This window comes from Trichoplax adhaerens, genomic scaffold (genome assembly GCF_000150275.1).
Source record: "Trichoplax adhaerens TRIADscaffold_14 genomic scaffold, whole genome shotgun sequence".
Lineage (NCBI taxonomy): Eukaryota > Metazoa > Placozoa > Uniplacotomia > Trichoplacea > Trichoplacidae > Trichoplax > Trichoplax adhaerens.
This window is the reverse complement of record NW_002060956.1, coordinates 1,592,042-1,652,989: the sequence shown is the minus strand read 5'-3', so window position 1 is coordinate 1,652,989 and position 60,948 is coordinate 1,592,042. Positions and strand designations below refer to the sequence as shown.

The 60,948-nt window shown below is 33.3% G+C and overlaps 10 protein-coding genes across 10 annotated transcripts; 6 read left to right on the top strand and 4 right to left on the bottom strand.

The window, feature by feature from the left end:
* Positions 1-1,240: 1,240 nt before the first annotated feature.
* TRIADDRAFT_60300 (uncharacterized protein) lies at positions 1,241-1,759 on the top strand (the record flags this gene model as incomplete). Its single annotated transcript, XM_002116288.1, has 1 exon — positions 1,241-1,759. The coding sequence occupies one exon, from the start codon at positions 1,241-1,243 to the stop codon at positions 1,757-1,759; it is 519 nt and encodes a 172-aa protein (XP_002116324.1).
* Positions 1,760-3,306: 1,547 nt separating this feature from the next.
* On the top strand, positions 3,307-3,756 carry TRIADDRAFT_60299 (uncharacterized protein; the record flags this gene model as incomplete). Its single annotated transcript, XM_002116287.1, has 1 exon — positions 3,307-3,756. The coding sequence occupies one exon, from the start codon at positions 3,307-3,309 to the stop codon at positions 3,754-3,756; it is 450 nt and encodes a 149-aa protein (XP_002116323.1).
* Positions 3,757-9,164: 5,408 nt separating this feature from the next.
* TRIADDRAFT_60298 (uncharacterized protein) lies at positions 9,165-9,737 on the bottom strand (the record flags this gene model as incomplete). Its single annotated transcript, XM_002116186.1, has 1 exon — positions 9,165-9,737. The coding sequence occupies one exon, from the start codon at positions 9,735-9,737 to the stop codon at positions 9,165-9,167; it is 573 nt and encodes a 190-aa protein (XP_002116222.1).
* Positions 9,738-15,343: 5,606 nt separating this feature from the next.
* TRIADDRAFT_60297 (uncharacterized protein) lies at positions 15,344-18,530 on the top strand (the record flags this gene model as incomplete). The annotated part of the gene is made up of 4 exons (XM_002116286.1): positions 15,344-15,412; positions 15,486-15,797; positions 18,133-18,258; positions 18,369-18,530. The coding sequence occupies 4 exons, from the start codon at positions 15,344-15,346 to the stop codon at positions 18,528-18,530; spliced, it is 669 nt and encodes a 222-aa protein (XP_002116322.1).
* Positions 18,531-22,971: 4,441 nt separating this feature from the next.
* Positions 22,972-24,474, top strand: TRIADDRAFT_30543 (uncharacterized protein; the record flags this gene model as incomplete). The annotated part of the gene is made up of 6 exons (XM_002116285.1): positions 22,972-23,110; positions 23,333-23,422; positions 23,507-23,740; positions 23,910-23,996; positions 24,076-24,170; positions 24,271-24,474. 6 exons carry the CDS (start codon positions 22,972-22,974, stop codon positions 24,472-24,474), a joined length of 849 nt encoding a protein of 282 aa, XP_002116321.1.
* A 538-nt stretch (positions 24,475-25,012) lies between these two features.
* Positions 25,013-31,201, bottom strand: TRIADDRAFT_60295 (uncharacterized protein; the record flags this gene model as incomplete). Its single annotated transcript, XM_002116185.1, has 19 exons — positions 25,013-25,087; positions 25,233-25,335; positions 25,684-25,771; positions 26,246-26,340; positions 26,470-26,567; positions 26,627-26,830; positions 27,045-27,152; positions 27,245-27,299; positions 27,400-27,512; positions 27,645-27,742; positions 27,814-27,949; positions 28,062-28,116; positions 28,305-28,395; positions 28,734-28,807; positions 28,930-29,018; positions 29,093-29,176; positions 29,446-29,483; positions 30,098-30,194; positions 30,797-31,201. The coding sequence occupies 19 exons, from the start codon at positions 31,199-31,201 to the stop codon at positions 25,013-25,015; spliced, it is 2,106 nt and encodes a 701-aa protein (XP_002116221.1).
* Positions 31,202-33,336: 2,135 nt separating this feature from the next.
* On the bottom strand, positions 33,337-34,536 carry TRIADDRAFT_60294 (uncharacterized protein; the record flags this gene model as incomplete). Its single annotated transcript, XM_002116184.1, has 1 exon — positions 33,337-34,536. The coding sequence occupies one exon, from the start codon at positions 34,534-34,536 to the stop codon at positions 33,337-33,339; it is 1,200 nt and encodes a 399-aa protein (XP_002116220.1).
* Positions 34,537-36,798: 2,262 nt separating this feature from the next.
* On the bottom strand, positions 36,799-38,023 carry TRIADDRAFT_60293 (uncharacterized protein; the record flags this gene model as incomplete). Its single annotated transcript, XM_002116183.1, has 6 exons — positions 36,799-36,874; positions 36,978-37,153; positions 37,277-37,346; positions 37,436-37,527; positions 37,646-37,760; positions 37,878-38,023. The coding sequence occupies 6 exons, from the start codon at positions 38,021-38,023 to the stop codon at positions 36,799-36,801; spliced, it is 675 nt and encodes a 224-aa protein (XP_002116219.1).
* A 1,626-nt stretch (positions 38,024-39,649) lies between these two features.
* On the top strand, positions 39,650-42,071 carry TRIADDRAFT_60292 (uncharacterized protein; the record flags this gene model as incomplete). Its single annotated transcript, XM_002116284.1, has 7 exons — positions 39,650-39,820; positions 40,534-40,680; positions 40,957-41,040; positions 41,137-41,197; positions 41,339-41,456; positions 41,709-41,779; positions 42,004-42,071. The coding sequence occupies 7 exons, from the start codon at positions 39,650-39,652 to the stop codon at positions 42,069-42,071; spliced, it is 720 nt and encodes a 239-aa protein (XP_002116320.1).
* A 6,412-nt stretch (positions 42,072-48,483) lies between these two features.
* Positions 48,484-59,662, top strand: TRIADDRAFT_60291 (uncharacterized protein; the record flags this gene model as incomplete). Its single annotated transcript, XM_002116283.1, has 22 exons — positions 48,484-48,489; positions 49,517-49,567; positions 49,857-49,984; positions 50,689-50,791; positions 50,912-51,002; positions 51,123-51,223; positions 51,408-51,570; positions 51,718-52,132; positions 52,225-52,378; positions 52,711-52,813; positions 52,917-52,962; positions 53,098-53,268; positions 53,804-53,964; positions 54,107-54,157; positions 54,511-54,606; positions 54,747-54,802; positions 54,988-55,097; positions 55,311-55,423; positions 55,581-55,678; positions 55,826-58,320; positions 59,054-59,403; positions 59,541-59,662. 22 exons carry the CDS (start codon positions 48,484-48,486, stop codon positions 59,660-59,662), a joined length of 5,184 nt encoding a protein of 1,727 aa, XP_002116319.1.
* Positions 59,663-60,948: the final 1,286 nt, after the last annotated feature.

Sequence of the window (60,948 nt, the reverse complement as noted above, 5' to 3'; positions counted from 1 at the left end):
AGAGCTAAACAAGTTGACGGTTCTATGTAAGCCCTTAGCATTAGTTAGATGAATCATGCATTGATAGAGTACAGATGGGAAAATATTGATCACAATTGCTTATTAATTTACTAATTGAGTAATTGTCTTGTAATAATATCTGGATTTCATGCAATTAGCGTTGATTCAACCTAGTGAGAGCATTATATTATTTTCCATATGTCGACACGATTGTCCTATCAATTGAAGGTAAATTTATTATCGTTTACAAGTGCAGTGAATGAGCAATATCGTAAAAGATTGTGCTTGATAGATTTGCTATCTTACTTTCTAAAAGTGCCATTATTGTTATTTAAATGTACGCATACAGCATCCATGGCACAATTAAATAATCGGTCATTAGCAGTGAATTAACGTCATGGGTAACGCCGCCCCCCCTAAAATAGTTCATAATTACATATGTTCACAAGTCGACAAGGCGTATCGCTGTACTGTACAAGAATTATTTTATTCTGTAAACAATTATCTTATTCATTTGCTATAGAGTGTACGTGTATGCAAGAAAATTGGCCAGTGCAGTTACCGTACGATTGTACTGTGCAAAAACGAAGCCAAGTGCTAACCTGCATTAAAATTAAAACAAAGCTTCCTTCTCTTCGCTATTATAACTACTATAATATAATCGGTTACTTGACAGCGTACGGTACTTTCTACCCAGCCCCGAGCATAGAAAAAAATTGGACTTTAAAATATAATAACAATAATATTATAATGAATCGTTAATAATAATATTCTATACTTGTACGGAATTTCAATTCAGAATCCGGGAAGTACTGTACAACTACGCGCGGTACGTAAAATGGTGTACTGTACACTGTACAGTAAAGAGAAAGTAATCCCAGTCATGTCTGATCCAGGACTCTGAACCCTAGGGTACAGCCTAGAATGAGTGTACAAAGAGACTGGACAGTAGGCGACATACTGTACAATATGTCAATGACTACGGTACTGTACTGTACAAGAAAAAAAATGACCTTTAGTACAGTACATAGTGTACTTTACAGTACTTCTAGACTGTACTGTACTGTACAGTAAGTACTGTACTATACTGTAAAACCGGTTCCTTTTGCGTTCAAAAGTTATTAGTTGAGAGCCATCTCCAAAGTGTCAACTGAAAAAGGGTGCGGTAAGACTCTATTCCTTCTCCCAAATTTTGAAGTTTACGAGGATAACTAGAAATATAGTTATTCTGTCTTGGAAAATGGCTAGCAAAAGCAATAGCGAATATGATGACTGGTACCCGGAACTAGGCCAGATTTTCAGCGATTGTGCTATTCAAAATGACCCCAGCTCGCCAACTGTCGAAGCCTCGAATCCTCAAAGGAACGATTTGCCGTCTGGTTCAGTCTTGGACGACGACGAAGCCTATCTAAAATCGAGCATATACTTGCTTACAGAATTTACTGTCGATCAATTGGCTGATAAAAATACTAAAGTACGCAATAGATTGCTACAGAAAATGCCAAAGGCTGAAAGAAAGAGCGCTAAAATGCTAATTAGCAAAATGCGGAGAAAGAAGAAGAGCCGTTCTTACTCAAGAAACCGAAGACGTCGGTCATCTCATGAAAGAACAAATCTTCAAGACACTGTCAAAAGATATGAACAACTCATAGAAAATATCAATCATACCGTGTTGAATTATAATTGCGAATCATCGCTTCGCATGGTGCTTGATATGATTGCGAATCATCGTTATGATTTTTGGAGTAGCTTTAATTAGTAGCCGCTCCAGAACGTTTTTACGACCTTAAATTAGTCGTGAAAAGTGTCTACTGTAGTTTTATTCTGTTGTTAGTTTCTCAAATGGTTAAAGTCAAACATTTGTGTCTCGTAGCTTGGCTGTTTTTATGCTACTCATTTGTGAACTAAAGAATTTTTGAATTAGTATTGGAAACAAACAGGTCAACAAGGATAGGTCAATGTGAAGCGTATTCCGTGAAGAGAGCAAATATTGCAAGATCGATTGGAGTGGACCGGACAGCTCTGTACTGTACTGTAGTAAGTCTTTAACAGAACTGTAACGGTCCATACAATCGATCTTTTGCCATATTTGCACCCTTCACGAAATACGATCCACATTGACCCAACCTTGCTGCTTCCTTCTTTCCTTTAAAATGATCACACGCTTGTCTTGATACATTGGACTAATTCGGAAATTGTGTCATGGTTGCACTTGTTAGGTAGCAAATATATATATTTTAATTGGTTTTAAATTTGGCTGTGTACTTGAACGGTCAAGGAATAGTGTGTCGATTGAAATCTTACATTTGTGAATCGACATTCAGTACAGTATAAATAAATGTAATACGTTAATTTGATCATGCGGCGTGACTCTCATTGACGAGAATTTTAGAGGTAGTTGTGTAAATCAATAAAAGGTATATTGTTAAAACAGTGGAAAATGGTTGTCAAAGTGTTGGTCATCACTGATTGTGTACAGTATACTGAAGAATTAAGCGCTTCCTTAGGCCTGGTCAGATAACCTCGGCTTCTTCATTTTCTCAATCCTAACCGTACTCGTACTGCTCGCCCATACCGTGTTATGGATAACTACTGTACATTGTAGTGGTCCAATCACGTACAGTACACATCGTGCAGAGTTCGTTGAGCCAATCAACAATTTGGTATACAATTCCTTTTTCGAAAACGGTAAGAAATAACAGGACGTATACTGTAGCTTTAGTGTGCAAGGGAACATTATTTCCGTCAATCCGTAAGTAAATGTTTGCAATTTGCCACGTTGAGCGATGGATTTTGGCGGTTACGACTGGCAAATTGCAATCCGATGCTGTGCAGTACAAATTTAAAAATGTGATACTGTACAGTACAGCGTGATCTTTTTCGTTCCAGATTATTAAATAAGTACTGTAAATGCTTTAATATTGACCAAATCATGTAAAAAGTAATTCAAACGATAGTGCATTAGTTGAAGATTTCAAATCCGTAGTTAAATTTCTGTTTTATTAAAGCACCTGCGGAATAATAACTAAATAAAGGCAAATTTTGCTACACAGTGTACAGTACAAATTTAAAAATGTGATACTGTACTGTACACTGTACAGTACTGGACTTGTAGCCCAAGTTCGGTACGGTACTGTACTACAGAACAGCAAGTAAGACTGTTTTGCCGATCAGACACATCAAAGTGGATTGGGATGAAGAACTGAGGTGGATTTGCTCCCGAAAGCTTCTCCTTATTTGATGATTAATTAAGTAGCAAGTCGATACTGTTAGTTATCGCCCATTGGACTAGGAAACATTGAAGTAATGGCCCTTAACCATTCTCCAAGTAAAGATCTGAACAACATAGTCGACTATGTTATGGACGACAGGGTGAAACCCATCGTTCAAGATGAAGAATTCCAATTAAGAATGACCTTAGTCATTACATCAGGGAGCACGGCTGAAGAGTTAGCAGAAGAAGGAGTGAAATATTATAATGATATCCTACGTAAGATACCGATGGAACTTAGGAAACCTGGACGGAATCTGATTCGCAATATCCGAAAGAAGAATCAAAATATTAAAAACTCGAAACTGCGGCAAAAGCGGTCTTCCGAAAAAAGGGAGGAAGATGCCAAATGCATTGCGAAACTTCGACTACAAATCCAAAAAATTCGTACTGTTACAAGAGATCCTAGGCTGCCGCAGCCGCTGAAGCTTCAACAGATCGAACACTTAGCGGATGAGAATTTGAAATTGGAGATCAGCATATAAAAAAAATTAACGTCCAAATCGCATCACCTGCTTAAGCTGGAATTTGTCACATGGCAACGTTGCACTTCCAAGATCCCATTTTGTTCTTACAGTATTTTAAATTTTGTAGTTTCGCCTTTTAAAGCTGCTAAATTGCTAACTAAAGGATTTGGCAAGTTTTAAAAGAGAACAGTTATGCAATCACGGATAGAGAGTATTATAAATGAGAATCGACAAACGCTTTTACTCCTATTTGTATGGGCGATGCAGTAACAACCATTGCTAGAGATTTTTACAGTACATTTTGTATTAGCAATGACGTTTACGAAAAGAATCCTCAACGATCTATCTAATCGTAACGTTAGGGAGTTCTGAGACAACTAGGCTTTCTTAGAACTTCCTTGTATCGCCCATGGCAGATAAACTATCCTCTTTAAATCCGTATTGCATGACTGTTTTTCGGAAACAGTATTTTATACATAGGTGTGTTGTATATTGTAGGCGCGATAAAAACGATTTGTAGCCTTAGCAAATTCAACAAGTTTAGTTTACTTTTTATCCTCTTTTATTTAGTACGTAGTATTCCTTTGCAGATTTTGCTATCCTATGTGATAAAGGTTAATATTGAAGTTTTTGTAGACTAAAGTAAATTCTATAACTTATTTGGTTTAATCACAGTAGATTTAACTCCAATGTGTCTTAGTACATTGTAAACCCGAAAACTTTATCATGATTAGAATTGAATAGTATCCAGTAATATAGTTTAGACTTACACAATCTTAGATTGTAATTCAAGTGATATATTTAGCTAATACTGTATAACATTCAAGCCTTAATGAAGATAAAAAATGGCAGCCAACTTTGATCATAAGATACAGTAAAAGTTATTTTGCTTTATGATGTAATACAGTATGAACCCAGACATTTCGATCTGAGTTCTACTCTAAGACGGCTGCTTTGTCTTTGTGGATTTTATAGTTATGTTCCGTACTCTGTAGAAAGATACAATTTATAGCTGAACTGTGATTACAATAATGAATTTACGATTAGTATTTCCGTGTATCTAGGATAGTATATATCTATCCTACTTATATGATTAATTGCTAGTTTGATTTACAATAGTTTAAAGTGACAAATCAGTATCCTAGTATCGCCAACTGCTCTGCATAGCATATAAAAAGTGGTGTAGTGAAGTAAGAAGTTAAATGTTAAGATACACCTAAAATCGTGAGCATTCTCATTCTTTGATAGTTTGATTGTTAAAGGGGTTACTTTAGCCCTATTATAATTTCTTTGTAAGATTGTTGGCAACTGTGAAAATAAAGTGATGTTTTTTGTTCTTAAGCTAACTTAAGTTTGAATTCAAGGTTGTTAATCTTAATAACTGTGCGTCCGTTATTACTCCTACTAATTTCAATTAGTTTTAACGGTGAAGAAATAACGCTCGAGTTATGCTTTACTTTGGTACGATTTGTGAATCGATATGCTCGATGTGATTTATTTAAGATTGGACCACTGAAGAGTCTTGCTATTTGTGTTGTATTTAATCTAAGCTAGATAAGTTGTTGAAAAGGGTAATGGGTAACTGACTAATTTATCATAAGATTAATAGATAAAGATCTTATCCCAAAACTATGCAAATTTACATGTTTCACTATCATACGTTTATCATTTTAAAGTGGCCTTCTTGTGTCTACTCTGGTTGAAGTATTGCAGATCGCTTTCAATCTTACTTTATGCGGGATATGTGTATGATCGCATTATTCCTGTAAATGCAACTTTTGGGTAATGTTTTAGTTAGCAATCAAAGAATTTTACAAATTTTTAATATACATTTTGAATATACTGTACGCAAATTCTACGCTACCTATATGTGATATTTATATATTATTTTGATCCTCGCATGTGTACAAAGTATTTTTGATTTTCAAGACTAATTGGCGGTCGAAACGCTTGTCCGCACTGAATAAGTAGATACGATTTTATAATAATTAATAGAGTTTTTCTGAAATCAAGTCTACAAACAGGAATTTATCGTAACACCACAGATATTACTAATATAAATGTCTTCATTCGGAAGAGTAGATCGATACAGAACAAAAATAGTAGCAAATACTTTGAACCTTGTACTTTACCTACAAAGCTCCATGAACATGCCATAATCTAGAGTAATACCTCTTCTTTTTTATTTCCGACAGTCAATTTCGAATTCGCAAAGGGCTCACCGAGGTAAACACTAATTAAACAATCTTGTGCTCGTGCAGTATACACACACGCAATAGCACTGTATAATGCCACAGTCTTCAAAAATTTTAGTATATCACAATATGCAGAAGTCAAGTGTTCATTTATGACATACTTAAACTCCAGCACGGATGATGCAGATGTTCTATCCATTCATTTTTTTGAAAAGAGTGCCATAAATAGTTTCCGATCTAATAGTATTCAATAATTCAATAATGCTGTGTATTATAATGTAGGCGTATGGTACCTCAATTAGAGTTAAGTAGCATATAGATAATATCTGGTTACACGCTTAGATTGAAGTACTAAACGATTAAAGTAACCCGGATATATTATTCCCAATAAAAATGATAGGATCTTTAGATAATAACTACTAAGACATTTACTGCATTTTATAGTTATATATTCTTCCTAAATATATCTAATTTAGATAATAATCCTTAGATTTATGTTCTGGGTTTATCAGCGGTAAAAGTATGAAGTACAATCTTGAAAATTCAATCAGAATACCCCCACTTCATATTGTTTAAGAAAGTTCAGATTATGTGAGGAAGAGATCACTTCACTGTAGTATTCGAATTTATTAAAAATGCTAAACCTTTCATGTATTTGTATTTAATTGATCAAAAGCAATTCTAATATGTACATATTAGAAATCAGGATCTATGTAAAGTAATGTGCCATATGAGCAAAGACAAATTATATTTTGTATTAAATATCTGTCAATAATGATAGTTGTTTGTACGATATGGCTAGCAATAATTAGATTCTGCACTATTGTATTAAGTACATCAGCATCATCGCAATGATGTATACATATTGCAAAGTATAATGTGACTAAAGAAATTCGTTAACAGTGACATTCCAGTAGTATTAATCTCCCTTTCTTTGGCGCAGTCTCTGCCATTAGCAACTTTAAAATCCGTAGCACAGCACTAACAGAATTATTATTACCAGAAAATACTGTAAATTTGACTAGAATTACGCGCATATACCATTTTCGTACGCTAATAAAATTATAATTTCATATGTCAGAACTGCAGCTATCCTTATATGAAATTGTAGGATCTCGCTTACTTCTCTTCACTTCACTTCACTTTGATCAATTTGCTATAGGTACTTATAACTAGAGCATTACTTAACTAGTTAATACTGAAGGAATTTTAAAATTTACACGGCACTACAGAAACAGTGTCAGATTTATTGACCGAACTTCAGATACTACCTAATATCGCATTTTTATGAGGAAATAGCTGATCAACATGTTGTACTTGTAGTCCTTGATGAATATATGTATGTGTTAATAAATGACTTGACGTCGAAGTACTCTGATAAAGATTCAAGGATGAAGTAATTCTTGTTTAATCTTTACAAGTTATGTTTGTTAACTAATATCCAAATAGAATTAGAATTACTCTTAGCAATGTAAGAGGTTATTTACCACTAATGTTCTTTACAATAGATATGTCAAGAACTTAGCTACTTAGAGTATATCTCTAGAAATTAGAATGAGTAAAGCCTCTGAGTCTTTGAATCCTTGAATCACTGATTGCACGATGTGTATAGTTATAAGTATGTAGTCTTTCGGCTACTGATTGGCTACAGATAAGTCATATCACCGGACTGGATATAGTTCTCTTATTACAGCAAGTACTAATGCAGTTATACTATCTTATGTTGTACAGTAGGATGATATCCGTGAAAAGTTGTAACATTAATAAGTTAGAAGATACAAGATATACAGTACTATAAATAATACCAAATTACAACACAACATGGTCATGGAAGTACTACAGTAGCACCTTACTGCAGTTTAATTAAATAATACTGTATATTGTATGAAAGAATCAAGTAAATTACTTTATCAAGGGTAGCATTAAATAGGGTATCGGTATCGAATTAAAATACTTCTATACTAACAAATATATGGTCTTTTTTTTAAAACGGTATCTGTTTCATATTTCCACAATTATTCTCCAACCTATGAGCTTATTCTCCTAAAAATTATTCACTTCCACTGCATTTGCTTAGAATGTAACGGTAGCGCCTATCGATATACTTATACCTTGATTTTCTAGAATCTTATACACTACTTCGGATCATATCAAAATAACCAATTTTTCGGATTAAAATTTAGCGCATTTAGAATAATTTTAAATTATAATCAATGTAATCGTTATCATCTGGAAATAAGCGTTTGATTTAATATCTCAGGATATCTCGTAGTAGCATATATTAACAAAGTGAGCATAAATCTGTTTGTAATATACACTGCTTTCAAAACTGATAGTGATGAAGTTATGTCAATTATCAAGAAGGTAATAGAGGCATTTATCACCAAGTACTGTACTATGTAAAATGTAGATTAAAACTTTAGATTTATTTGAAGTCAATTTTGTTATAAAATGCCACTGATTGACTCCCCGTTACAGTATTAAAAAATAGAAAATATAAGCAAGTTACTCTTGACATAAATTGCATTACTTCATAGGTACCAGTATGGCTATAATTTTGGTAAAAAAGACATACTCATGAATAACTTAAGCAAAATACGGCACTCTACTAATAAAATCAAAGCATGACAGTAATAAGGAACCGTGAACCTTTTAAATCATTTTGCTAAGCAATTTACGTAGTAAAGACCCACAAGGGTATTTAAAAGTGCTACTCATGATAGCACTAGAATCGTATACTATACGGATCATAAAACTTTCCTAAAATTATGGTACGTAATAAATATTGTTGGTTACACATGGTAATTTTATAAACAGATAGTTTCTAAAGGGATTAAGCTAAACTCTTTCATGCCACTGATGTTCGAGTACAGTTTATAAGATCTTTTGTTTAAGGATCTTCTATTGCACTTAATATATAATTTTGTAAGTATTACTTGAAAAGTAAGATACTTGAAAAGTAAGATACCGGAAAGTATCAAACCATATCGAGCATTTTAAAATCTGCTTCTGTGCTTGATTATATCTCGTAGATACCGGAAAGTATCAAACCATATCGAACATTTTAAAATCTGCATCTGTGCTGGATTATATCTCGTATGTACCGTACTTGAAAATATGATATGCGCTTGACAGGTTATCCTTTAAGCAAAGGAAAACTTTACGAAAATATAGTTACAAACGATAAGTTGAATATTTATTTTTAAATCACTTATTATATTGTACACTAACCTATCGTAAATTAGTTCGCACATATAGTAATGCAATCCAACATATTAAGGTGCGATTTACATCGTTTATTTCACGAATTGCTTTTCGAAGATTAATAACCTCCTGCAGTTGTTGATGATATTTTTGTAGCACATCTTCCAATTTATCCTCTAGGCATTTAACTTTATCCGTCTTGTTCTTACGACTCTTTTTAGCTGATTTACAATTTTTAAGTAGCCGTCGTCTTCCTTTGATTTGTAAAATTTCATCAGGTGGCATTTTCAGCTCTTCACGCAATAGTTTATTTAGGTCGGGCACTTTAATATTTTCTAAAACCTTATCACATAGACCAAACCTTGCAAACTTGTCCTTATCAGATACTTTATCTTTACTTTTATTTCCCTTCTCTCGTGAAATATCTGCAATATTGTTATTAAAGTCGGAATTTTCTGAACGAATCTCCATAAAGTGGTAGAGTGGTGGGTCATAATTACAATTGCTATAATTCTCTATACCAACGTAATCTTCCGAAGTATCACGAATAGGAAACTCAACCAGATAATCCAAATCATCGATATCATTGTTAGAGTTCATACTTGTAAACGATCCAATAATTTTTTCTCTTCCTTCCTAATTATATGCAAAATGAGATGGCTTAAGTCAACTACTGTAGGTCCATTTGGAATAAAATTAAATTTCGCATTATTTGTTAATAAGGCAAATTTCAATAAGCTACCTCAATTTTTAAATACTATTAGGTGTGTGATGGTTCCAGTATTACATTGAAAAACACGTATACCGCGTAAAGAAATTATAACTTTTGAATTTGCCTGATAGTGATTGTACTAATTGCAGGGGAAAATGTTCTTGTACTACTGATATTCATTCACGGTGTATTATATAGCGTTGATTGATGATTTCGACTTTGGAACCCTTAAGAACTGATCATTGGAGAAATACGTCGCGGTATAAATACGATACGGTTTTACGGTACGTGCAAAGACCGCAGTTGTACGTATTACTAATTAGCAATTAATTATTACAGTTACAGTCAGTCCTAGTTACAGTACTATCATTTACCGCTTTTATCATATGTCATCCTACTTGCATGAGTGTGCATATACTGTAGCAAACATGAAAGAGCTTTATATGGTCTCGATGAATTAAATTAATTCTATGTCACTTCATTCCCATAAAGATTAACGTCTGTAGATCGAAGAGCGATATTATCCACAGCAGTAATATAAAACATTTGACATGATTGTCTAGTAGTATACTGTAGAGATGAGTTTCCAAGTCGTAGAGATGGAAGAAAAAATATAACATGTTTGTATTATCGAAACTAATCTTGCAAAATACAAATTCCTATTAACTATAGTACACCGCACTACATATTACTGTATATGATACCGTATTGATATACACCACAAGTATCCATGGACATTCTCGGCACGGTAGGGACCCTACGGCAACATGGCCTGAGAAATTAGTACTGTGCTATAGTACAATACTACACATTAACGCATAATACATAATTATACATTACTTTACCTCATGCATAATTCATGATATGCCACGTAACGTTCATAATAAAAAAAATGTGCGTCAACGCAATAATCATCAATCACAAGTCTTTTACATGATCAGAAGAAATGAACGCAAGGCAAGTGTTTAGACGTTTTGACTTATTAAAAAGTAGAAAAGAATTGTTCATCAGACCTAGTGTTCCTCATGGTCATTAGCATTCCCAGACAACATTCAATACAGTTGAATGATGCATGGTCATGTAAATCAACTACGTAATAGTAATGCTTTACCTTAAGCTTTATACTTAATATTACATTTAGCGTGCCATCTTTGGCTAGGTTACTTCGATACATGCTATACATGAGATTAATTACTATTTACCTGATTACGATACTCCCTTTAGCTAACAATTATGGCAATAGATAAATTTCTTACCGTTCCTTCTTTTAAGCTACTTTTCAGTAATCATAGCAAAGTTTCTCGCATTTCATGCACGAGATAGAATTACTACTATTTATTTATTAATAAAACTATCCGCATAAACAACTTTAATAAGTAAACAATTGAATTCTAAATTCATCAAATTTTAGTGAGTGCGTAATCTTGCTCTCATTATCCTGCCATGCTCCCTATACAACAACGTACTATTGTACTTGTATAGCACTATTTATCCTAAACGCCAATGAGTGGGCGCATAGACACACCATATTGTTTTCAATGATTATGAACCTGCAAAATTTGCGAAGCATGCATTTTCGAAATTTGCTAATGTTGCATAATTTACTTCTTTTATCTTATACCAACTTCCTATTTGTATAATGCCTACAGTTTGAACCTATACAGTAAATGCCAATTGTAGCGAAATACGGAATGCTGCAACCACGAGGGCAGCATACTTGACTCCAGCTACTAAAATATTTAGGAAATTTTAACCTTACCGGAATGTGGAGACAGGAGTAGTTAGTTATACTTGTAATCTGTAACGCAATTATACGTAAGTTACAGCTATTTTTGACTTTTTATGGTAATTTTATAAGAGGTGATAGCGTAGCATCATACTAATTTTCCAAAACGAGATGGTTGCAACTGTAAGTAAAAATTAACATGATACGAATAGCTGGCATAACATATACAAATTTAAAATCACCCTAAATGTACCATAAACAACAAACCTAATTTATAAAATATACCCTTATTAAGTAATAAGAAGACTGCTTCAATTTCAGACATTACTATAAATAATTATTAGAATGAATATCCGGGTAAGCCATTAAAATATCTTCAATAATTCTTAATGTTTTGATTATTTACCGTTAGCTACTCCAGTTATATTAATGAAGTATTATTTATGATATAATCAGATTGAGCAAAGAGTAGTAATAGCATGTAGGTTATAAATAAAACTGAGGACTGCAGTAAGGTGTCAACTCTTTTGGCGATCAGTAAGGTACAAGTGTGATTCACGACAAGAAATTCTGTTGAACAGGTTACTATTACTTCCTGGTATACATTTATACGCACAATTTACTCGTATAATCAATAGCACCGTACTTTTTAAGGCATAATGACAAAGATCTATTTTATACACAGTAAGTTATTAGTGTATGTCTAATGATTTTGAAGAGTCGTCCTTCTTGTAGCCTATGATATAATATAGTCGATCTACAGAACTGATTAGATATCAATAGTAGAAATATTCATTAGCCAAAAGATAAGCCGAACTATACAATTTCATTTTTCTTAATGCATTTATCCTTGTTTGATCTTGGTGCTGACTTGTGCTTTGATCCTGTTGAACGCTTCAAAGTTATTTATCGTAAAAAAGTATCTCTAGGGCGCGCATTTAGTATCTTTTAGTTAACAGAATTCCGCACTCATAATCTCAATATATCTTCATGTTACCATAGAATTAATTCCAGCATAAGACCTTAAATATGCCTCGTTATTACAGTTCATGCAAAATCATTTTAGTTAAGACTAGATTGTAAAAGCTAGCTATTGAAAATTTTTTCCTTATTTGACGCTAATGAAAGAAGTCTAGACTCTATTTTATAAATATAGATTATCACTATTCAGTATTGGAAAGAAATATGACTTCACTTATATTAATTGGAACTAATATAAATGTAATCCTAGAACTTTACTATTTTAATCCACTTTTATTGTAAAAAAAAAGGTGGTTATCCATTAACATATAGGATCGCATGATCTATAACAATCTGTAAAAAATTTTTGCTTGCTTCTGGTTAAAAATAGAAGAATTGCCTAAGCCGCATTAAAGATAAGAGTCTTAACAATATTATATCAATAATGTACTACTCTACTTAGAGTGACTGTGTAGTGTACATTATAGTTACTCTGAGCTTATTGCTTAAGTGCAATGATCGTATACAGTAATAGCTATTAATAATCCTTACATGGTTACTTCTTATATACTTAAAATTAGCCTGCTAATGTTCTAGGGTTAGTTCCATTAGAATAATTACAATTGCACTAAATAAGATAGTATGAAATGTGAAACATCAAGGCAAACGGCTATTCATTACATTCGACTGTTATGCTATTAATTTACTTCGCTGAATTAATATCAAAAATTTTATAATGTATTTATATATTGGTGCAGCCATTTTTTTAGTGTACTGTTCTTATCGATATTACTTAACGTTTCTCCAAGTAACAATCTAATGTTTCATCTATTACAATTAATTTCGTTATGTCTAGAAAATCAATTCAATCTCGACCAGCAAAGCAAGCAGCAGATCTCAAAATATTTCCGTTATATTTAAAATTCAACGTATGTTACTACGATACGTCATTTTTGAATAAATACAGGCAAAAAATTACTAGTAATTGTTTTGCATTGCTGAAGGCTCGAATACGTTAAGATTATCTCAGAAATGCTTGAAAATTAATGTTCACAGGAGCTCACACAAAGAATCTAACTCTGTTTTTTATCTGGTATATGTTATGGTGTTTATTTATACGTTATGTATTATATTTTTAAGTAGATTGTTACTATTGCATCACACCTTTCCCTCTCACCTTATAGTCTGCAATTATAATAAACTATGTAAATTTGACCCCTACAGAAACCACTGATACCAATGCGGTTTCTATACTTTATTTTTGTACAGTAAGGTGGGGATTAACTTTATTTACTTTATTTACAATTGTCCCCCTAAAGCAACTGTATTAATATCGGTTAAATATAGTGCATTATTCACTAATTGGGCTACTGTATATAGGATTACTTATATAGGCACTAAATCTTATAAATCTTAATAATTGTATTAGTTTAAATCTTATTCTTAGAATTTGATATCTTCCGCTTGTTACTGGAACGCGCGATTAGCTAAAAATAATGTAGCTAGTTGAAATTTTTGTTCAGCAATACTTACAAAAACAAAGGCGATTGCTTGCATTGCTTCCTCTGTACTTAGCTGTCTGTTTATACCAGTAGTTGCTATAGCTTTCCTTCAAACTTTTGTCTACCGTACAGCACAATGTGGAGTACTAACAGTAGATGAAGCAATCTTTGAGTAATTAACAAGACTAGGCTACCTGATTCACTTTCGCGGTTTTCTCTGGAAATTACATTTAATAACAACATTTACTTATTTGCTTCTGAAAGATTTACATGTAAACGTGTTTGCATACAATTTCATAATCATAGCGAAGTTTATCACAATTTTACTGTTTCATACTCTTGTAGTTATATCAAAATAAAGTCTATTTTGAAAGTTATCGCTTTTTATTTAAAATGTGCAGATCTACCAATAAAACTAGTGACATAGCACAGAGTACAGTATAAAGCGATATATTTCACAGTGTAAAGTAAACAAGTACGCGAAGTATCACGAGCTGTGAGTTCTACTAGTATTATTAATAACTAAAACAATCGTATTCAGTATTATGACAACAGCTGTTACATTTAAACTATCAGTCGCATCTAAATGCATCATTCATCACTTTTATTCGAATTAATATTACCGTCAGTAAATACAATTTACTATGTCGCATAGTGCCGTATCATTAGTTCGTGATTAGTCACCCATCTCATTTCTCTGGCACAGTTGCCTGGAATAACGAAATATCGTACAATTTTTTCGATATATTAAAGTCGAATACAAAATTTTCATTAGTAACATAGCATGGGTGATTTCTAACTTAGAAACTAATTTACATTATAATTCTTGGCTGAATTAGTAGTAGGTCCTCCTTTTGATTAAAATTTTATAGTGTAGCCATTCTTCTTCTGTCCCGTTAATTTTAAATTTATAACTTTCAGTAAACTATATGGTACGGCACTGGCTAAGCACTGCAATTTCCTACTTTTGCACAACCACATCCTATCTTAATTGTAGAAAATGAAATTGGCCCAGAAACAACATTTTCGAATTATTTTATCTACGATACTTCTCGGTTCGTAGCCGAATGTATATAATTATGATTACATATATAAATATATATATATTTATATATTATTTTAGAGCATACAAAGGGAATTCTTATTACAGTTATCGCGAATCTATTGCAGAGTTCGATACTCTTTACTGCATTTTCAGCTTTTTAATAACGTCAATATAGGTTACATATGCTATATATACGCAAAAGATATCTCATAGTAACTTTTATTACATTATTTATCCAAATTTCTCAATTTCAACATCATGATGACTAACCGTACGATGGAATTCTATACCTTATCTGAACTAACAGCTGCGGTAACGATAGTTGCAGAGGTAAGTGTCGTAATTTTATCCAATTAAAGTTATTTTAGATATTTTCTTTAAAAATATCTCGAAATATATTTAGGAGTATAAAAGAGCAGTTGTCATGTTTGATATTGGAATCGGTCCAGATCAATTTAACAAATCGAGGTCCAAATTCGTTGTCAAGTTGACGAAACTTTTCTTTCAAAGCAGCACCAATCCAATTGAAAACTATCAAATAAAGATCGATAAGATAACCGGGCAAAAAGATTCCAATAAAACCATGGTTACTTGGCATGTTAACAACTGGGTCAATATTAGAAGTGATGGTTTAACAGTGGCAGCAGGAGAGCAATTACTTAAAATGGGGCCGGAAGCGGTAGGAAAATTTTTGGGTACACCCTTTGTCGGCAAGGTACGAATATAAAATAGCAAGTAAACCGAACGAACCATCGACCGATGTACCTAAATGTCAATAGTAAATTTTGATGCATCGTGTATTTCATTAGGCGATGCACTATTTGATTGGCCGTCAAATACGTACAGTACATCATATTATAAAGCTAGTGGCTTGATAGATATGGATGGATACGTTTAAATTTAATCTACTTACAGTTATTACTGATAATAATCCCTAATACCATCACATAGATTCTGGGTTAAGGTAGTTACTAAACAAGGCAACTACAAAGTTCAATTTTAAAATATCAAATATGCAGTTGCCGATTTTCGTAACTGATTTAAAACCATTTCGATAAGTAATCATTTAAGAAATCCCTCCCTTTTAATATTTTGCAAATACTAATGCCAACTGTTATGGTCATAACGAAGTCAGCGAGTGAGTTATCCATACTTAGCCTTTATTTAACTCATGATCCTGAATCTGCTGATTATGGATTTGTATATACTACCATACTTTTGCTTTGCCTGCAGAGCCCATAAAAATTACGTTATACTCAAAATACGTACCTTAGTCTATTGATTTCATAAATAATGACATCGTAACACAGAAATAAATTCCAGTTTTGACTGTTTAATAACGCACTCTGCGCATTTAGAGCATCAATCCTCCCTCAAAACGCGCTACCATAACAAATTCATCTGCCGATGAATGATCTGAATTCCTAAATTATGATATTTTAAGCTGTAGTTGTTATCACGATGAAAAATGCGATTCGGTGGTATTTACCAGTGCGTATTTTTTCATCAGTCAACCTTGATCTATCACAGCTGATGCTAAGTTTGTAAAGTACACAATCAGTGCCGCTAGAGTACAGCACAGTACATTATAATTGAGTTCCTCCGCCTCTAGCACAGACTTATCCATTGGCAATTTCTCAATTGTGAATGAATCATGTCCATACTCTGACATTGTACGTACGGATAGTAATTAATAATTAATCAATGAATCATTCACAATTTACAGTTTCCTGTGGCCATCATGATGAATTCACAGCACTGCAAGTAAACGCTCTTTATTTAGCGGTGGACGAGCTTTCAGCACCAAACAATACCGTGCAGCACACGTTTGTACTGTACAAGTGTACAGTGTACAGTATAGTACACTTACAGTACTTACTTTACCGCAGTAACGCTGACTTACTGTACAGTACAGTACAGTACAGTACACTTACAGAGACTTACAGTACAGTGCTCGGTACTTGTATTGTACAGTACTGTAGAAGCGCATACAATAATTGAAGTAATTCTAAAACAGATATATATACGCAATTCCCACCTCCATAAGTTGTTTTCGAATAAATTCTTTTTAAATTTATCGAGTTGGGCCAAAATACCAAGGTAAATGGCCCCCAACAATCTTAATAAGAAAGACATCAAATATTTATAGAGGCTTACTCATGAAACCGATCAATAATGATAAACCTAATTATAATTAGTCAATTCAATCGAAGGAAAATTCAGCTTAGTACTGCCACAAACTCCAAGTACGGTACTGTATCCTATAAAAGTTCTCTACGGAGTAAATGTCTTCGGTTAAATAATCAATAAAATTATATCGGCGATATAAATAACGTTTTAAAACATCAACGTTAGAATAAGCACATGAATGGGGAACTGATCTACAACCTAAGTTCATTTAGTCAATTATAAAGTTCTTGCTGTATTCGGGAATTCATTCAGTAGTACAGCATAAAATTACTAATTACTTTAGTTTCTTCTCTCGAAAAAACTCAAGTTGTTTTACTGCAATCCCTGTAGAATCCCATCAACCTTTACTACTGCAACAGTTAAGTGTAGTAATGGTCGAATTGGAAATGTCGTTATGAATTGGTGATGACTGAATCATGAATGTTTAGATTACAATACACGTAAATCGGTAGTACCACAGTACGGTAGTTGGTATCACGTAATGTGTTTCACTGTGATATACTGAATTCGTACTTTTACTCTACATTGTAACATGGACTAGTAGAAGAAAACCTTCTTCTACTAGTCCATAACTGTACTGCAGTTGAAAAAGTCTTTTAACAAAATTAAAAGTGTATCGTTCATCATTTGATGTAATGCAGATTGCTGCAGTTTCGAAACGTTTACCGCACTGTATATATGTATCAATGATCAATAAGTCTGACATCGATTTTGCTGTACAATTGCATACAATGTAAACATCATATGAACTGCTAGTTAGTTGATAAGTGATCATGTGTTTACGTTATTATTATTAAAAGCATTCATATTCGTATTTAGCAGGACCATTTCTTTGACATTTTCATCTTTACCTTTCATAGGTTTTAACAGTATTCTCAAACATAGAAGCAAAAGCAAATAGCGGTAGCAGATTATGGACGATAGTTTTGTTAACAATGCTGGCCCTTGGAACTTTAATGAGTATTATAGCGGTCATTTATTACTTGGTTAGTAAAGTTAATTTGCTATTTATTATCTTAAGTCAATATTTCATCACAGAGTATTTCTTTCAGAAAATTTATGTAATAAAAATTTACGTTTACGTCTTACGTTTCAGCTAAGAACTGAAGAGACCAGTGCTACCATGACAGGCAACGGCGAAGCTGAAAAAGTAGAATATGGTACTTATAATAATGGTCTATCTTGTAAAGAAGACGAAGATAACGATAGTGTGTATGAAAACTTGGAATTACACATTAGAAAGGAAACGTGCTCTTAAGTAGTAACGTATAATTATGTATACCATTTCTAATTACTACAATCATCGTTCCGATTGATCAAATACTAGTGTTAAGATTTAAGGGTTATGCGTAGTAGGTAACTAGTAGAATTGCGCTGCGCTCCTTGATCCATTTGTAGTACAGTAGATTAAGCTGTGCGGTATTGGCACAAATCACACTTTTTAGAAATCGTGAGCAAAGGTTCACTCCGAGCTTCCTTCAGCCTGAATTCAAGATTTCACTTCTTATTAACACTAATTGTTGTAGCGGGTGAATTGTGCAAGTATTATCAATTAATTTAAATAATCAGAAAACAAATTAAGTTGCCTTAGATTTGCTAAATAAATAATATAATATCCATAATAAATGCAGCGTAGTATGTTATTGTGTGAGATTAATTTCTTTTTTCATATGCTGTAAACAAAACAATAGGTCTTTACATATCGCTATACTTGCAAACTATAGCAGGAAGGTGCTTTGGACTTCGTACCTTAATAGCTTACGATGAAAAGCAAGCATAAAATACCTTTCAAGTTTTCGGTTTCGTACCGCACAACAGCTATCGTATAGTATTCACTTCGGCATTGAATCTGTACTGAGTCCTTATAGTTTAAACTTGATACCATAGAGGTTTACCTCTAAATTTGCTACAAAATAACGTCGCATCTATTTTAACTTAGCGGATCCTATCCAAAATAAAAGACATTCATTAAAACTACAATTAGACCATTATGAACTGTCATATTATAATTTTTCGGTCATAATTTTAATGACATGTTTAGGGTATAATTAACTGCAATAATGACTGATGAATTAAAATCCTCGATTTTCCCTTCACTTAATTTAAATGAGGCCTTTGGTAGCTCGATACAGTTGAGTATTCGTATCGTAATGCATAGCAAAAATTAATAAACATAGCTACAAGTGTCGCGTATAACTGATTGTTTTGATTTACCGTAGCCTACTAATAACGGGTTTCAAATTTTTCATGACTGTATTTCCTTATGTCAGTCTAATAAAATGATATGGTAACTGGCAACCCTAAATAAAATAAATAAATGAAATTCAATTAATTAAATAAACATCAGCAACCGTCATAGGTCATGCAAGGTGTAAGATATCGCACGGAAATGCACGCTATACATTACATTGATGATATATTACGCAACTTAATTCAAGTACTGCTGTACAGTATATTAATGATATATAATATTATCATTATCATTTTGTACTTGAAGTGAACGGCAATGTATCAAAGTACAGTATAATGCACCGGAAAGGCTCCGATTCGGAATGAAGTTCAATACCGACATTACTGGTTACAGGCACTATGGTAAGGTTTAAGGTTTAAACCGTAGAAGATAAAAAGCATATTGCAATGAAACTTTCAGGGCAGAGTCAGACTGCAAAATTTGCGTTTGACAGAACACTTCCGTTTGGTATACAAGTAAGCTAAAAGGAGGGATTACTTCTCTCTTACTGTACTCTACCAGACCAATTAATTTTTCATTTCATTTTAGCCGTAAGCTGCTAATGTCATTTTAAATGCGCAGAGTACAGAACGGCTGCTGGGCTGAATGGCGCATGACGAGAGTCGCACAGTTTGACAGTGCTGTAGTGTACAGTATAGTACAGTACAGTAGAGTACAGAGTATAGTACCGAAGGTTTGTGCGCTCCCATTTTTTGAGTTTCGCCACGAACGCGAAAGCGCTAAAAATCGATGTCCATTTTATCGACGTATCTTCATCAACTACTTCAGTGATCACAGCTTTCATTGGTTATTGAAATTCCTTTTAAGTTAAGTAAAATTATTAACGATGTAATAGGGATGCAATGAATTTTTCACTTCCCCAAAAATCATATTATCTGTCAATCAAATTCAAAATTCATTTTTCAATATGCTGAATTGCTGATACTGTAGTTATCGTTTCAACGCTTCGACATTTCGACTGCAAGCTGGAATGATATGTACTGTACCAAGTCTGACACGTGCTGTCAATTTATCCAATCATATGGACGCATTCCCATGATCTCCTAGGCACATGATCCTGTATAAAAGTAGTGACTCAAGAAATTGCTATATAAGAATCTCCAACACGCCTTCAAGAAAGATAAAACTCCAATTCTGATTGCCTGGCTGGTTGGTACAGTACCTGACAGAGTAGAGTACTGCGCCACATTTAGAGTACAAACAGTACAGTATAGTGCTACTGTTCCTGTGGGCTCCTAGCGCACCATACAAAAACTACATATCTGCAAGAGTCGAGTTTTATTTGCTGGCAAAGTTACAGGATTGACTGAATATTTGATTAGGTATTTATTATTTACGTCCGAAATCTGAACACATAACAATCGCATCAGTTGTTGCCTCACAACGGTATCGTACCGTATTGGAGCCTACTTGAAGGTGCAATTGTACGGATACACGCAAGACTGAAAGGAAAGTGCGTCATTCGGATCTTACACGACTGACAATACTGTACTTAACCGTTCGTCCTCAACTTGAGTCTCCATTTTTTGGAAAGATTTGTTTGGTGTGAGTTGGTTTCTTTTTACACTAAGATCCCTTCCGCTATGCATTCTGAGGTTAGATTCGTAAATTGTAATAAAACTTCATGAATTGATCTCACCGCCTAATCATTGAATGATGATACCATGGTACATTTGACTATTTGGTTATGTCTGTATTTTTTCACTGCAACGAAATGCTGAAATTCACAGTAGTTTACAAAACCTGCAGACTTTTTTATCTTTAGCCAGTGATTGGTTGGAGAGACTTGTTTAGTGCTAGCTATTTCCACAGTCTCGTAGATCACGTAACAGTTTGAAATGATAGTCCGCACAAGTTTAGAGCATTAAATGCTTTATTCAAGGGCTTAGTTTCCTTCAATGATTCAGAAATGAACGGTATGCTGTTGAAATGGATACAAATGTTTTGGACTCGATGCGCTTGCGACATTAGAAAGTATTGTATTTACAATGACTGTATATGGACTGTTCATTTTCTCATGGACGTCCTGTAAAAATTTTTTGTGACATTGTTAAAAGCCTATTCTTGTGTTAGATATCCAAAATGAAGCCAGAAATAACTGTAGGCGCGATCTAATTTGTTTTCTTCTTTGCACTTGTCACTTCATTCTTAGAGTTTTGAAAGTCGAGACAGCAATGAAAGCCCTTTTCAAAGAGCGCTAAAATTGATTTCTCCCATAGGAGATGGAAGAATTGCAGGTAGGTACCCAGAATAAAAAGTAATATCAACTGCTGCATATTGCAGTACATCACACGGTGGAACTGCGAATTGAGTTTGACGCATATATCTAATGAAACCTCTTTTGAAATTCTCATTTCTAACAACTTCATCTCTTATTGTTTCCGTCCATTTAATATTTTCCGGTATGAACAAAATAGCTGCGAATTCTGCACATTCTGTGCATTCAAGTGATTTCCTGAGAATTGACAGCAATGGAAGTCACTCGACCAGTAATAATAACCATCAAACTCAACAACTTACTCTTCATCCCTGGCTTAATCAGCATAATGTGGAACCAATGATCGAAGGAGCATGGCCTTCGCACAAAGTATAAAAGTTATTAATGAAATATTTTTAATAAATTTTTTCATCTTTTTTTAAACGCTTTGAAAATGTCTGGTATTTATTGGCCTTATTTTTCACTTCAGTTATCACGTCGAGTATAGTATATATATATATATATATGTCCATGTACTTGTCCATATATATATATACAAATATAAATACCGGTACTACAAATTTGTTCATATGCTTTTTATCAAAACTTCTCTTTTGATTATAATTTAATATATTTAATTTCAGCTTCAAAGAAATTTAAGTTTCACTTCAACTGACTTGGTTAACTATCAGAATGGATTTGGCAGTACTGAAAATAATATTCTCGAATTTCACCGTGAGTATTCATTTCTGTAAAGTATGAAAACTCGGTCAATATAAATTCCATCACGAAAATTCGACCTTGTTAATTAAAGTATTTATAAAAAATTTTTCCTAACTGCTTTATTCCTTCCTTATACAATTTATGACAGCCACTGGTGGCTGGAGTTCAGCTATTACCCGTGGCTTTTGCAGTGAATCCTCACCGAAGTTACGAGATGATCCTTCAAGGCAAGGTGGCAAAGGATTAGCGCGTAAGAATGAACTTAATTAATTAATTTTATAAACGTAGAGTCTAGTCAAGATTTAGCAATTATCCTCGGTGCACTTGTACCATATTAGGAAATGATTCAAAGTTTTAATATACTGTAAAAATTGTCAACCCTACCAAATTTTGTTACTTTACACTATATTTTTATGCATACATGCCATGCATTAATGTATAAATCAATATATCGTCGCCAAGTACAATGAAAGATATTGTGTTTTTAATTAGTAAGAGTACCCATGATTAGCAGTCGTGGTTGATCTAATGCTATACAACGTAATCTTTTTAGAATCATGCGACCCTAAGATCACTTGGCACGGTAGTTTACCTAGAAAAATTCTTATCGAGCCAGAATACTCCGTTAAGGTTTTCATTGGTGGGGTGCCCTGGGATATTACAGAAGGTGTGCAAAGACTGATTTAATTTACGCTTAATAGTAGTTATCAGACAACAAAACTGCAGGTTTCTCTGCTTGAAACCTTAAATTAAGGTGTTGATGATTACCGCTTAAAAAAAATTTTGTGTCCCTTGAGTGGTATAGTCCATTGTTTAAAAGTTCAAATTGTCTATGATCCATTTCCTTTCAAGAAATATTGCTCTTAACCTTATTACTTTATTAAAATAGTTGAATTGTTGGCCTCGTTTGGAACCTACGGTAATGTTACAGTCGAATGGCCGGGCAAAGATTGCGACCATTCCAAACATCCTCCGAAAGGTTTATATTTTTAGACTCTCATGACATGATTTACAAGGTGAAAGTATCTAAAAAATTAATAATCGCGCATTTGACTGAACTTAGGGTATGTCTACCTGATTTTTAACTCGAGCGAGTCTGTTAAGAAGTTACTTCAAAACTGCTCGCGCTCAGATGATAAATATTATCAACTGGTATCCAGTAGACAACGAAAAAGCAAAGAAGTGCAAGTAATCCCTTGGGCATTGAATGATAGCAATGCATTAAGAATAGCAAGTTCCCGACTGGATATAGATAAAACGATATTTGTCGGTGGATTACATGGCATGTTGAATGCAGGTAACTTCTTAACTTTATCTGCCCTACATGTAGAATCGCATAAAAATAGATCCCTGCTTGCTGTGGGGAACCTCTTCCCACTATTGGTTAACTCAATATATATTACAAAGTGAACTTCGAATAGCAATATCCAAGGCTGGCAAACCTTTAATTTTTTATTTTCTTACAGACGGTCTTATGCACATCATGGATGATCTGTTTGGCGGAGTTGTCTATGCTGGCATAGATACTGACCAATATAAATACCCAATAGGTGGTAGCTTTAAAAAACAAAAAATTAAATCAAAATGTTAATTTATACCGCTGCAATAATTACGAAATATTAATGATTTTAGGTTCTGGTCGGGTGATCTTCAGTAATCGTAAATCCTACATCAAAGCCGTAAATGCTGCTTTTGTAGAAATACGAACTAAAAAGTTTAAAAAACGGGTATGTACGGTACTTTTAACCTAATAACGATCACTAGGAACGTTTATTTTGAAACCTTATGATGTATTTCTTGAAGTGATTTAATGCTCTATGTATGTAGATACAACTGGATCCTTATTTGCGAGATGCTATGTGCACTCAATGTCATAAAGCCCCAGGCCCATACTTTTGCCGCGATAGTTTATGTTGGGCATATTATTGCAAAACGTGCTGGAATTTGCGACATAGGCCAGCGTCATTAGCCGACCATAGAGCTATGAAACGGACAAGTAATAAGACTAAATCAAGGCCTATACCCAGATAAAAAGGAAAGCCTGTTGATGTCGTAAAGAGACATTTATTATTAAAGTACTTTGCCCGCTTTGCTTGCGTAATGTTAAGGCAAACGGATGTAGTGAAATTTAGTTTTAGCATGTACTCTTCGATGTATGTCGAGTATTGTATCGTGTCGTAGATACTGACTTACATGGCTATTCGCATCTCATAGTTTGCTATTAATTTTCTTGGGAGTTTTTGATCTAATCTTGGTCATCCGGCTAAATGTAGCTAGTAGAAGTGACTATAGTTTTTATATATTGCAAAGTTTATTTGTAATAAATTTTATTCAGGTTGCTGTTTATTACCTATTATAATACATTAGCTTTATAACGCTATACGTGTTTTTATGTATCAGGTTTACGTTTTAGATTAATTATTCGTTGGTACATAACTTTTATAGTGCAGGGTTAAATTACTATTAATCTTTATTAGTCTTGAGTTTAAGAATTTGTGTAACATGATAAATATTAATCAATTCTTTACAATAAATGATTAAATTATGATGGCGATTCTTTATTCGAATATCAATAATAAGAATCGGCGACGAAGCGTGACAGCAAGTACGATACCACAATGCACATTAGATTAAGAGGATTTCCCTACAAATCACATTAAAATCAAGGTTTAATTTTACGTTAATATTTAGCGAGTTTGTGCTTACATACAGTATAAATAGCTTACATAAAATTTAGATGCGGAGTGAGCAGCGGAAATGTCAGTTGCTCAAGACTAGTTATAAATTACCTGATAAATACTCGTCTCTGCACCGTCAGTTACATTTCTCGGATTTAGTGGACACTCAGAATTAAATTGCAAACTATCCGATGTGGATACCTCTTGAGCAATCCTGCATTACAAGGGCAAGTAATTAAATTATAGGCCGAGATTACCAATCAGCAGAACTACATGTAGCACCGTAACATGCTGTGGTTACTGCAATTAATTAATGAGTTATACTCCTTTAGTAGTGAAAATTGCTACTCTGCACTGCGCCGTAAAAAGTTAACAATAACTCCATGTTTTCATAGTAACGATACACTAGCACTACATATTAAAATATATAAAGATCATTTGTACTTAACTTTATTATGATATCAGCTTAAATTGAATACTCAATACGCTAAATTTGTAAGCTCGTAAGCCATTCAAGTTTGTAAAATAAACTTTCTCAAAAAATTTAACATTGTCATTGTACCTTATTTTTCTTGCAACGTCCGAAGTCAGCATTGTAGAACCAAACAATCTAAGGAACCATGACTTTAACACGCCATCTTTTCGAGATCCTAAAATTTTTAAATTGCAATGAGAGTGCATAGCATTGATACAGAATAAATATAATGTAATGTACGGGACATCTAAACTAGTGGTGAGCTATTAGTTGCTCATAAGATGAAATGTATACCTGTGTAATATTATATAAACAGTAGTAAATACCGTACTTTGTTAATTAATTCAAAGCGACAGTAGTTTTATCAAGCTTACAGTTAATCTCAAATTGCGAATGGCTATAACCGCCTAATCAAGCTCTACTAAATAGCTACGTTAAAAAATAAAAATAAAACTGCAGTATAAAGCCGTAGTGAATGTACGCATCTACGTTTGTTTCTGATAATACTTGCATCAGCGTAAGAGATAAATCTAAATTTTGTTTTCTCTCAATATGCTACTTCCGTAGACTATTATATGGCTGATTACTACAGCATTACGGTACTACCATTTATAAACAGTAACAGTGCAGGATATTAAGATTTACTTACCAGTATCTACTATTCGTAGTTCCCATAAGCCGTAGGGACTTTCACCCCAGCATCTAACAGTTGAAAACTCCCAATTATTAAATCCTTCCCTGGAACTGTATCAAAATCAATGTAATGAAAATTTCTATTAATCCGTAATCAGGTAACAAGTAAATGGCGCAGAATGTATCATAATATTTGACGTTGAATTTTATTAAAATCAAGAATGAGTTTACTGTACGAACTTATCAGTAGTCCTAGAACTTGCAAGTTTCGCTTCGATCCCGCTCGGACATCGTATATAAATCTCTATGTTACCTCTAAACGAGTGTTCTAAATGAACCTAGAAGAATCAGCATAGAACAATTTACAATACGTTAGGAAACTATTGAGGAAGTCTACCTGATTATTGTAGTTAGGAGAGACTATTTTTCCATTGACATATTTTTCACTTACAGACACAACAACGTGCTCAAGGGTATACACTAGGCCCGTAAAATTAACATTAACACTGGAAGTATGGGTGTTATTAATTAGTACGTGGCCCGAATCTCCTATATAATTATCGGATTGCCATTGTTGAGAAGGAGGAAGATTTTCCCAAGTCTATAATTACAATATATAACGGAAGTATAGCTATGTTAATCAATTCATGCTTTGGAGTTTGACCACAAAACAGGAAAGAGCAGCAAGCAACATTCAAGAGTAAGCGTAAATCTTCAGCTACGTCCAGATTTAAAATTTATCGTTAATTCAACCACAGATGATGTGCATTCATATTGTAAAACTATAAAATTAGAATAAAGAACATAAGGACTACCGCAGCTAGTTTTACAGCATTCCATGCGCTGATTAAGCCAAATCCGAAGAGAGGGTGGTGATGGAAACCTGCCGTATTTGTCATCCAGCGATTATCATTAGCTCGAATCTGTAAACAGCAAAAGCGTCAAAAGTGTAATAAGACTTGAATGATTTCAATTAACAAGAGTTTCATAGTATTTTTCTTATATTTTATAACACCTTAACAGACGACAGTGCAATTATATATTGGACATCCCTCCATGTCAGGCAAAAACTTTTAATAAATAACAGTCGAGGCTTAGTATTTAGAAGTTTACTGGCATTTTTTATCGAATTACAAGTAATCAATCATTCTATAATACACTTAAACGCACTTTGTTGACAACATCAGTGCTACTATCCCAGCGGCCATTGGAGCCGCCGCCGAAGTACCGGTAAATGACCTTGTGCAGCCAGAATTCCTATCGCTTTTCCAATCAGTTGTTGTCTATAATTAATGAAAATCATCAGAATTAAATTATTAGAATTAAACGGCAAATACGGCATGAATTCGATTCACCCTAGACGAATATTTACTTATTACATAAAAATTAGTATAATATCATTGATAATTTCTTACAATACTTGCTGAACCGGAGCTACCACCAAAAGCAACGGCATGCATCGCTGAGCAAGGCTCTGAATAAGGAGTTGGACTTAAATTTTCAGTAACTGCACCTAATATTAAATAATGAATAGCAAATATAAAATCTGTGGGTAATGAATATTTTTAGCATACGCACTCTTACCAATTGTCAACGTGTATACTGAGTTGGCAAACCCATCGTAATTACAATCGTCCAGAGTGCCACCATTACCAGCAGCAACCACAAAAATGTTGCCTAACTTTTTCCTCCCATTCGTAACTCCAGCCAATATTGCTTTCTGTAATATTTCGGTAAATCAACAGTAGAGTTTAATTAAAGAAACGATTTCGCAACCATATTTACTGCTATAAAAGGCAGTGGTAAAATTAAAATATAAAATAGAGTAACACTTTTGTAAGTTCTCGAGGTCCATCAACAGTTTTGCCATCATCCAATGGTCCCCAACTTTGTCAATATCATAAGTATAAATTTCATATAATCACCGTCAAATTATTTTGGCCAATATTAGTATGCATACGTAAATGATGATCGCGATACAGTATCTATGAATTGAAAATAGCACCTGTGTGCCATGGCCAGTGCAAGACTACTTGTGCAGTTAATAAAGAATGCATTAAAAAAATTCTGTTAACCTGCAACTGTAGATATCATTGGTTTGTGATTTAGTGCTGAAAGCGGCGGATTCTTTTGCATCGGTAGTGGTCGTATCTAGTAAACGTATAGCTAAGAGATTGCCGAAAAGAAGCCAGATTAATAACTTGTTTAAAATATTTACTTTTGTTGTAAAAAAGAGAGCTTAAACATCGCATGCACACTTGTGCAAGATCTGCAATACTAAGGACTATCTTTACAAAATACAAGCTATACAAGAAATAAAGATTGTAATTTATTCCATTACTTAAACTGCAATAGCAAAGTCATTGTGGAGAGATAGAACAAATACTCGTAGTTGCAATTGGTAGCAAAGCTAAATAGCCTGATTTCGAAACTTTATGATATAACTAGCTATTGATTTGAATTTGTAGTAGTATAACGCATATAGATGCCGAAATTTAATGCACCTGAAAATTTTGATCCATAAGCTACCCCCACACCACAGTATTGATTGGTTACTGCTGAAGCAACACCAGCACATCTACAATGAGATTTTATCATTGAAGATTATGGTAGAAAAAGCCTTACGATTGCATTAAAAATGCGTATAAAAATCTAAGGATAATCTGCAGTGATTAACAACTAATTTACTTTACTCAGTACCTAGTACCATGGTAATTAGTCTGTGGATATGCAAATGCAGGTACCGGATCGTCATCATTATCGATTACGTCCCAGCTCCCTTTTGGCTCCTATTAGTTTACCATCAGAATTTTTATCAATAGATGAAAGTAGCAGTATATTCACAATATAGTTTGCAACTGACTGCTTCATAATTTTGGCTACATGTTGTCCTAGCAAGACTACAATTATAACTGGATCGTAGGAAATGCAATGCTACACTACAGACCTAATTTATCAACAAAGTTAAAAACACTTTTAAATCTAATCCCATTTATAATAAATACTATCAACTTCGCGACAAGAGTTATAGTAACTATTTGTTAAGATCGAATTTAAGGCATTAAATTACACAAATGTTGTATTAATTCAGTCACAGGCATCCATCAGCTAAATCTAATAATGGACGCTAAGTATTCTATTACGACCATAACGCATATTTTGATAAGGTAAGCAGTCATGCTCACTAATTGCAGCAGTATGCAAAATTCCACTTACATAATTATCTACTAGATCTTCATTTTTCCATTGAACACCTACGCCCATCAGAGTAGAAGGTAAATCGTTATTTCAACAAACAGTTGACAATGAATAAACAAAGTATTGCATAATTAACACAAAACCAGCACAAAAATATAGCGGTAAACTAGATTTGATGATTTAAAATCATTATCTGCAATCGGTAGGTGGATAACGGTCCCGCTCAAGAGACTGTTACTGTTCCAGGAAATTGCACTTTATAGTTTGTTTCTTAAATCAAGCTACTGCATTAACGATCATAGAAAAGTTCATTGTGGGATTCTACTTATATCTATGATTATAAAGCTAATCATTACAATTGCTTTCTCAAAAAGTACTATAAATGTACTATAAATTGTACACTGTAAATGTTGGTAAGGTGCTGTGCCTCACTGTTCATAACGAAATTTTAAGAAAAACCTGTTCAACATAAACAATTATTATACGAAATGTTGTAATCGAAGCTAATGTGCTGAACGAGGTTACATTCTCCATTCAATAATAATGAAGTTTATAGTCTAGAGTTTTCCAGGAGATTTCACTATCTTATAGTAATGAGCTATGTAATGTAATTTAACTCCACTCAGGGTACATGAATAAAGATCACCGAGCCCTGGTGCTTCAAGCTTACCATCATCTATGATAGCGACGACGACATCCTTCCCGGTAATATTATGATTCCAAACATTTGTCACGTTAATATCATGATTTGGATCTCTTAAGTTATGCTATGATCAAAGGAAAGTTGTTAGTAATAAAGAAATAATCTCACAGAATGTAAATCCATGCAGTTGTAAGATTGAGAAGAGATTAAATATAGGAATAAAATATTTGCAATGAAAACTTGTGTTATACTACAGTATGTCTCGTATTGATCCCAAAGCATTCTTTGGGCCGAGTCTCCCAATCATAGAAGGACTACAGGTAAGAGAGTACAGTTTGAAATCAACAGTACTCCAGGTAAAAGCGCACTATTGTAAACTAAACTACTTACTCTATTTCTGAACTATATCGCGCTTAAATAAAATGCGGTAACTTGTTTAGCAGCATTATGGAAGTACGAGTGCTACACTCAATAAGACGTAAAAACTAGATGAGGGTTAAAGGTAAAATTTTTCCTCTATCATTTCCCAATGATGTCAATAAGATAAAGTAGTAGATTCTCTTCAAGAAAAAAAGTCAGATTAATGTAAAACTTTCTTATCGAATTGATTGGAATACTGTGCAGTCTCATTAACGAAAGAGAGAGATGATTCGCACCGGATGCCATCTAACTGAAAGTAACATTCTTTAATTTTATAGTAAAGGATAGAAAAGATCATGCCCTTACCAGATGCCATTGATCAGGATAAAATGGATCAGGAAAGTTTATAGGGCTTTCAACTTGTCGTTTATGTCTAACTAGATTCTCTTGTAGCTGATGCCATTGAATGAAAGGATGATTCTGTAACTTCTGATTGAGCTGCAATACACTATGGCCAGCATGAGAATCCACTGATGAATAGTATAGATAGTAGTTAGCTAATTCTCCAATACGACCGTAGAGTTTCAACGAATATTGGCTGGCAATATCGATGGCTACTTTGTCTAGATACTCTACTGAAGTAGCTTTGATTCTATTGCTGTCTTCTTTCAACTGAACAGCCCACCATTGAACATTCGACTCTTTACTCAACGATGCGATTGGCCAAGAAGATAATAAGACCAAAACAACGATCTGTCGTAGCAAAAGCATAATTATTTTGTGTTGTACCCAGATCGTATTATTGAAAATAAAATGAAAGGGAAATCTAAATTATTTTGTCGATTGACTGATTGACGTCCACTAGTAACTTCCTCGTCAAGAACAACAACAATCCAGGAAATAGCCAGTAAAAATGGATGATTTAATTGGACTGGATAACATCCAACGTGGTCGAAATTGCTAAATTAAGCACTACACAGAAGCGATACAGTCATCCAAATATATCAACAGCTTCCTAATTTATATAGACTAGTTTACAAAACCAAATCTCTCTCTTGACTAGGCAAATAAACCAACGAGGATGTCGAAACGATCCAACTTGGTACAAGCAGCAATGCAGTTTCAATGGAAATCAATCAATGAAATAATATTCTACACTACGTAAGTCATCGCATCCGATGTTTTGGTAAATCAATGATAGACTAGTTAAGATCGTAAAATCGATCCAGGATAACTATCATGCAGTCAAACCAGGCCAACTTTAGTGCTATCCTGCTACAATACTCTAAACACTGTTCTCAGTAGGTTCTGTTGAGATTTTCCCTTCCAAGTCTCTTGTTATAGACATCGAAATCGAGAAAGAAGAAACTGCTACTGGCGAGCGTAGTAGCGGCTAGTATAAATGAATTATCAAGAACTGGGACGAAGACGACGACGCTTAGAGGAGTGCAACGCAGACAGCCATCCTGACTATAGTTATTTCTATAGACGCTTCAACTTGGCAATGTTGGAGCTGGAAAAATCAGTGCTGATACAATACCTAGCCAGTAGATCATCGATTACTATAGGATACAATATAGAAATGGTAAACGATGGAGTAGACTATAGTGTGCACAATCACATCCATACAGTCTATGATTCAGTATAACAGTGAAACTGGATGGAGACTTAAGTAAGGGCTCATCGCACAATCCTCAAGATGGTGTCCAAATCTTGCAAATTCATTTTGCAAGATTTGGACAATTTAAATTATTATCCTAAGCAGTGGGAAGAAAGCCAATGGAAGGATAAATGTTAAATTTATATAAATAGCTTGGCCAAAGTAATATTCAAGATAGTGGCTATAATGTCTAGTTCAATCCTACATTGACTGCAATATGGAATTGGACTAAGAAGAAATGTCATTCGAATCCCCCCGGCCACCAAACAAAAATATTCAGTATTTGTAGCCATTCAGAATTGCATCTATTTTGTTATGATTGGAAGTCTCCATTTTAATCGCTGTAATGCAATTCTTGAAGATGTCAATCATATCATGTGCAGCAGCATTTTCCATACTATACGATGATATAAATAAGGATAATCATTTCATCAGATTGGAGCATTCTTGCGCCAAATGTCCAACTTTGGAGTTTGAATCCTATATCTTCTTCATTCCTTTTTAAGGTCATCAATCAAAGTAATCATTTATCTGCGGACATTTCGAGCATCCTTCATCGGTGCCACCAGCCGGTAAACATCACATACGCTTACAGACTATTTCAGTGCTTGTGATAGGCTTGCAATACAGTTGCACAGGACAACATACTAGATTTCACCGATTTAAAGTCTGTAGTCTGATCAATTTGCAACTTGCAGCTGTCTACTTACAAAGCAAACTCACTCACTCAGTGTATCCATTCTTAAGCTGCTAATGAAGAACACGGCTAAGATAGTGGTCATGTCTACCGACAACTGACTGTGCTGTATATCCGGATGGTACATCTCATAGGATAATCAAATCTATAATACTTTACTACTCTTCATTACAGTATGCGTATTATTCACGTTATTTTATTTTGATCTTTACTTAAACATTCAACATCCTGGGTTGCTTTAATTTCCCCCTCCATGAATAGCATAGTTAAGTTCTGTCTACATGCACATTGATCAATTATAGCCATCAAAAACTTGTGATAATGAAGCAATGATAGCCGTGGTTATATAAAATAGAAACTTTAAAGTAACTTTACTACATCTGCTCAATTAAAGCTTTTTATTATGTAATCTAAAAGTTTTATAATTCATAATTACACGCAATCAACAGATACCATTTCTAGACTGTTACAATCTATGTATCTGATTTTAGGAATTTTTCCTAAAGAAATTATGGCGCTTTAGGCGTAAAAGGTGCAATATTAGCGACGTCAGACACGGCCACGATTAGCCAAACTATCGGATTTCGTAGCGTAGTACTTAAATTGGGTAGATATCTTGGAATTTCCTGACTTGGGATATTTTACACAATTTTCTTCATCAGTACTCCAAAATGTTGTCAAGTCATGATAAATTTTTTGGCGTCGAAAAAATGAAATATCGTAACATAATTCACAAAATGCTTCTGACATTTTCATCCGTACAATGGTATAATTGGCTCTCCATTGAAAATATTGATTATATAAGCTATCATCTTTATCAACTTTTAGAATATATTGGCTCAATTCTTCAATATTCTTGAAATCGAACGCATTAATATACGATCCTGGTGGAGCCACTTGTGGGTCTTGATAATTGGCTCCTCCTAGCACAATAGGAACCATATCGTAGAGTAAAGCATTGGCATAGAATTTCTCCGTGACATAATCCTTACAAACTTTATTTTCAAAGCTGAGATAAAATTTATATTGTCGACCCAACCTCTTCCAACAACCTTTAGTTCTGGGGCATGATAAATTACCACATTTGCCGTATTTATCAACTTGCATCAGCCGACTTAAACGATTTATAAACGTAGTTCTTTCAGGATAACATTTACTAGAAGCCCATGCAACTAGCTTCGTCTTGCCCTGAGCATAATTGCGGTTAGGATCAAAACCATCCCTAAATTGGCCAGGAACTACCTGACCATATCGATAGATAACATCGGAATCGGAGGTATAAGTCATGGTCACATTAAATAGTCCATTGATCTCTTTAGGTAGATGACCGTTAGTCAAGGATGTGGAAATCATTGGATTCTCTAAGTTATGATAAACCCATTTTTGCCCATAGGGACGGCTTCTAAGTATAGGATAATCATGAATATCTCTCACTTGGTAAGATGATCCATGAAAAACTACAGCATGACTTCGATAATAATCTCCTCTATCTTTCGTTATAATACATTCTACACCGTAATCTTTACATTTAAGGTTACCAGCTGCAATTGGCCAATCAAATGAAAACCACGGCGTCCAAAACAGTATCAAGGGTTTATTCTTCTTGAAAAATTTTATAGACGATGAAGAAGCTTTAAAATCTATGGTTACAGTTATAAAGTATACAAAAAATATTATTGTAATTATCACCACGGCCGCACATGCTAAGAATCGATCAGAGCGATTACTAGCTGCTTCCTTCTTGCTCATTAGAAACTCAATAAACTCGATAAATCGAATAGAAATAAATAAAAAGAAAGCTGTATTAATAATTTCGATTGCCAACCTGAGTTAATAGAGCATCAATACTGTGCTATACAGTATACGTTAATGATAATTTGAATACAGCGAAAGAGTTAACAATAAGATGTTAAAATAGGGATCAAATACTATTATTACTGCAGTTTACGTAAACCACTAATGCCAAATCATCACGTATCCCTCTTTAGGCTATAATTAATTTATAATGTGGAGACAATTTATAACATAATGTAGCTAAGTACCGTATTCAATTGGAAGTTTAGGATAGCAAATTACAGAATTTATTTCTTAACTTTATTTATTAGGTTATTTCACGTAATAAAACAGTTGTATAAGAATCAAATTATTCAAGGACAACAATTTCTTACAATCGCATTATCATATAGGTAATGCCACCATGTATATTAATCGAAGAATCTGTAATTAAAAATCCTGAGAAATTGTCCGGCCAAATTAAAGCTTCCCTGATAGCAGCAAAGCATTCGATGATAAATTATCCACTGAAATTTTTTATAGCATGTGTCAGTTTTAAACATTGGCACATTTTAATTTTTCCAAATTTAGCGCGATAGTTTGACATATGTTAGCATACGATGTAACGCCTCAAATAACAATATACGCAGCCGTAATGAATACTTTTTATCATTGAGATATAAAAGTACGCGGAGCTGATAAAGTATAGACGTAAAAAGAAATATATGGAAAAAATTGAACTATCACATGATGCCTATTTAAGTATTACTATTGATAAGGAAATTTCCTGAGAATATTTCATATATAATTTTACTAAATGCACACAAGTTTATAAAATCCAGATATAACATCATTACAACCAAAATCTATACTACTGAAACAAGATAAAGACTGAATAAGGTATTAAAGTACGTAATCTAATCAATCATTGATTATTCTACTAATAACTGATATGTGAGTGAATTATCGTTAATTTATCAAATTTCATATCGCTCGGAAGGTAGGCTACTAAAATTTATAAAATTCATATATTATACAAGCACATTTCGCACTAAATCCCTAATAGATATAATTGCATTCCTAAGCCTCAAAATTAATATTATTCACGAAAGCTACCTTATCAAATTTAATGTTTAATCTTGTAAATTATTTTACGAGGAGGCGTAATATTTATTCTAGAAGCGCTTTTATTTACACACAGAGACTTAAATGTGGACACACTCAATAAAGCTTAGACTATAATTTTGATAATACTTATCGATCATATTTATGTCCCAATCAATATTCACAAGGTATAAAAACTGATGGTTATATAATCACAATCATAAGGCTAAGCTAATAAATCGTTATAATCACCCTACGTGTATAACGTAAGCATCGCTGTAATAGAATATATATGCAGGGGAATAACCAACGGATTCGATCTTTCCCGGGGAATGACCGATTCCCGGGATTGACCGTAACATTATTATATCGATAAAATAATTCGAAGCTCTTTTTTTGTAAGATGGGTACTTTATTTACATCAATTGTTACATATATTTAAAAAGTACCTGCGACTCATTATGATTCGAATAAGTAGACAATTTCTTGAAAAAGCGAAAATGTTGTGAGTTGTATAAATTATATAATTTATGCATTAGTACAATGCATTTGATCTTTTAATCTATACTACTTATGACGAGCTATGTTTAAACATTAGCTGGTAAAGTTACTCTTAATAGGGTGGTGTAGCTCATTTATTCTACGACCTGGTGAAGAACTTAATTTGCTCCATGGTACTGTAGATAATAGAGCATTTCTAAACTATTGATACTCTTACATCAAATTAAATAAAAATGATATGTAATACTGTTCTAGAGTAGTAAGAATTATCAAGGAACTAAATATCACTTGAAAGTTAATGTTAAGCTTTATAATTACTATTATTTATAGACGTATGTTTTCGTACATCATTTATAATGTGGCTTAATATGAAATCTTTAAAATTTTTCTAGTACATTCAGAAGGCTAATTATATGTGCGGTACAATCTATATAGTCATAGATATGTAGTTAATGTTCCTAATACACATAAATTAGTGATTAAGTACAATATGTATCAATTCCTTTGCAAATGCCAACACATCATTATCAACATGCAAGGTATCATATGGTAATGAATCTCTGTTACAAGGTGTATTAGCGACGTTTGATACCGTTCGTATTAACTAATTATTAATTAATCATCCTAGCTATATTAGAATTCAGGAGATAGCTTGGGCGAAATTGGGCCAGTAAAGTGGCGAGGCCCAATAAGTCCGTCTGATTTTTCTCTAAAAACGTAAGCATTAAAAGTCATAATGTTGTAGCACCACAGTAACGTTTAATAAGTTTGTAATCGAAACAAGTATTAATTATTATGTATTATCAACTTACACTTCTGGCTCTAATTGTTGGATTACATTGTCGACATATCGATTGTCTATAGAATCGTCGAAAGAAGCCAAGTATCTGTATAAATCGAGAAACAATGAAAAAATAATGCGATCTGGACCACCCTCTTCATCTTTAGTTAAGATTGAGCATGCAATTTTCATAGTTTCAGTTAAATTCTGTTATAAAGTTTAAAAAGCATATTAGATATAATTTATAGATTTACAGTCTATCTATAAAGATTAAATATTTAATCTTAAGAATATCATCTAACATTTTAAGCTGCAATTATAGTTACTTACTGGAGATAAATCACTGCAGGCTAAGCATAAAAATTCAAGCCATTTAAATTCGTTTTGAAAGTTTCCAAGGCTGTAAAATGAACAAGAGCTATATTCAATCGCTGAAATTTTGATTCATTCGCACATCTAACTTGTTAGTCTAGGAAAATACTATCTTACTTGCATAACTCTGCCAATTTTTCTCTCGAAAGATTTAAGTTCTTCCACTTTTCCAATAACAGCGACTTCTTAATTGTATCAATCGGTCTTAACTATTAAATAGATTAGTTTAAATGATCTGTTTTAGTTATATAAAGATCTAGATATATCCTTTAGATACTAAAAAATTATACACAGTAGAAAATTATTTATTAATACTTTGGTCAATACCTGTTTATTTAGAATTTTTAGCAAGCCAATACTCAATATATTTTCAGCTGGGGGCGGCAATTCTAACCTCTCCTTAATTGGAGGTTGCTCACCTTGCGATAGTGCATCAAAGTACCTATTTTATAACGAAGATTTAAGTTTATCCTATTACTAACTGAGGTAATCACACACATACATACAGTCTATCTTAATAATAGGAAAGGACAATAAATTTGAATCCGATTTTACTCACGCATAAGACCATTGTAATAAATCCGTTGGCTGAGTTCTGATCGCAGCTTTAGTGAATTTCTTGAGCATGTCAGGTAGTTGCGGAGGTATCTTTATTTGCTGTGAACAGTATATTGGCTCATCTTGCCCAGTTAACGCTGATTGCATATTGAACTGCTATTTTATATTTACAGGTGAGGTATCGAGAAATGGTTAAATTGTGCCCTGTAAGAATGTTTTTATAGTTTAAACATTAGCAAAATGGTTAGAATCTGTTGAATATGTCAGAGTTATTTTCCATTTTAGTGATACAATGCATCAAGATCAACCTTCTGTTGCAGCGGATTTGCTTATAAATTAAAATGACTTCAAGTTACTGCACTTAAGAATCCCAAGTGGATACATATTAAATGGTTACCGATATTGTGTTATGTAAAAGATGTAAGCCAACATGACTAATTTTGTATTTAGTCGGAAAATAGCTAAGATTACCAATGCGTAAATGAACTCTCCTGTATAGATATTCTAATAATGATAAGCTATATATCTTTTCTACCACTTTTAAAATGAATCTAAATTGGTAAGGTTCGCATTCGCCGTTATGGAGGGCATTATGATGGTCAGAATTGCAATAATACTGTAAATTTGATTGACTATCTTAAATAAATGATGTTTTACATAGTCGTTGAGATTGATTTTATCCCGTTATCATCTTACGCGCAATTATAAACTGTTAGAAAGGGATCAACAATACGACGATGACAAGCCTATGAAATCGAGTATGCGTATCTACATATGCTGGTATCTATATCATTTTGGCAATCTGCAATCGTATAACGAAATAATCAAGCATGAAGTTATTCTACCTCTCAGTTATAATACACGATATCCGTCGAATTGGAAGCCTAAACTAATACCTATATCATACCGCATTCTGTTTAATCCATTAGTCATAATTTTTACCTTATTAGTAGACGCCAGGTCAAGGAGAAAGAAGATAGTTGATCGCAAGAATTGTTGCAGCAAGAGATTGCGGTATCGAATTGAACAACAATCTACAATAACGCGATGTAGTGAAGTTGGGCAAACTATACGACTGTGTCGTTGTTGTAGTAGATTGTTAGAAGAGGTTGCTATCGTTTCCTAGCAACCAGTTTCTACAGCTCCAGAGTGACAAAAGCGGCTTGCGCAAGCCTCCTAGGGTTCGACTAGGACCCTACTAGGCAACCTGGTAGGGTGTCTGGCTTGGACTTGGACGGACTGCATCGTCGAGAGTACACAGTATACTGTACACTGTACAGTACAGTATGCCTAAGGAATTTTAGCCGATAAATTTTAAATTTTAACATCCAAAAACAAATAAATTTCGGAAAGTGAGCAAATAATACATCAATCGATAGAGAAAGAGTTGAATAACAACATTTTGTAGTTAAAATCTACATACGACGTCTAATTTCTTCATAAATTATGTTCAATGATAAACCATACTGTATATATGATATACAGTGTACAGTACTAGACCTGTGAGTGTACACTGTACACTGTACAGTACAATACAGTACCGTACTGCACAGACTCAGTACACACTGCAGTCCATGCTAGACGTTCACGGTACGGTACAGTACGCGTCATGGTTGCGCATGTTCTCAACAAATTCATACCAGAACGAGTGTTTTACCCTATCGACGCTGTCGTGTCTGAGCTCTATACCCTACCACTGAGTCGAAAATGACCAACTCTTGCTACAATCCCACGTGATAGTTCCTGTACAAGTGCCGATGATCGATTGCAATGATGGCCGACAATCTGCAAAGCAATGCAAATGATCAAATAGCTTCGCCATCGGAAATGGAAAGCATGATACAAGGAAAGAAGAGAGGCCACCAAGATTCAGAAGTATCCTCATTTACTGTTGATCCTTCCAATAGACCGAAATTTCCACCATTAAAACCTGGAAAATCCAAGGTAGAGAGAGAGAGATGAATTACTTGCAAGCTTGCATTCCATTGCTGTACTATTTTAGTAGCTTATAGCTTACCATTGGTCATAAGTTGACATCAAGTGCTTTAATATCTGTTCTTTCAAATAACTTATCATGCAATCTATAATAAGCTTACGGTTTGCTAATCATTCCGTCAAATGAAATGCTAACGTCACAAGCGTAGTGGCTATGCTATATACTATCCTCTACAATAATTGCAATAAGAGAAAAATGAATGAACGTATTACTGTAGAGCATTCTCGTATGCTATGAATTGCTTGAATTCAATGTGTACGCGTATAAACTCCATAATCGTTAACCCAATATCGCTACCATTCACAATGACATAGTAGAAGAAATAGAGCATACAATGGCTACTGCAGTTGAATATAAAGTGATATTGTACATTGTTAAAAACTTTGAAACATAAAATATATCCCAGCGTGATTGAGCCTCGTTTCTCGACTTTTGCATGAGTAATTCATGATAGTCTACATTAGTAGAGCCTTCTTGGGTCTTCTCCAGTCTTCATAGGTTATACAGTACAGTATAGACACTGCCCTAGATAGTCATTCTAATTTAACAGCAACAAAATACAACATCAAGTATTAACCTAGGCAAATTGTAGTAACAAGTCATTTCCCTAAAAGTATGAAATACTAACTTTGTATTCAATGAAATCGACTCACGTTGGCAGGTAAACAGGCAATTACGAAAATTAGCTATACCATCACATCGTTATACACCTCTGAAGGACAATTGGGTGAACATCTATACGCCAGTTGTCGAAAAGTTGAAGCTACAAATTCGATTTAATCTGAAGACAAGAAATGTTGAGATCAAGGTTGTATTCACGTTAGTTGTTATCGATTGTGACTAGAACAACTGCTCTCACCTTACATAACTCTCGTATATATTTGATGTCAGTATACATGTTCATCTTAATTCCATATCGAAAAAATGTTTTAAATCTACAACATATTTCTGTACTTGTTTAGTGGATAGAATACTTTTGTTACAGTTAAGAGAATAAATTATTAATCTATACTTAGCTTTGCTTAACCCAAAAATGGTGCATTTGCTCGAATATTAATTAAAGTATTACCATTCTTCTATGTAGACGGGTTCAGAAACAACTGACCTTAACGCTATACAAAAAGCTGCTGATTTTGTTCAAGCTTTTGTATTAGGATTCGCAGTAGAGGTACAGTAAATGGCGGCCTAAAGTTTCTAGGATAGAGAACTGCAAGTATGGAATGATATCATCGTAGTGACTAATAGACTCTTATCTCTCATTTAGGATGCTTTAGCTCTAATCCGATTAGATGATCTATATATCGATTCATTCGAAGTTACTGATGGTAAGGAAATCAACTAGAATTTTCCTAATCTATTGCTACTGAAATAGCTTATGTTGATTAATTCTTATTACAATGTCACAGAAATTTTTCGTTAATCAATCATTTGACATTAGCGCTGTTATACTATTTCTCTTTCTCTAGTCAAGCCTCTGAAAGGTGACCACTTATCCCGAGCTATAGGTAGAATTGCTGGTAGTGGTGGCAAGACTAAATTTACCATCGAAAATGTTACGAAAACACGAATTGTTCTTGCTGACAGGTAATGTATATGTAATATATAAATATATTTTTATACTGTAGAATGTTGTGAATACCAGCATTTTACTCTAAATACAAACTTATTCGTTTATACAAATTCATGCAGAAATACCCTTTGTAAGCTGTACAAGCTTTAGTTTTGCCATTAAGCTACGGAGAATGTTCTAATTTTTATCGTTTCTAAATATATTTTGTTAGCATATCTACTATGACTCAATACGTTCTGAAAACTTTTTTATTTATTATCTTTCAGTAAAATTCATATATTGGGATCATTCCAAAATATACGAATGGCGAAAACAGCGATTTGCAATTTAATTTTAGGTAATTTTTGATCGCCTTGTAGTGAATTCGTACCTAATAGTAAGAAAACACAAACTGTGTTATCGTCTAGCATCGATAGATTGCATTGGCAGTATTTAGAAGTAGCGATAATTGATTACAAACTTAGAATTGAATCTGACGTAAAATTTTGCCAGTAATAACCTAAGAAATCTGAAACTCTTTAGTGTGGATCGATTTATGGCATTTTTCTGATTACTTTCTAGGGAGCCCTCCTTCTAAGGTATATGGCCAAATGAGACGTGTCGCTGATAGAACGTCAGAGAAATTTTAATTTAGAAATCATAACTGTCTTTACCAAAAGATGAAATGATGTAATGCTTTACTATTGGATGTAGTCGACAGTTGGCTTATCCTTATATAATTACCATATTTGCAAGACTTTGTAAGATTTAATCAACTTTTACTTAATCTAATCTAGCAATGGAATTTCATCATTGAGCTTATATCGCGAGCTTATTGGCTAAAAATTTTGTTATGCAAGCAATATTCTAAACTTGTAATATAAATGTTACTTTTGTCACGAATTATCTTGCCACACCTCTTTTATCCTTCCATTCTTTGTACATAACTACGATGATTTTTAAGTGTACATTGTCGATATCCTGGTAATCATACTTTAAAGATTTCTATTTCCTATCATAAGCCAATTTTTGTAATTATTGTGAATGTACGTCGTTGTTACAGTTTTGCAATAAGCCCATGATGGCTACTATTGCATACCATCATCGTACGCCAACTCTTCGTAGAGTTTAATTCTCCCGTCAACAAGCTGTCATCATCTGACATAAAAAAGGCAAAATGATATGTTGTTAAATATCTTACAATATGTGGATTTCAAGAGGCTCATTTACAGTACAATTATTCTACACTAATAGCTTAAAAGACTGCTTGTTCTACAGTAGCCTTTCTGTACGATGATTAAAGCCATATTGCCGCATCGCATTGTAAGTTGCAGAAATGGTCTTGGTAAACTATGCAGTCACTTACCATAATGTACTGTCAATATAACAGAGTTAAACTGTCATTTTTTAGGCTACAAGTGGTAATTAAACTTGCCAATTTAATTACATCAGTTGAAGTAACAAATGATGATCTATTTTGAAGCATGCGACGCTGTTCTATTATTAATTAGGTTTTGTTTAAATAATTTATGGCTATCATTCATTGGTTATTCAAATAGCCTACCGTTAATATTGACAATAGGTAGTCGATTCTTTAAATGTGTCAATAGGCCATCGTCATCAGTTGGTTATAGTACATGATGTGTCATTGAAATTGGATGATAGCAGGATCTTTTTCGCTAATATTGTTTGTATCTGCTGGGAGGACGAACAAAGTATACATAGTAGTCGTCAATATAAGGAGGAAAAGAATGCAATCCTAGCTCAATTGTATAGAATTTGTTTGTAGTTCAAACCTTTCAAACATTACATGCGTATTCATCTTCTTTGTCAACTTTATTTGTCACCATTACTACTACAGCAGTTGTAATCTAGCTTGGAATTATCTTAGCTACGGTTCAAACAATAGGGTAATTTGAAGAGACGCAAAATTATACAACCAGAAATTGAGTTGTGTCGTACCAAAGCTTCCATTCGCCATCCTAACCCTCAATTTCAGCAAGTCATTCTACACGTTGAGCAATATTGCTCAATCGTTATCCAAGATATTCATTATCTTCATGCAATAGTACAGCGTAGATGGGATTGCTAACGGCTTTAATATTGATCGAAGTTGAATGAGGAAAGCAACGTAATCATCGTGGAGAGAAAAGTATTGACATTATTTACAACAACTTGAAACTCTGGCAAAATCACGCATTTTCTAACCTTTTCATCAATTTTAGACGCTCAATTTCTTCAAGATATATCTTATAACTGAATTTCAACTTTAAAAATAATAAGAAAGAAATATACTCTAGAGGTATATCGCAGTCATCGATAGCTAAAATCATTTAGCCATCGAGATCGGTTAATCGGAAAGTTGATACCGTTAACGGAAGAATGTATTCGACAAGTACAGCATATTGTTTGCCATCAAGGACGTTCCCACGTTCCATCAAGATGGACACGAATCTATCTCGTACTGGCATTCCTCCACCTCTGCCACCGAAGAGAATGTCTTCAATTTCCGTCATGAATGACCGCTCCAATAAGTCGCTAACACTGGATTCGAAAAACGGAAGCGGTTTTTCAACTTTAAATCATAATAGCTCATCCGAATTTAGCGTAAGTTGATGTAGAGATTAATGAAATGTTATTATGAGATATCATGATCATGTCTTGTTACAACTACTTTTCCATCCAACGAATTTGAATTAAAAACTGATTCTACTACATCTAAAACGACATTCCTCGTAGTACGATAGTCGATAAACATGTAAATATCATCAATTACCCATTGAGCCACTAATAATTTCCTCTTGCTGTCCTCGTTAGAGGGAGATCCATGAAATAAATTACTCACTAAGTATTCATCCATTTGATCTCATTGCTCATTAATCTACATCGATAGCTTCAAATAGTAAGAGAGTGTCAACAACAAAACTTTTGAACCCTTTAACGATATCTTGTTTTCAATTTTATATCAAGTTAACCTCTACTATTAAGTTAATACTGTTATTGTTCAATGTTTTACTGTAGTCTTAATGCATAGGATAATGTTTATTGTTCTTCACATCCTATCTAGTTTAATATCACACATATCATTTCGAAATTTCAAACATGATAATAATCATTATTATTCCTTTTTGGCCACCGTATCGATCATAATTTACAGTAAAATAATGAAGTTGTCCACTTATATTCACTGTATTCGTATACAGATAACATCATTGATAAATACATAGGCTACTATTTGCCTTTTTGTTTTAGACCTTATGCTATTTTTTTTTCTGCAGTTCTTAAAAATGAAGTCAGCATCATAACTCTTACACGGAAAAAGTAGTTATTAGTGCTGTTAGAATGCCTTTTTCAATAAATAGACACCTATCACGCCATCGATCGACTAGTTAACATTCCATAGCTAATACAGTGTTCTATACTGAGCGAGCTAAACAAATAGATTATTCGCCTTTATTTACTTGGTCGGTCCTTATCTGAAATAACCGCTAATGACATTTAAGGAGAAGTTAATTTTAAAAGTCTCAGTAATCAGAAAGTGACAATCGGCAAATACAGCCAGGAAAATAAAGTTAATTTTGATCCTATTTACATTTTATTAAATCCAGTCAACAAGAAAGTAGTTAAGAACAACAGTCACATCCTAATCGATCAAGATTTATAATAAGAAAGAATATTTAATTACCTTTCATCTTCACTTATAAAGCATAACCTTTTAACCATAACATAATCCATTCTTTCCTTAATAAAATTTCAATAGTTGTTGGTAGTATTTTGGTATTTAATTTAGATATCTACTAGTCCGAGAACTTAAATCTTATTTTTATTTAGTGATCGTCTTAAGATAAATTTGATGCTAGGACATGATCATTTTATCAAATTATAATTATGGAAGCTTAGTAATACGTCTAATAGAAAACTGAAATAAATTCAATAATTATTCAAGAACGAAAGTCGATCGCAACAACTACAGATATCTTCCCTTTAGCCTTCACTTTCTGTACCACTTTTACCTGGTAATTTCAGTACAAATTAAAAGTCCTTATAGTTGTGATAGTACTTTTATGACAGTAAAATGTATCACATTTTATCATTTCAAGAGACCATTTTAGCCCATAACCAGATGCTAAGTTAATTAAATAAGCGCAATAATCACTATTACAGTACTATGGACCCTTGTAAATCGTAATTAGGAAACACTTCAAGATAGGCTATCGCCACAGTTATCACTCTTTATCCATTTTTATGGCTACCTGAATAACGATCCTTTTTCGAAATAGCCTGCAATGATGATGGTGTACTCATATACCATTTTTTAGAGCCTATTTCTTAACCAGTTAATCATGTTTCATAGGCGTAAAGTCAAGTTATTTTACTTATTAATTTATGCATACTCTTGAAAATATTAAAGCCGAATACAATCCTTCCTGAATATATATCCCACCCCTTAGATCATTCACATATGTTCTCTTGAGAAGGTATTTATATGAGACATGGAGAGTAATAATTTCAGGGAAATCCCTAAATTATCATTCAACGCACCACGATATAATCATTCCTTTCCTATCAAGCGGCGAATATTAATTTTCCTACAGCTGTAGGATAGACGAACTGATTAGCATTGATGAACCAATTATTTGATTCTACCCGAGACTATTTCGTAATACTATGCAGATAAAATGATGCAAATCATATCAGTTTTGTAATTCATTGTTGAACAACTGAGTTATCGCTATTATACCATATCATCAATAGCTTATGTCAAAAATGCCGAAATTGTCAAACAAAATGCGATAGTTTTCATCTAGCCAATTTAGTTTCATCGCGATAGATATCCAACAACGTCAATTATACAACTCTAAAATGTTGAAAGAATTAAACGTAAAAAGGAAGTAGATAATAAAGAAATTGATCCCCATGGTTAAGGAAATTCATTACTGCAATTATGGTATAATAGCCGACAAATTACCTAGAATAAAGTAGGGAAAATAGTTATAGTTTTTATGAAAGATACTGTACATCTTTACTATAAAAACTATAACTATAAGTATTCAGAAGGTATATTACAACAAGCGATTAACAGATAAATACGATAGTGAGAAACAAGACATAGCGCTACAGCATCATTAACTATAGATTTCTTGCTATATTGAGTAAAAAAGATTATCATCAAGATTTCATTGATAAATAATAGGTTAGATTCTTTTTATTCAGAAATATGCTTGATTAGTGGACGCGATTTTATCTGGAAACTAGCGCAGATTATCTTTTCAAGTAGATTAATTTATTCTAAAATTTTACTACCAATCGAATTTGTTCCGTTTTAACGTTGCTCCTACCTTGTAGTAATCGCTCATATATCGCCTTTGTGCCATTTACTAATCATTCTCGCCACGTAATCAGAACAAATGAAAAAAAATCTTGAAGCTATAGACTAGAGTTAAATAATAATCATAATATTTAAGAATTATCAGTTACACAAAACAGGCCGAAAAACTCTAGGTATAACCTGTTAAAATAGGAATACAGTTTAATTTCATGAGTCATAAATCTAATAAAACTTTAGACAACAAAGTAAACATAAAAATGTTTCTTAAAGAACCTTCATTTTGCAATAGGATGTCATTAAGCTATGAGTTTAGTCTCCTGGTAAAAATAATATAATTGTAGGCAGGCTCTAATTTAATTTAGAGAAGGAGGGAAAAACCCCTAGCATGCGATGCCTATCATCTATTGTTGCTGTAATAGGTCAAGAACTACTGTACGAAGGCAATTGTAGCCCGTAGTACTGATGGAAATTTGAAGATTAAATATTATAGTCAAGAATCAAAACAAAACTATTTATTTATACTTAGCACCATGATAAATTCCTTTAGTAAGTAGAAAATGTAAGAACAGCATTTCAAATCTAACAAAAATCTGCCTTATCTTTTACTTAGAAATCAGTGGTTAAAATTACATGTATCATAATAGCAGTTAACATTAATAGTGTAAACATATCACTCATATTTTTTCCGCTACCATAATAAAAAATAATGTATAGTCTACTAGATCTTCAAGACTTCAAAGCACTATTAGTAGTCAGCAGGTATCCTGCAATAACTAGACATTTATCACAATAGGGCTTATTCCAAAGTTCTAAGAAATCTGCAAACCGCCATAATCTACCCTTGGTATATATGAAGTATACTATGAATATAAGCAATACAAGGAATCAAAATATCGACGCTACCATCTGTTGTACTATTGATAAGATATAAATAGATCCTAAATCATCTTGAGCCACTAATTATCAGCTATAAAAAATCTTACATTCATATGTACAATATCATGGTTGTTAAGCTATAAAGCTTTGGTGACTGCCTAATAATCATTCATAAAATACCATGATGCTATCGAAAATAGGAATGAAGTCATTTCTATGCATTATAAGTTTTATTTTGTTTCTATGCACAGTCCAAACCTTGGAAGAATATCCAGTGATAATTAATAGCCAATCCCTTAGTCATGACGTCAGTTTAAACTCTTCTGCTTCAGCCAATTTGAAAATTTTTATCTCAATCATCTTGTAAATACGTTTAAACATTTCAAACAAAGCACTTTATTTTCTTTCATGACTTATTAAACTTATCACAGTTACGAAAATAATAATGATATCGTATCATAATTTAAAATAAGTTTACTGAACTAATTTCTGCTATAGTGAATCCCTGAATTTAAATCTCCATTGAAAGATGTCAGCTTAATCAAATAAAGGGACTTTTATGTTAATATTGAATATATCGCAGGATATTTCGAATATATCTGTGGAAAAACTATCAAGATTGGAGGAATGTAGTAAATCTAAATTCAAGTTAACTTATTTTAGTAATAGCATGTCTCAGAGCTTAATTCTTATCGAAAACTTGTCTAGCTTATGTTAAGAACATAAACTAAAAATATGTTGTATTTGAACATATTGGATACTGGACGTAGGAACTATCATGATATGTGGGCTAAAATGAAGTAAAATTTCTGACCTATAGAATTACATGAGCATTTATAATCTTTGACATGAAATGAATGGCGGTATGTTAGTGCTCTAAACTTGTATAATGCTCTATTGATTTCCTCAAGAATTTAGTAATTTGTCCCTGAACATCTAGAAGTCGACAAGATGATTAAATTTGAAACAATGTCTAATTGTTGCTCAGATGGCAGAAAAGTCATCGATGCAAAATGCCGCATATTTTTCAATTTCATTAATGTCATTCTGAAATATAGTTCAAAGATTCTGACATTTAATTAGGACTGTTACCACATCGTACCATATTCTGGTTTAAGATATAGGCTTCTAGACCGACTATATGCACTTGTACACACTGCACATAAACGAGTAAATCTAGAAGTCCATATTTAAAGATAATTAAGTTATTCACGATATACAATAGTCAATTATTCAAAGTGATGCTGCAATAATGAATTCAATTAAACTATAATGCCTATATTTACAAATTTTTATATCTCAAAAACTACAATCCCCTTTTATAAATATTTCATCATGAGTGAACAACATTTACTTTATTTCCTGTCGAGATATAATGAAATTGTTTAATTAAAGGCAATATGACAAGATGCAAGTACAATATAACGGTGATATAATTATTATGATGCTTATTTTAGCTAAGAGTAAATCGAATTATTTACAAGTGGTTTTCATTATAGATACCTAGCTCAACATAACCTATGCTAAGACGTTAATTTATTTATCATAGCTTTACCATTCAACGGATATTTAGCATCGCGTAATAACTGCCAATTTTTAACGGCGGCAACATCTTATACTGCCTTCTACTAAACTTGGCAATACCCAATGTTTTTCTATTTATATACTATAAGGGAGGATTAAGCGATTAAAATAGCTTATAGAATTCATCATTAATATGCAAGCCACAAAATGTTACAATATTCATCAAGCTATAGATGAATGTGTAGTACGCGATATTACAATATCATTGACCATGGGCCGGCCAAAGATAGCAATTTAATTATATCATGTTAGTTTTAATTATCGAGTTTATATTGAATTTTATCACTGTATATTTTTTTCAAATAGAAAATCACCAATGATTCAAAATATGAAATGATCCAGGTGGTTATAGAAAAGGTATGAAAGATTGAATAATAAATTACAGTATCGGTGATTAACAAGATTAATCACGCTAAAAATTGTAAACAAGACACCATCTAGTCAAGTTAAATCCTTTGAATATACAACCTACATTAAATTATCTCAGAACCATAGTTAATGAAAATCTTACCTTTCGATAAGGATAATATTGCTGAAATATTTTAACTCAAGTTGACATATATTATATAATAAGAGATTCTATTAAATATGCCATCAGCCTTCCCGTTACACATATAATTACTTATCCCCTTACCTCTCCCTTTAGCCTCCATTAATGAACAGCTGCGGCTTTGCGGTAACTGGAGGAATCGATAACCCTTACTCAGAGGATCAAAGTGTTGGCATTATTGTCAAAGAAGTTTTAAAAGGCGGTCCGGCCGATGGTAAATTAAGGTAATTTGTCACATATGATAATAAATTTATTTCCCATTATTAACATTTATCATGAATACCCGAAACCTACGCAAACTCGTCACTGTTATCTAAGTACTAATTCAATATTAATTACTAGAATTATTACCATAGTATTTAGCTTACAGTCTTAAAATTTTCCTTAGCTTCCTTATTAGACTCCTACACTAGGTAGAACCAATTAAACTACCATTACTACAAGCATGCTAAAACTTTGTCGAGATCTAAAACCGAAATAGCAGTGCATTATCATTCTTTCAATCCGAGAATTCCTTTTATCGGTTCTGATTATACTTATATATACTGTGCTTTCTTACTCATGTTTTTTTAATGTTAAGTTGTACTGTAGAAATCACGAATTAACTATTATAAATATTAATTATTAAAGGTTACATTGGAACCTATTATTCGATTTTAGTTGCAAAGACGCGTAGTATTCAGCTCAAAAACTAATACTATAAGACCATTTTAGTATCTACTTAAGTAGCATAAATGATAAATATTTTTCTATTAGATATCTATTTAATACCGTAAAGCTATTTTCAATCTTAAGCTTAAATAGGGCAAGTAACAAATAATTGCTGTTGCGTATACGTATATCTAATTGCTTAGTATGATGGGCGTGAGTTTAATACCTAAATGCTAAACTACTTCGCAATAAATCTTGCTACATTTATATTTTACAGGCGAAAAGATCATTTAATAAAAGTAAACCATGTATCTTTAGCTAATGTTACTCATGCTTTTGCCGTAAAAACATTAAAAGAAACTGGCCAAAGAGTAGATATAGTAAGAGAAACAAGTGATGAATGATTGTTAACTTTTTCCCTTTAAAATAGAGTCGATTTGATGATATAGTAAAAACCAAATATAGCAAAGTAACATTAACTTCTACTTACTTATGACTAGCTGCTTAAAAGAAAAAAGGAACTTGTAGCTTTAAATTCATTAACTGGTAGGAAAGTTAGAATATTTCGAAGCATTGATCCTCGATTATCTGGTAAGTAATATCACAAAAAGACTATTGGTACGTCCTAAAGCATAGTCCATATTATTTGTCGAATTATGATCATCAAAGGAGTTTTACTGAAAATTTTTTAATATCGCTGTGACACTTTAGGATTTGGATTGAAATTATGTTCCCAAGTTGTAGCTAGACGAGTTACAATAGGTGGTCCTGCATCAGATGCTCGCATTAATGAAGGCGATATCATTCAAGAGGTTCGATCATTAAATTAGATTAATCATTCTTCAACTACTTTGCTACTTTTGTGGATAAAATTACATGCTGCTCTACTAATATATCACAGTTAAGCATAACGGCCAATCACTACCTTAAAGTATGATATTACTCCTATTTCGGCTTCATGTGCATCTCTTGTTCTAATCATCTTCAATATTTCAGATAAATGGAACTAAGGTGGAAAACATGTCGATCGCAGTATTAGAAAATTTAATGAGCCAAAGCGATAGTGTGGAATTAGTCATAGCCAGTCATCCTTCTCGAAGTGAGAAAAATCCAATTAAAACATCATCGGCAATAATTCCAAGCAAATCGTCTCCAGGTGGTAAGTACTGTAATTGTAAATGCACTCCAGTATGCTATTACTCATTCATATCCACGTCCATGTCGATATTGGTAGCCGCACGCATGAAATGGAAACTCTGTGTACTCAATGTCCGAATTAATTGAGAACTAATGAATTTTATTCTAGGATTAAATGTAATAAGTCATACTAGTAGAGAAGCAAAATCAAGCACCGAAATCCAATCGATTTCAAGGAATACAACCTATTCGTCACCGCCTGTACAACTTATTAATAAAAAAAGGGAATCAGAGAGGCCAAGCAGACATAAATCCAAACTGCAACTTTCACTAGGGAACACAAAACAAGGAACAAATCAAGATATTAATACTAATACTTCTTTCGATGAAGCTCCTTCATCATCAAGACAGCAAGAATTAGCTGAAACGAATTCTCAGCCATTGCAAGTTTCTCCTCGCAGTAATACTGCTACACCTACCAGTACACAATTAAGTCCAATGCCTTTGCCTGAAGTAGTTGATTCAACACCCAAGAAAAGCAATGCTGAAGACAAGGCGAAAAGTCGATGCTCGTCGGATGATGAGTAAGTTGCAGGCTGTCTATCCTCATTGAGAACTACTGTAATAATCGGTGACCCAAAAATAAATTTTTGACGCCATTTTAAAAATTCACTAGGAATGCGACATCAAGATTAATCAAATTCCGTAAAGAAACCAATCTATGTATTCAAATTGCTGGCGGCAACGATGTTGGAATATTTGTTGCTTCCGTCAAAAAAGATAGTCCGGCCGAAATAAATGGGTTAAAAGCTGGCGATGAAATTATACAGGTTAATTCCATCATTAGCTCAAATCATCATACCAAAAACAATTTTGATTAAGCTAGGATTAGCTTTCGATATTTAATATATTCATTCCAAGTCTTATTTTGAAAGAGTATTTTGAGATGCGAGTACATTCTAATGCGCGTTGCAATTTTACAAGAGTATATCGAGATCCTAGTTCCTTCTAAATAGTAATGTTTGAGAACACTTTGAGATGCGAGTCCATGTTTGTAAATTTCTCCGCTTTAGTTGTAGATGAATAGATGCAGTTCTTGATCTGTTCGATAATCTAAATCCCCAGGTCTTCAACTTTCCTGCAAATATTTTCATTATTGTAGGCAAATGGTATCGAGCTAAAAAAATTAACCCGAGAAGAAGCTGTTCTTGTACTGCTAGATCTTGGCTCAGGAATTTCATTACTTGCGAAGCATAAACCAAGACGTTAGTTGAGCTACAGTTGTGCTGGAATATATAATAAATCGCATAATCTATCATCTCAGTATGATTACTGTGTTAATCTTAAGCTTTGTCAATCTAAAAATAGGTTACACGGAAATTAGAGATTCGCCAGGGGACTCATTTTACATAAGGTATAGATGTCGCTTAAATAGAAAATTTTGCGTATCGTAAATTGAATTTTTCTTTCTAAACAACTATTAAGTTGACCGTTAAATATTACGAAAACAGTAAATTATTAAGTAATACTTGGTTTCTATATACCTTAGATGCAATTTCGACTACGATGGGATAGCTCTAAATGAGCTTACTTTTAAAAAAGGAGAGATATTCCATGTTCGTGATACCATGTATAACGGAGTGATCGGATCATGGCAAGCTCAACGAGTAGATTGCCGTGGCGTGGAAAAAGACTACGGCATTATTCCTAATCAAGCAAGGTACGCCATGATTATTAATAAGTAATTATCTTTAGTTAATATCGCCATAAGTTGTCAAAAAGCTATCAGTTATGATTAATATCTGTTGAAAAGATCGACGAATGATACTATTTTGCAATCAAAACCGTAATACTTGTTGTTAGAATAGAATTAACCATTACTAGTCATGTAACAGTTTGTTTCTTGCCAGTTCTACCAGGATCTTACTAAACATATCAAAGCTTTTTCTGGATTATATTCTCGTTATCGTATTCCAGTTCACGAGATTTTGATTCAGTGCCACTATTTTAATAACGAAGAGTCTTCCTTAGACAATGCAATCCATAATCTATTTAGGAAAATATATACGTCATTTAAGTAGAAGCGCAGAATAATACTCTATCTTAGAATATAAGTCTTACTGTAAACTAAATAGTAATTTTTATTGATGCAAAGGGAAATGGTTTTAAATTTTCCAATTTAATAATATCCAAAATGCTACTAAACTAACCTTGTTTAATATATTATGTTATCATGAAATGATTACAATAATTAGAGGCGAACAAATTGCCTTATCCCAAGGACAGCAGAAGGTGAGAACAGCACAAAGAACTGCTGGAAGTGTCATTAAAAAAAGAATTAAGAAGAAGGTCGATAGATTAAGACGGCATACTGTCCAAGTCAGTATGCCATCAGCAGAAAAGAAATTACATGAAGGTAAGAATCTCATCATGTATATCCCCAATTCTTAGTACAATTGCAAAATTCTAGCACAGGAAAGAGTGAAATATAAGTATTGAATAGATTAATCACTGTCTATTAGAACTGCTTCCATCTAACGAGTTAATTGATATATTAGGTAACAGTTTAATTGACGTTCCCGCATATGATAAAGTTCTCCTTCGTGAAGGTAAGCAAAAAATCAATATCAGTAGAATAATCTTTTAATTTTATTTATGATTTGTTGTACTATCTAACATTGATCCTACTCATTGGGATACTTTAAATTTACCTAGATCACATAATTAAAAATCGTGCATTAGTGTACGGCTTCACACTAGCAGAATATCCTCAATATATAAAAATACGTTATAATAACCATATTCATCACTGACCATCATGAGTAATAGCAATGCATTCATTTATGCTGCTTTCTTAGTATAATATCCTTTGTGCTGACAGATAGGAGATGCTAACAACAAACATCAGTTATAGTACGTAATTTTACTAATAGATATTCCTTAATTTTAACTGCATTTATAGCCAATTTTGTTCGACCCGTGGTCATCCTTGGACCTATTGCCGATGTAGTTCTGAAAAAATTATTGGAAGATACACCAGAAAAATTTGAACCTCCAGGTATAACTTGACTGTAGTACAGAATTTTCGGCTTCCCTAAAGATATCTACTGTAGTTTAAGTAACTTTTATTAAATATCGATAATCAAAAATCTCTCAACTATCATTATGGCTTGCAATAAATTATTGATTTTGATACAGTTATTACGGATAAGAAGGGTATTCGAATCAGCGATATTAAAAATGTTACCAAAAAGGTAAATTTAAACTTGCAATACTTATCTTTGAAAGTTGATTTATATCTAGTATCTTCTCATAGAAATTAGAAGCTGCATTATTCGTCATTTTCCACATTTTTTTATCATTCCTGAAATGCAATTATTCAATGTCATAAGCTGAACATAAAACATGGATCAAAAATTATATTCCTTTAATATTATAGAATAAACATTGTATTTTTGAAGTGGAAATGTCATCGCTTTATAAGCTGACATGTGCCCACTTGTATCCTATCGTCATTTACACCTATCCTCATTCGAGATATGTTCTCAGGTTAGTAAAGATGTTGTAGTTTACCAAGATTAGCCTTATTGAAGAAGCTATATTAACATGGATCTATTTTGTGCTGAATATACTAGTAATTTAAATTATGCCTGATGAAGTTATTAAGCAGTGAAACTTTTCCATTGCTTTATAAAACGATTACTATAATTGAAATTTTCCAAGATTGCCATTGGGATTTAACTATTGCATTTTCATGATTAGGGACTTAATGATTGACTTCAAAGGCTATTCTAATGAACATGCAGCAAAACAATCCAGGAAACTTTATGAAAAAATGCTTTTAGAACAGCAAGAAAATAAGCATTTGTTTACAGGTACACCTTGCGATGATATACCTATTTTCATTCTTAGACTTTACGTTTATCCAATAAAGTTCCTACAACTAGATCATCCATGCATGCGATAATCTTCATAGATAAATAGTGTAATATCGTTGCTCTGGTCAAATAACACCTTAACCCTCATTTCTAGATGAAATTATGATGTACCTTGGTAATTCATGGTTAATGGCTGTCAAGAATTCAATTACTAAGCAGCAATTCGAACCTATTTGGATGCTTGAAGATCAAGTAAGTCATAGATAGAGCATAAGATAGTTGATCATTCGATAATAATGGTAAATTAGAACTTAGCGTTAACCGTCAATAAATGATTTCCAATTTATAGAATGGCGTAACCTCTTTCAACTATCCCTAATGTGATTTATTGATCTTTAGGCAGCTGAGAACGATGACGAATTATTACTCCTACGTCAAAAGTTGAGAACATTATCGCAACTGTCGGCGAATCAATCCATTCCAAACCTACGACGCACACATTCATTATCTAGTAAAAGCTTAGACGAAGATATAAATAGATTTGTCCCCAGATCAATATCAGAACAAAATATGAAAGGCTTGGAAATAAAAAAAGATGAAGATGGTAATTTGAATCCAGGGAATCCTAATCTTCCTGAAAGAGCTTATCCTGAAGTATTTGATACGGATAAAAATGAAGACAAAGCTAAAGAGAAGGAAAACGAGGTTTCACTTCGTAAACCGCAAGCAATTAATTTAGAAAAGTGGCCTAGAAAGCGTGATAGTCGGCAACAATCGAGGAAACGAGGATTATCTGCAAGTCTAGGATGGGGTAGCGAAAATTCCAATCCAAACAGCCCAATGAGTGAAACTATTCCATCCAAGTCAGTCCAAACTCCTACCGATCATGATAGTCATCCCATTGAACCTCATCCAATAGTCCACGAAAGGGTAAAGAAAACAAGTGCCATTGCTGAAGCAGAAGCAATTTCAGTTGATATCTTACCTAGTCATATCAGACCAGAAGATATCTTTACTGTTCATGAATCAGATCTTGTCCCTCAGCGTGATCAAGACCCTAAAACTTCATCTAATGACTTACCCAATAAAAGTATGTCAAATAATGAGCCATTACTTAAAGAAAAACCAGCTGTAGACGAAACTAAAGTAAAGCCAAGCGAGCAATCATCAAGTCAGGAAAAACCAAGCGGTAAATTATTAATCAAGGAAAAATCTGCTAATCCATCTCTTAGTGAAGAAAAATCAAATATTCCATCATCAAACGAAGGAAAATTGTCGAGTCAAACACCTTCTAATGATAAATTTCCTGATATATTACATAGTAGAAGATCGAGCGATTCTCCTAGGAACACCAACAATAAGCGCCAAGATGTTGCTGATGGTACGAAACCTCAGCAGATTCCTTCCAAGGGCACATTTGGTTACGCAAGATCTAATTCAAGACAAAAGCTATTTCCTGAAGGAAAAGGTCAGGTCAATGCAACAAATAAGGTTACAATAACCGCAACGGCATTTCGACGTACCAAGCAAGATATTCAATCTGGTAAACGCGGAGTAGTTATATCAACTGGGAGAAGAAAACTAAATGGTCCTACTCAAAATTCGAGTAGTGCATCATTGCCTCTCAACAATCCACCAACAGAGGATGAGAAAAATCCACCAAATGGTAATGAAAATCTAAAAACAGAGGTACCTAATATGTCAGAACGCGATATTGATGATGGTGCTAATAAACTTGTTGCCCCAAAACCATCCGAGCACAGTCCGGGAGATAAAATTCAAGAAACAAGAAATCAAGAAAATATGGACTCTTTTCATGACAAAGTCGAGCCGAAATTCAATAATGAAGAATTAGAGAGTAAAAGGAACCTTCATAATCAGAACTCGGCTATTAAGAATGAACCATCAATCGATACTAGAAGCTTAAGTTCTTCTCCTGAAACTTCTGACGATGATCACACCAAGGAAAGGGAATCTAATGATGACCGGGTTACTCAAGAAGATATGCAAGTGGTATCTGATGATCCACAAGCGATGATTGAAAGATCTATGGAAGATACCTCAAGTAATGCATTACCAAGTCAACAGCCCCACCAGGCAGAAAATGGTTATTCTCATCTATATGATGAAAACATAGAGGTAGCAGAATTAGAAGACGAGCATTCGGTTCCTCAATATGAGGAAATGATAGAAGAAAATGTTAGTTCAGATAACGATGATCAACCATTAGATTTCGATTCTAAAGATAGCGATCATCATTTGCAAGAGACAACAAGCGATATTGTCGAGGAAACTTACGAGGAAAGCTACGCTAGTCCAGACAATGAAACTATTAAATCGATACATTATGATGATGAAAACATACCAGATGATAATGAAGACGAAAGTGCAGCAGTTGAATCAATAGTAGATCTTTCTAGCATTGCTGACGTCGATGACTTAAATTATGATGCTGAAAGCGATGCAAGTGATCATTCTACTTTAACACCTGATGAAATGTCAGATCACTCAATGGAAGAGGATAATGACAGAACACCTTTAAAATTTTACGATCATAGTGATACATCTATTAATGGGCTTATCCAACATAGCAATGATATTTATCAGCTTAACAAGCATGATAATAATAGATATCTATCAAGATTGGATAATAATTACTTACATAATAGTATGGAAAAGAAAATAAAGAATACGCAAGAAATGAATGACCCTGCTGATGCTACAAGATCTCATGCAGATTCATTAAGTACTGTTACTTCTTATAGGACTGCTGATGAAATGTCTTTTATCACTGCAGATGGCTATTCAACCGATGAACAGTGTGAAAGTTTTATTAGGAAGAATAGCGAGAATGGCATCGATAGTAGCATGGCAAGTTCATCTTATATGTCGAGGTTCGAGACTATATAATGTCTACTCCAATGTTTATAAATAATTGCTTTGTAAATTTGCTGGAAACGGGTAATTTACAGTGCATTGCAGTTATTATATCATAAATTGGAAATATATTCATGATATTTTACGTAATCACTACGTCTAGAGTTCCTATAATACTTTACTATCATTACTAATCGCATACGTAGATATAGTACTGTATATTCTTTAAATAGATCATATAGTCTATATGTGTGTACTTTGCTATGCTTGTAATAATTTAAAATATTTAGTATTTTATCGGTCATACAAACTGAAACGTGTTTCTTGATAGCAATTAATCAGCAGTTTTACAGTAGTATTATGTAAATTATGATAGTCGAAATGGTTTTACCCACTCATAATCGAAATCCTACTAACCTTAAACTATTCAAAGGTGTAAATAGTAAGATATTCTTTATCGCATCTTATTTCTCAGTCTACTTAATAATCGCAAAAAAGTTGTTACGCTTCCCTTAATTTATTACATAGTACAAAATATGGAGTGCTACAAATGCGATACAGCATATTTGATCATGGCCTCTGTAATTCTGTCACCAAGTACATAAAGTAGCAATATTCCTGCTATTATATAAAAACATTATTCGTCGACACGAAATAGCATGCAAAAGTGGACGACAATGGAATCATTAGCATAAATTAGCGAGTGTAGAATTGCTGTATCTGACTATCTACTCAAATATTTCATTTCAGTGAATTTTTTACCGACGATGAAACTGTTCTAGCAACAGCACATGGAGTATTTACTTCAGCTGGCGGAACGTTATCATGTGCCAGCTCTGATGTTCGTATTATTATACCACCTGGTGCTATTCCTGAAGGTGTAGAGCAAGATCTCTATTTTAAGGTCTATCAAGATCAGCGTGATTCTCCATCACCAGTTGATAAAGGCAAAGGCGAACAGCTACTGAGTCCTTTAGTTATGTGTGGCCCTAGTGGTATTGAATTCATGAAGTCAGTAGAAGTTCGCGTACCTCATGCTATTGCTGCTCCAAACGGCAATGATTTTTCTTTTACATTAAAAACTAGCGATGATACAGAAGGTAATTATCTTAAGCTGTGTTCTCGCAGAATAGAATAGATGCAGCGTTTATCTTACTTAAAATTTCATAAGATTGTCAAAACTTTGCAGCAAAAATATTTACTGTTGTGTTACTGTTTATTTATACTTTAATTAAAGGTGGTGTTAGCCAATGGAGTAATTTAATGTTGGTGCAAGGTACAGAAAAGCGACATAAAGATGATAATGAAAATTATCAGATCCATAAAGAATTTATTAGCATCCACATTGACCATTTTTAAAGAGGCAAGGTATAATACATCATTTATTTATTTAATTATTAGTGTCGTCCACGAAACGCAAATTAGGATAGCCATTCCTTTGCAGTTAATACTTCTTGCTATCTACTATTTATCTAGAATAGGCTAATTGATATATCAATTTGTCTCCAATATAATAAATATAATTTAAATTATAGGCAGATTAAGGGTAACATGTAAACTTTAACGGTATTTGGTTGCCATTGCTAGGTTCCGAGATTGTAAAGTTTCAAGACGCTATTCGTAAGATAATAGAGTGATGTAGAAAACTTATATCAGCATCGTTCATACAACAGTAAATATCATGTCCAAGAATAATAATCGACCGGACCAATCTACTTAATGATGTGTAAAAAGAATTAAGACAAATTATATCGATTAAAAAATTAAGGATGATAAGTTTTATTTACTGTCAATCGAGTTCTTGGAATGCTTGCAACTGGGAACTATGTGATATAAGCTAAAAATAATTCTCCATTTTCAAGTAAAGGATGATTGGCTACTATTAGCTTGAATCTCTTATGCTATAAGCAGAAAATTCTGCAATATTTGCTAATGATTAGTTTAACGACGAAAAGGAATAATACATATTTTTTACTGTATTTACCAATTTAATCAAGCAGACCGCGATTATAATTTTAATTACTACATCAATAGAAAGCTTGGAAAATACGATATGACAGATCTTAAGTAGTACTTTTTACAGTTATATGATATCTGAAAGTAAAATTTTATATATAACGCGAGGTATTTAAAATTATCTTAGAGTCATCTGATGTTTTCAAGTAAGGGGTTATGTTACTGCTTATGCTTTTTCACTCTATAGCTGTTTTAAGAAGTTTTGTCATATAGCTTATGTAGATAGAGGTAGCATAATATCACACTGGGGATAGTAACTGCATAATATATTATGAAAATAAATTTTAGCAAATATTTTTATAATCTAGCATTGTTGGAACAGCAGATTCACATTATCTGTCCTGTTCCTACATCTAGTAATATATATATATATTCTGATACATAATTACCATGGCTATGTTATTGTTGCTCTTTTTTAACCTAGTAGATTAAATTTCAAGTTTGCAATATGCCAATTGAGGGCACTTATATTATTTTAATTTTTCCATTAATAATGCTATTGGTCTATAGCACACATTGTACATATACGTACGTATATATACATGCGCGTGTATATATGTTTATATTATACTTGCGTTGATCTAGAGTTCTAATTGACTATTTCGGGAATAAATAGGATGCATCGATAA